Below are 60,948 nucleotides of genomic sequence, written 5' to 3'. Positions count from 1 at the left end.
TTATAAACAAGGATCGTAGGAATAATAAACGTTACAGTGGTGCCTCGCAAGACGAAATTAATTCGTTCCGCGAGTTTTGTCGTCTTGCGGTTTTTTCGTCTTGCGAAGCACAGTGTCGGAAAAGTTTTGGAAAAGCTTCAAAAATCACCAAAGTCTTCAACAACCTCAAAAAAGGCTACCACACCGCGTGCTATGAGTTGCTCCTCGAAGTCAAGTCGCAACTTATTAACGGTTTTAAGAAAAAGGAAACAAACTTGCAAGACGTTTCCGTCTTGCGAAGCAAGCCCATAGCGAAAATCGTCTTGCGAAGCAACTCAAAAAACCAAAAACCCTTTCGTTTTGCGAGTTTTCCGTCGTGCGAGGCATTCGTCTTGCGAGGTACCACTGTATAAATAAATAAAAACCAAGTCTTCTAAAGTCATTTGTACATCGCAAAAAAATAGTATACTAAATTTGCAATAATATCTACAACATCTGATTCATTATTAGTGGTCAGTGTACAAGTCCTTGGTTTAAATAAATCAAGTGGAGTGGATTAAATAAAAACAGCAAGTAGAAACAGGATAGAATTGCTCTGTTTTATTTTAGGTGCTTTTTGTTTCATGGCTCACAACTGCATTGCACCTCTTTGCGTGGAAAGAATGGGGAAACACACAAGTGGCCAGACCCATCCATGTACCGAGACCCACACCTGCACATTTGGGGGTAGAAAGTTGGTTGCAATCCTGTGTTCAGCTTACAGTCAAACTGCAGTGACGGGATAGCACCAAAAGCCAGCTGGAACAACAACAACAATAGCATTTTTTATTTATACCCCCCCCCCCATCTGGCTGGGTTTCCCCAGCCACTCTGGGTGGCTCCCAACAGAATAATAATAATAATAATAATAATAATAATAATAATAATAATATCAAACATTAAAAACTTCCCTAAGCAGGGCTGCCTTCAGATGTCTTCTAAAAATTAGGTAGTTGTTTATTTCCTTGACATCTGGTGGGAGGGCGTTCCACAGGGCAGGTGCCACTACTGAGAAGGCCCTCTGCCTGGTTCCCTGTAACCTCACTTCTTCCAGTGAAGGAACCACCAGAAGGCCCTCAGCACTGGACCTCAGTGTCCAGGCTGAACGATGGGGGTGGAGACGCTCCTTCAGGTATACTGGGCCGAGGCCATTTAGGGCTTTAAAAGTCAGCACCAACACTTTGAACTGTGCTCAGAAATGCACTGGGAGCCACTGTAGGTCTTTCAGGACCGGTGTTATATGGTCCTGGCGGCCACTCCCAGTCACCAGTCTGGCTGCCACATTCTGGATTAGTTGCAGTTTCTGGGTCACCTTCAAAGGTAGCCCCACATAGAGCGCATTGCAGTAGTCCAAGTGAGAGATAACCAGAGCATGCACCACTCTGGCGAGACAGTCTGTGGGCTGGTAGGGTCTCAGCCTGCATACCAGATGGAGCTGGTAGAAAGCTGCCCTGGACACAGAATTGACCTGCGCCTCCATGGACAGCTGTGAGTCCAAAATACTCCCAGGCTACGCATCTGGTCCTTCAGGGGCACAGTTGCCCCATTCAGGACCAGGGAGTCTTCCACACCTGACCACCCCCTGTCCCGCCAAAACAAAGAAGCATGTACTCTTAGTTGGTGAAATGGGTGCTTATACTGCTCTATCCCATGGGCACTACTTTCAAGATGGTTTCATCGTTGGAAGAGCAATGGTGTTCTTAGTTGTTGTTCTCAGACTCTGGAATGAACTCAACAAGGAGACCTATCCATTCCTTGTCAGTTTCTGGAAAAGACCATCTTCATTGTGTGAAAACTTCAAGTGTCTGTTTAGCTGTCCAAATAAGTCAATGTGGGGCAGTCTTGTAGTAAGGTAAAAGCTTACTGGGAAGTGATATATAATGAAATGAAAAGTATGTTTAAAATAACCTTTGTAGAAAAAGAAAACCCAGAAGCTTTCTTTTGGAAATTACAGGGACAGAACTACCTAAACTCTATAGAGCCCCAAAATGGAAAGAAGCAGAAGTCCCAGCAAAGGAAGAATGGATACAAAAACTTACAGAATATCCAGAAATAGTGAAACTTACCGGAAGAATAAGAGATCAAGATAACAATTTTTTTAAAAAAATAAAAGAATGCAAATGGTTTATTGAATATTTACAGGTAAATTAATTATAAACAAATAAGAACACTGGCAGGATTATTGTAATAACCTGCAGTTTTATAAGAGTATATATTTAAAGAAGATGAATAAATGAGCAAATTAAATTAATTTGGACATGTAGAAGATATTAAAAACAAATTTAAGGAATCACAGAAAGTGGGAGAAGGAAATCAAGTTTTGGGTTATCCAAATGATTGTAAAATTAGTGAAATGTTTAAAATTAGTAAAATGTATAAACTTGAAAAGTATAAATCAATAAATGGAATGAATAAATGAATAAATGAATAAATGCATATAAGTCACAGTGGAGCACCCTGCCTGCCATCTTTCATACAGCAGCTGGTGTGAATAATTTGAAATATTAATAATATATATGAAAATCGTGTGTGTGTTTTAGTATAGTTTGTCATATAATCAAAATAGTACCATTTTTTCTTTTACGTTGGTACTGGACTGGTGCTGCTGTTGTTGCTGCCAGAGCTTTTTTTCAGCCGGAACTTGCCGGAACCTCAGGTGGGCGCCATTGCCATTCTGACTGAACAAGAGAAGCATTCATGGTGAGTCCTGGCACCTCTTTTTCTGCAAAAACAGCACTGGTTGTTGTTGTTATATATTTCTTTATACCCTGGATTATTTTTTCCCCTGACAGGGAATCACAGTTGGAAGGTATGTTAGAATTAAGTAAATGCTTATATTCCTAGCCGGTGACTTAAAAAAGAACAGGATGGAGATGATAATTAGTGTGAATGATGGAATGATAGCTCCTCCGAGGAAAACATGCTCTAGAAATGTAATAAATAATAATGTATGAGTTTGAGCCTAATAATAATAATAATAATAAATTTTATTTATACCCCGCCCTCCCCAGCCAAGACCTGGCTCAGGGCGGCTAACACCAATTATAAAAACAATTGATTGAAATACAGCTTTAAAACAGCTGTGATCCAGGGTAAAGTTGGAAACATCCGGAAACTTTGATCTGTTTGCAAGGCATGGTAAAGCGCTTGGAGAGAAAGAGTAGAAATGGGTTTCACCACGTGACTTGAAAACAAATGTTACCACAGAGAAGATGAAGAAAGGCATCGTCTCGACCAACCTGCTACCTCCTTCAAAGTATTCGCCGCTATCAAAGATAAAAGGTGCACACAGGTGTGGAGGATCTCACAGCTACTGGAGGGGCTTTGAAAAAGTACCGAAATGCATATGCTGTTGTGCCAGATGCCAAGGTCGAAAAAAAGCAAACAGGGCAGATTTCTGGCTCGAAATCAGATGCTGGAAGGAAACCGACAGAAGCCTTTGGCCAAAGAAGCTGTGGAAATGCAACATTATATCCATGGTGGGTATTAATACTGCTTTTCCTTTATGGAAAGAGCTTAGACAAAACTAATGCAAGCATGCGGAGTATGGGTTCTGGTGGTGATTATTATTATTATTATTATTACAGTGATACCTCGGGTCACATACGATTCAGGTTACAGATGCTTGAAGTTACAGACTCCACTAACCCAGAAATATTACCTCAGGTTAAGAACTTTGCTTCAGGATGAGAACAGAAATCGTGCAGCGGTGGCGCAGCAGCAGTGGGAGGCCCCATTAGCTAAAGTGGTGCTTCAGGTTAAGAACAGTTTCAGGTTAGGAACAGACCTCCAGAACGAATTAAGTTCTTAACCTGAGGTACCACTGTATTATTAATTGAATTTATATACTACCCTACACCCGAAGGTCACAGAACAAAAAATCAAAATATAAAACTACAATATATACAGTGGAACCTTGGTTCTCGAACGCCTTGGTACTCAAATATTTCGCCTCCCAAATGCTGAAAAAGTAAGTGTTCCAGTTTTTGAATTGTGTTTTTCAGAAGCTGAACATCCGATACGGTTGTTGACTATTGTTTCCAGGGCACCTGCGCCAATTGGAAGCCACGCCTTGGTTTTTGAACGTTTCGGAAGTCAAATGGATTACGTTTGAGAACCAAGGTACCACTGTATGATCAAAATAAAAACAAAAACCCAAGAACACCCCTCCCTCCCAAAAGAACCACATTTTAAAAGGGCATAGGATGTCAGTCAAATCAACCAAAAGTCTGGTTAAAAAGGAACACTGGGGGGGGGGGTCGCATAACTAGTTAGCATGCCAGAGCCTCGTTCGTTATCGGAATTAACCAGACAAGTAGCTCCACCAGCTAAGAACGGCCACCCACAGAATCAAGAAAGCTCTGTCAATCTGTCAATCCTTTCTGTGCCCCGGCTGGGTGAGCTTTCCAGTGTTATTCCAAGAGCAGAGTTAATTTGGCACTACCATCACGCTAAAACTTTATTGGTTAGGAAAAATGGTGAGATTGCAACGCAGTCCTGACAGCTGCATGCATGTGAAATGATTATCGATAGGATCTGGAGGGTGTTAGTACCAGGTGAAATGAAACTCTGTAGTAAATGTCAATAAAACTGCTAGGCACCTTGTTCACTTATCTTGTTGAACTTGCAGGGTATATCAGTGTTATAAAGTTATCACCTATATATACATCAGTTCAGCTATTGCAACTTCCCCCAACTTTATCCTGGGAACTGGTAGCTCAGTGAATGTTCCGGGGCTTCTTTTAAAACTCTAGCTGCTCCCACGAAACAGGTGGGGTGTCTTTGAGGAAAGTGACCCCCTGTTCAGGGGCACATTCAATTACACAGTTAGGGACTTGTTTATTTCAGGTAAACCTGATATACGAAACCCACATCCTTTAAAATATAGCAAGGTGGTGTCTTTGAATTGTGCTTTCTGCCCCCAATGTGTTTTGGAAGCAGAAGGAAATTGTTGACGAAGTAAATGAACTCTGGAGACAAAAGATCGAGAAAAAGAGCTCATCCCAGCAGGAATTTGCTTTACCAACAAGTCAGCCTCATTCAGCGGTTATCTTTGCTAGACCAGGAAAAAAAAACCCTCTTCTGTTCTGTTTTTCTGCTGGAAGCCCAGTGTGCAGCAGCAAACAATCAAATGTGAAACATAACAAGCGTCATCTCAGAGGCATTTTTGTCCGATTTCCAAACCTTTTGCGGGATTGCACAAGCTAAGAATGGAATTAGCAAATCATTGTTTTGGGAATACAAGCTCTTGCATGGATTCCATCCTGCTGCTAAGGCATGCCTGATGCCCACGCCATTTTTCATCCAGCTTTTAAAAGAACAATCCTGAGCTGCAATTTTTCTTGGTTAGAATCAGCAAATGAGTTTCTTTTATTTGGGATGTAGGATTATCTGTCTCCTGGAGCAGACAGTTTTCTTTTCTTTTTTATGAAAAATTTATTGGTTTTTTACCATTTCCTTTTAAATCCATACAAAAAATATAATCAAAGCATAAAGAATTCTCCAAATTCTCAGACTTCCCTCCCTCCCTCCATTGACAGTCCTTTTTCACTGCGTATCATAACGTTCTCTGTTTGTCCATAAAACTCTAATTATCTACATAGTTCATTTCACATTGCAAGTGTTATTGTATTCCTGCCAATGTGTTTATCTGCTTACAGTCTTCTCCCGAGTAAGTTACAAATTTTCTCCATCCTTTTTGAAGATGTCCTCATCCGGGTTCCTGATTTTCCCAGTCAATTTGGCCATCTCAGCATAGTTGATCAATTTTATTGTCCACTCTTCTCTTGTAGGAATCTTGTCTTCCTTCCATCTCTGGCTGCCGTTGTCGTGCACATGAAAAGTCTTTTCTGTTCCCTTGGTATCTCTGCACCTATAAAGGTAAAGGTAAAGGGACCCCTGACCATTAGGTCCAGTCATGGCCGACTTTGGGGTTGCGGTGCTCATCTCGCTTTATTGGCCGAGGGAGTACAGCTTCTGGGACGTGGCCAGCATGACTAAGCCGCTTCTGGCAAACCAGAGCAGCACACCAAAACACTGTTTACCTTCCTGCCGGAGCAGTACCTGTTTATCTACTTGCACTTTTGACGTGCTTTCGAACTGCTAGGTTGGCAGGAGCAGGGACCGAGAAATGGGAGCTCACCCCATCGCGGGGATTCGAAGTGCCGCCCTTCTGATCGGCAAATCCTAGGCTCTGTGGTTTAACCCACAGCACCACCCGCGTCCCTCTCTGCACCTATAATTCCTAATAAAAAGGCTTCTGGTTTTTTAACAAAAGTTATTTTAAACATTTTTTAAAAACTCATTGTAAATCATTTCTCAGTAAGCTTTTTTCCTGAAGCAGGCAGTTCTCAGTGGTCCCGTCACAGGTATAATCATCAGGCCATCTCGGGGCAGGCCCAACCATAAGGCAAGGGGAGATGCTTGCCTCAGGCAGCAGGATCCACGAGCAGCAGATCCCATTGTCAGTCTTTATCTCCCCCTTGTTCCTGATGTACATCTCCACTCACCCTTCCTTCCCTGATAGGGAGGCTCTGGGCAATCTCTTGCTATCCTGCAGGGCAGCACTGCAAGTAAAATCTCTTACACAAACAAGACTACCTCCTCTTTCATGCAATGTGTCGTTTCATGTTTTGCAGGGCCCGTGGACCCATTTGCAAACTGAGATAAGCTGTGGTAGGCACCATGCATGCACCACAACCACACATGCATGCTTATAAACACTTACTTTCTTCCTCTGTTAGCAATAAGGCTTGGGGTGCGTGTGGAAATATTTGCTTCCCTCCAATTTGGGGAAGGGGTTGATTTTCTGGTAAACACGGCTGGGAAGGCAGGAGTTAACTTTCTTTCCCCTGCTGCAGTCTCCAGAATAGGTTAAAAAGAAGAAGAGTAAAGGTAAAGGAATCCTGGAAGGTGAAGTCCAGTCAAAGACAACTATGGGGTTGTGGCGCTCATCTCGCTTTCGGGCCAAGGGAGCCGGCATTTGTCCACAGACAGCTTTCCGGGTCATGTGGCCAGCAGGACTGAACCACTTCAGGCGCAAGGGAACATCGTGATGGAAACCAGAGCCAGTGCCGGATTTACGTATAAGCTGAACAAGCTATAGCTTGGGGCCTCACTCTCTTGGGCCCCCCAAAAAAATTTAAAGGAAAAAAAAACTGGATGCAAATTTCCAAAATATAAGATAAAAAACAAATAAAACCTGCATACAGTTAGAGCTTAATAATTATTTCACTAGTAATATACTTCTTAATTGTATTTCAGTTCAACAATTACTTTGATAAAATACATATTTTGTTATGTGCAAATGGCTTTAGATACCTATTAGGTCCATAAATCACCATATAGCATACAAAAAGGTAAAGGTAAAGGGACCCCTGACCATCAGGTCCAGTCGTGGCCGACTCTGGGGTTGCGGCGCTCATCTCGCTTTATTGGCCGAGGGAGCCGGCGTACAACTTCTGGGTCATGTGGCCAGCATGACTAAGCCGCTTCTGGCGAACCAGAGCAGCACACGGAAATGCCGTTTACCTTCCCGCCGGAGCGGTCCCTATTTATCTACTTGCACTTTGACTTTCTTTCGAACTGCTAGGTGGGCAGGAGCAGGGACCGAGTAATGGGAGCTCACCCCGTCATGGGGATTCAAACCGCCGACCTTCTGATCGGCAACAGTAACAATTTGTTGTTGACAAAGGACAGCTGGACCTATAAAGGGTCTCATTACCTTCAGGAGCTTAGGGCCTCATCAAACCTAAATCCGGCCCTGACCAGAGCACATAGAAAAGCTGTTTACCTTTCCGCTGCTGAGGTACCTATTTATCTACTTGCGCTGGCATGCTTTCGAACTGCCAGGTTGGCAGGAGCTGGGACAGAGCTTGGGAAAGTCTCCTGTTGGAGGCAATAGGTTTTTTATTTTCCAAGTCTCTGAACATTTTGCGAATAGCCGCAACTACGTACTCTGCACCTCACATTAAAGGGGCAGATTATCCCCAAGACAGAGATGGATGCAGTGTATAAATTTAATAAATTTAATAAATCTATCTTCATCATTATCATCCTGGGCAGGAGCAGGTGAATCTAATTTTCAGGATAATTACCTGCTGCTTCCCTTTCTCATCCTTCTGCAGTAACTTCCTCTTCTCCTTTTTTAATATTTAAAAAGCATGTTTGTTGCTGATACAGCTTAAGGTGAACATGAACTTCTCTTTTGTCTGTGAAATGGAAGCTTATTTTGTTTTCCTTCCCTCCATTCTGCTGCTACAGACCCCAAGTGTACTAGCAGAACAATATTTTTCTTAGTATGTCTAGCATTGAATCTGGTGTTTTTATGTGCCCCTCCTACAACAAATACCATGGCAAATACACAGTATCACATCGACCACACGAGTGCACAGGCGATTATACTGATTATTATGTTCCATGTTGTTGTTGTTTAGTTGTTTAGTTGTGTCTGACTCTTCGTGACCCCATGGACCAGAGCACGCCAGGCACTCCTGTCTTCCACTGCCTCCCGCAGTTTGGTCAAACTCATGCTGGTAGCTTCGAGAACACTGTCCAACCATCTCGTCCTCTGTCGTCCCCTTCTCCTTGTGCCCTCCATCTTTCCCAACATCAGGGTCTTTTCCAGGGAGTCTTCTCTTCTCATGAGGTGGCCAAAGTATTGGAGCCTCAGCTTCGTGATCTGTCCTTCCAGTGACCACTCAGGGCTGATTTCCTTAAGAATGGAAAGGTTTGATCTTGTTGCAGTCCACGGGACTCCCAAGAGTCTCCTCCAGCACCATAATTAAAAAGCATCAATTCTTTGGTGATCAGCCTTCTTTATGTTCCATAGGTGTTTACAAATGACCATATATTTTGCTGCTAAAATTATGCAGGTCCCAAAATATTTATCAACGTTAACGGATTTTAGGAAAACAAAGTGCTTTAAAAAGGCTCCCATCATGATGTTGTATGGTGTGTGCACACATCTATTTTGTTGCCTTGCCACCTTTGGTCAAGCAGGTTTTTCAGGTTTTTAAACAATACAGAAACCTGGAAAATCTGTTTACTTGAGGGCAAGTGTGATGAACAAACTGCTTCCATCAAAAAGCCTTGTTTTTAAGGTGATACCAATATTCCACCTGCGGTAATATTACTTTTTCATTTTGTCATGTGGGGTGCCTAAGTACAAATGTATAATAATAATAATAATAGATTATTTATATGCCACCTGCCCGCCTCCTGTCCCCCAAAAACAGTACTTCTGTCTTGTCAGGATTCAACCTCAATCTGTTAGCCGTCATCCATCCTCCAACCGCCTCCAGACACTCACACAGGACCTTCACCGCCTTCACTGGTTCTGATTTAAAAGAGAGGTAGAGCTGGGTATCATCCGCATACTGATGAACACCCAGCCCAAACCTCCTGATGATCTCTCCCAGTGGCTGCATGTAAATGTTGAAAAGCATGGGGGAGAGGACAGAACCCCGAAGCACCCCAGGTTCAGTTCTTTGAAGTGTTTATCTGGATGGGACTTGGTCACATTCCATTCCTTCTGCTGTTTACTGACGAGCGTATGGACTGCAGCCATAAATAACTCACAGAGTACATGTCCAGTCTGTGCCATTAAAATTCCTCTCTGGAGTTCTTCCTTGGCACACAGTTAAAAACAAAATCTTTTCTCAAGTTCGGCTTCTTACCAGATCTATTCGGCAGCTGTTCAATCTTCTTGCTCTGCATTGCTCCATCACACGCCTGGTCCGATCCAAAAATAATTTTAAATAAAATCCATTTAACCTTAGTCAGGTCAGGGGAGGGAATAATAAAGAAGAAGAAGAAGAAGAATAGTTTGGACTTGAAACCCTGCCTTTCATTCCCTTTAAGGCGTCTCAAAGCAGCTAACAATCTCCTTTCCCTTCCTCCCCCACAACAAACACTCTGTGAGGTGAGTGGGGCTGAGAGACTTTAGAGAAGTGTGACTAGCCTAAGGTCACCCAGCAGCTGCATGTGGAGGAGCGGGGAAGCAAACCCGGTTCACCAGATTACGAGTCCACTGCTCTTAACCACTACACCACACTGGCTGTTAAATTCCTTGTTAAATTCCTTGTTGAGCATAAATCAAAAGCTGGACAGCTCAGTATGCAAAGCATGAGAGACTGAATCCCAGGGTTGTGAGTTTGAGCACTACATTGGGTGAAAGATTTCTGCATTGCAAGGGGTTGGACTAGATGCCCCTTGGGTCCCTTCCAGCTCTATGATTCTATTATGTACATCACCTCTACACTTGCATACATTTGCTTGCATAGTTCTTATTCCTCAGACCACAAAGCATTGGTATGTATACTTGGGGGGAGGGTGTTACCTGATCCTATGGCTTGCGGGGGTTGAAGAAATGAATGTCAGCATCAAAGATACCTGAGTTCTGGTGAGTTCTGACTGAAATAAGCCCTGAGTGTAAGCTACTCTGTCCGTTTCAGCCCAATGCCTTACCTGCAAGAGGAGTAAAACACTCAGAGCCTAATTGGCAGTATACAGAATGAACTACACTCCTACCTGGACAGTTATCTTTCCACAAGGGCCGACATTGATGCCAAAATCCAGCATTGCCTGAGCTCTGTGAGTGCAGCCTTCTCCCGATTGAAGTGCAGAGTGTTTGAGGACTGGGACATTCGCAGAGAAACCAAAATGCTTCTTTACAAAGCTATTGTACTACAAACCTTACTATATGCTTGTGAAACATGGACCACTTATAAACACCTTCTCCAACTCCTAGAAAGATTCCATCAACAGTATCTCTGAAAATTTTTACACATCACTTGGAAAGACACTTGGAAAGAATTAATGCCAGTGTACTGAAAGAAGCAAAGATCACCTGTGTCGAAGCAATGATTCTTCAACATCAGCTTCATTGGACTGGTCATGTTGTGTGGATGCCTGATTATCGTCTTCCAAAGTAACTGCTCTATTCCGAACTTAAAAATGGAAAGCGTAATGCTGGTGGTCAACAAAAGAGGTTCAAAGACTCTCTCAAATCAAATCTTTAAAAAATGTAGTATAAACACCAACAATTGGGAAACAGTGGCCTGCGAGTGCTCCAATTGGAGAATAGCCTTTACCAAAGGTGTCATGACCTTTGAAGACACTCAGGACAAAAGGGAGAAACCCGCTAAGCGGAAGGCATGCTTGGCAAATCCACACCATGATCAACTCCTGCCCAGAAATCCATGTCCCCACTGTGGAAGGACATGTGGATCCAGAATTGGCCTCCACAATCACTTATGGACTCACTGATAAGACCGTGTTCATGGTAGACAATCTTACTCGGCTGAAGAAGAAGGCACCTCATAGAGCTCTGCTGTTCCAGCCACAGCTCCTTTCAAGAGCAATGAACTGAATTTTGCTTTGGAAATTTAATTAGCAAATTAAATTAAAATTTAACTTTAAAAACAAAGTAGGAAACAGCATGGAGCTGTCCTCTTTGCTGCTATTTTTTTGAATCAAGCAAGGATTGGAGTATCACCGATGGCTAATTCCAGCTCCCATACCTTGGATTTCTCTACTGATTTTTATGGGCAGCCCAAAGTTGCATCCCAGGGATATTAAAAGAAAAAAAGATTATCAGTGTGACCAGGAAATGACCTATCTAAACAGTGAGTTCTTAGTACCATTTTTATATTTTACTTTATTTATTTATAACATTTGTATACCATTTAAGATAACAAAAATCTCTAAGCACTCTACGTAAGAACAGTGAAAAAACAACGTTCTATCATTTTGCCATAAAAGCTAGATTAAAATTAGATAAAAACGAAACACAACTGTATCATCACAAGTAAAACTGAGCAATGTACAAAGCAAAAAACATGAAGAGTTGGAGTCCAGGAAAGGTAAGCATATACATGATTTAAAGAGGTGTTTGGAGGTTATTTCTCTCTCTGCCTCACAAATCACCTGAGGAATGACATGGCTGCTATCGCCGAAAAGGCCTCCATCCACCTTGTCAGCAAGTGACAATCCTCTGGTTGTGGAAGGACCAACAGGGTATCCTTGGAAGATCTTAAAAATCAGGGTTTTTAAGCAGGGTTCTCCAATCACAATATTTTGGGAAAGCAATGTTGCAGGAACATAATGCCTTGTTCTTAGCTGTCCTCTGCTCCTTGCTAGATCTGCTAGTGGTACTTGCTTGGAAAAAAATGCTGGACATTTACGTCCTTCTCCCTCTGTGCCATTGTTGAACGAGCTTTGCACTTAGCTTATGTGATTTGCAATCGTTGGTGCCAGTTGGGCAGAAATCTGAAGCCCTCCCCCCCCCCATTCATCATAACTCTCTCTCATGTGGTAGGGAACTTCTGACCTGTCTATTTGGCCCACCAGGCCATTTCTCACCCCAATCCATGCTACCTGCCTCAGACCTGATGCCATACCTGATGTCAGGTGTGAGGCAAGTAGAGACTTGGCTGGGTCAAAGTGCTCATTACTGGATTAGCCTAGCTACAACACTCTGAAATGATACAAGTCAGAGGAACTTTACAGTGTATGCCATTTTAATAATGAAACAATTCCTCACAAAACCTTAACTCTGCTTTGGTCCTCTCCCCAATTCAGATTGAAGGGGCCTAGTACAAAAAACCCCAGACCTAGTAATTTGGCAGGGTTTATTCACTCAGGAGTTGCTACTTTCCCTGCAAATTTAATCCAGTATAGCTGAAGGAGCGTCTCCACCCCCATCGTTCTGCCCGGACACTGAGGTCCAGCTCCGAGGGCCTTCTGGCGGTTCCCTCACTGCGAGAAGCCAAGTTATAGGGAACCAGGCAGAGGGCCTTCTCGGTAGTAGCGCCCTCCCTGTGGAACGCCCTCCCACCAGATGTCAAAAAGAAGAACAAATACCAGATTTTTAGAAGACATCTGAAGGCAGCCCTCTTTAGGGAAGCTTTTAATGTTTAACAGACTACTGTATTTTAATGCTTTGTTGGAAGCTGCCCAGAGTGGCTGGGAAAACCCAGCCAGATGGGCGGAGTATAAATAATAAATTCTATTCTATTCTATTCTATTCTATTCTATTCTATTCTATTCTATTCTATTCTATCAAAAGAAAAAATGGCTAGCAACCCCCCCCCCCATTTCCCTATAATCTAAACGGGGAATGACCATAGCTTTATTTTTCTAAATTGGGATTCAATCCAAATCAAGTTGTTTTCTGAAGTAATGGATTGGCGTCTGAACCAAATCTTGAGGTCAGGGCAACCCTCTCATAGCTGCAGTTCAAAACATTGACAGATCAAGTGATTGCTGATTGCTTTGTTTTATGGTTATTCCCACTAATTAGGAACATAATAAGCACTCTGCTAGATCAGATTAAGGCTTCATTTAGTTGGTTTGGGATTCTTCCAGATCTGATGCGTACCTCTAGCTATTGTGTGAAATTGTCACAGATAAAATAACGGTGATTCTTTGTGGAAGCGCCTGGAGTAAAAATGTGATGTCAAAGCCTATTGGCAAAGTCTGTTGCTTTTGTGGATGGGTGACAATTGCTACCCTTCCCCCCCCCCCTTGTGGGTGGACATTTCACTGCACAGCACCCGTTTTCCATCTCTGAAATGGAATCTCTTCTTGTCCTTGGTGGGGGCAAATAGGTGGTTTAGTGTTTGGCCTCAAACCCAACTTCTGCCTTGTCCTCTGTTGCTTGGGAATTTTATTAATCATTTCTGACAAGGCAGATCCCCACTGACAGCCATTCTTTTTGGCCTGAGAGTTGTTTTATGGCGGTGCCCATGACAGTTTCTCAGCCTCTCCACTGTGCCCCATGGGCTATTGTCACTGACCTTTTCTACCTGAGGTAACTTCTATCTATTTTTGAGACCCAAAGCTGAAAAGTGTTGCCGACTGATGGGAGACCTTTCGCAAATTATTTTTCTCCTACACTTTACTGAAGCATGTTCGTACAAAGGCATGGCAGATGGTTTAAACACAAGTCAAGACCACAGAAGGAGATAAAGTAACCGATTCCCCGCCTTGGGCATGTTCAGGGAGGAGCGGATGCATTCATGTGGGTGTAAGAATACCTGGAAAGCGTTGCTCCTGTGGTTCTGCCTTCCTCCTCCTCTGCCATCTCTGCTCTGGCCACTGGAAGCTTTTGCTTTGCACAGCAGGTAAACGTCGCGAGAAAACCCATACGGAAGCGTTTGTTCATGAAGCAGTAGATAATGGGATTCACACAAGCGGAGGTGTAAGAGAGCAAGTGTATGAAGGAGATGGGGGCTCCCGTGAGAAGCAGTTGCGCCGACACCCTGTCGAATGCACGCCAGGTGTTGACGCTGAACACCGGCGTCCAGCAAACGAAAAACAAGATCACTATCACTATCAGCATTCGGATGACCAGCTTCTTGGCCATCAAGTTAGCGGTGGAGCAATTGCTTCGAGGCCGCTCAATTTTGGAGATGCTCCTATTGGATGGAAACTGTTGAAGGGGCATCTTTTTCTTCTTCTTGCTTTTCTGCAGATAGCACCCATCGCTATCTTCAAATTTGCTGCTGGTGCTGGCTTTCCTTTCTGTACGGGAAGAGCAAATGCGACCCCGTTATCAAGAGCACACAACGTGCGAGGGCACAAAACCTGCCGCACGGCTGGCAAAAGATACGCATCAAAATGTGCAAATAAATATCTTTTGAAGGCCAGTGTGTGAGATCAGGTGTGTGTGAGTGTAGGGGGGGATGTTTTTCAACTTCTGAAAGCCAAGGCACACACTTTGGGCCACTGAAATTAGAGGCATGCTTCAGTCTTTGCATCTAGAAAGGGTTCTGTAAGAATGAGAATTACCCACCTTCATATGACAGGCCCCCGCCTTCTGGTGTACTGTTTGAGCCATATCTAGACTGAGGTAATTTCCTCTGTGACTTGATATGGACCAGTGCTATATGGATGGAGCTATATTTATTTATACCACACTTTTTCCCCTGAGAGGGACTCAGGGTGATTCAGAAACAGTGTGGCAGCTGGAATATCTGAGGACGGGGTGTGTGTAGTGCACGGGAACTTAATATACAGGGGGCAACCATTTTGCACACGTCCAATTGACACGTAACCATTGAAAAGTTTGGACTCAGAAGAAGGCAGAATAGAGGATGGAATGGAAGTGGAATAGGGGGCAGAATGATGGCAGGGTGGAACAGGGTGGAACAGGCTTATGCACACTTTGTTGGGGCCAGGAACAGAGCCCCCACATATAATGGTCACCACCTGTATACCTTTTCTCCTTCCTGGTAATTATTACCTATTGATCATATCTTACACAACCTGAAGGAGCACCTCCACCCCCATTGTTCAACCTGGACACTGAGCTCCAGCTCCGAGGGCCTTCTGGCAGTTCCCTCACTGCAAGTAGTGAGGTTACAGGGAACCAGGCACAGGGCCTTCTTGGTAGTGGTTCCCGCCCTATGGAATGCCCTCCCATCAGATGTCAAGGAAATAAACAACTATCTGAATTTTAGAAGACATCTGTCTTCTAAAGTCAACCCCGTATCAGAAAATTTTTAATGTCCAATGTTTTGCAATTTTTAATGTGCTGTAAGCTGTAAGCCGCCCAGAGTGGCGGGGTATAAAATTATTATTATTATTATTATTATTATTATTATTATTATTATTATTATTTAAAGGTAAAGGGACCCCTGACCATTAGGTCCAGTCGTGGCCGACTCTGGGGTTGCGGCGCTCATCTTGCTTTATTGGCTGAGGGAGCCGGCGTACAGCTTCCAGGTCATGTGGCCAGCATGACTAAGTTGCTTCTGGCAAACCAGAGCAGCGCACGGAAACGCCGCTTACCTTCCCGCCGGAGCGGTACCTATTTATCTACTTGCACTTTGACGTGCTTTCGAACTGCTAGGTTGGCAGGAGCAGGGACTGAGCAACGGAAGCTCACCCTGTTGCAGGGATTTGAACCGCTGACCTTCTGATCGGCAAGTCCTAGGCTCTGTGGTTTAACCCACAGCACCACCCGCGTCCCTGCCTCAATAGCTTAATGTTTAATTGGTTAGTTGCTAGGGTAGAAATATTCAAAACCAAATAATCAATCAATCAGTCAGTCAGTCAGTCAGTCAAAGTGAGCTGAAAAGTCTTCAAAGTACATACAATATTGTTACAGGTCACCTCAATCTCTGCCCGAGCGGTGCATGAGTTTCCAGGGGTCTTGTGTTTCCTTCAGAAAATTAAGGCACAATGGAGGCTAATGGTGTCTCCATGAAATATGATTTATTTGCACATATTTACAACCTGAATCTTTCAGTGGAGGGCATGTGTAACACCTCAAGAATGTTTCTTGCCGTTTCTCTTCAGCAAGCTTGGGTCTGGAGCAACAGCTGCCTGGTCTCTGGGTACAGCCTCTTCTCCTTCTCCCCCTAAATCCTTGCCAATCACAACTCCCCTTTCCTGTTAACATTGCCCACTGTAACCCTGGCAACTTCACCCTCTCTGTTCTGCAGAGTCTTCAGTCTTGCCATGGCTCCCATTGTTGGGCTAACGACTGGCCATTTCAAGCCTTTGTCCGCTAATGGCTTCTCCCTAGCAAGCCATGTCAAGCTGGCACAGTTGTTATCCTAAACTCAATCCAGCAATGTTTGGCCCAATTTTAGCCTATAACCTTTATTAATTCTAGCTTTTGCTAATTTCAGGAATTATGGGTGCCCGGACACATATTTATTTTGATCCCAGGGTATTGCCTGGTAGGCTCGTGCTATTTTGGTGCAATTAATGGCATAATAGCAGTTGATCATTCTCTGAAAGTGACTTTTTTTGTACAAAATGTTCTGTTAACAGAGGCCTCCATTTCCATCAGGATTAATTGCATAATAACACCATCTAGCCTCAGAAAAAACACACTCAATGATTATAGTACACTACTAGGCTTATTGACCAGCTGGCACCGTTGGACCCGATGTCAGTGCAATTTTGAGTTACCTAGACACGTGTAGCTTACTAGTAAATATTTCTTTCTCCAAAAGGCCTGTTTTGTAATAGACTACATTAAAAACAAGGCACTTTCCCCTCTGCGCAATCAAAAATCTTTTTTCCAGAGTCTCTGGGATTCTGGTGAGATTAGTTAGTCAGGAGACAATTTCACCTGAAGCTGGAGAGATGTGGTTCTTGTGAAGCTTTGATTTCACAAGTTATCAAATAGCTCTGTACCCCCCAACCAACCCCCCCCCCCGATTTGTGGTTGTAGCCAGGGGGTGCTCTTTCTATTTAATCCTTGCTACTGATAGTTAATGTCTGATTAGAGTGGAACTGAGTCCCAACACGGCACTTTTTATTTTTATTTTTTAGTAGAAGCAGTGGCAAATAATCATTTTAGTTTTCAAAACTGGAAATGTCAATCTCTTGGAGATACACAGATTCAACTGAGTGGTCTCAATCTCTTTGGGTGGGACCAGATGCTATGAACGAACAACAACAACAACAACAACAACAAAATAATAATAATAATAATAATAATAATAATAATAATAATAGTAGTAGTAATAATAGTAATAATAATAAATACAGGTGTCAGTCCTGTATTTCCATGGTTGTAGCAGGGCAGAACCTCAGCTAGTTACCGTATTTTTTGCACCATAACACTCACTTTTTTCCTCCTAAAAAGGAAGGGGAAATGTCTGTGCGTGTTATGGACGGAATGCCTGCGGGTGGCGGGGGGATCTGCTGCAGTCGTGAGCAGAGGATCCATGGTTCCCCTTCCTTCCCTCCTCCGTGGCTCACTTTGAAACAGTAAAGCGGGAGAAGAGCTGCTGAGTGGGGAGGAGAGAGGGACAGAGAGCCTGCTTGCTTTAAAGGAGCAAAGCGGGAGGGGAGGGGAGGGGAGCCGCTTACATGAGTGTAAGCGGCTCCTGTCCGGTTGGCTCCTTTAAAGCAAGCAGGCTCTCTGTCCCTCTCTCCTCCCCACTCAGCTCGCTAAATAGCATTATTAGCAGCATCCTTCTCCACATACCCCACACGTGCTCCTTGTCCCTTGAGTGCTTTTCCTTCCCTTCCCACTTAAAACGTGGTTACAAAGCACGGATCCACATGGATCCTCAGGATTTTTGCACTGGGTCACCCCAAATTCACCATCAGATCACATAGCATGTCCATGGCTACATCTTGCACCAAAAAAAATCACGCACCCACTGTTGCCTGGGGCTGCAGTGGTGCAAAAACGTGGTTACAAAGCATGGATCCACATGGATCCTCAGGATTTTTGCATTGGGCTACTCCAAACTCACTGTCAGATCACATGTCTGTGGCCACAGCATGAACCACAAAAATCATACATCCACTGTTTCATTTAGAATATTTTTTTTCTTGTTTTCCTCCTCTAAAAACTACGTGCGTGTTATGGTCTGGTGCGTGTTATAGAGCGAAAAATACGGTACATATTTTTCCTTATTTTTATTGATTTTTATTGACGGGGGGCAACTGTCCCTCTCTGCCCCCCCAGCTACGCCCGTATGTGTATTTCTCTTATTTATTACATTAACGTGTGGGTGCTATTGATTCTAAAGGTGGGGAAATCAGACAGAATTTCTTAACCCTTCCCCCCCCCGCTTAACCCCCCCCCCCGTATGAGCTCTGCAGATGTTTCTCAGTGACTTCCTGCATTGCCTGAACCAGCTAGAACAAGGCAAACTCGGCCTTCCAGATGTTTTGGGACTACAACTCCCATCACCCCTGACCACTGGTCCTGTTAGCTTGGGATGATGGGAGTTGTAGTCCCAAAACATCTGGAGAGCCTAGTTTGCCTATGCCTGAACTAGAGGGATCCTAAAACTGGAAGGAGCCTTGGCTGAGGGGGAAATACGCTGAAGAGGACAGGAGGGCATGGGAGATTTAGGCACCTCCCCAGAAATAGATCCTTTATTGTAAGTGTCCCCCTGGGTGCATTCTCATTACAGTGGTGCCCCGCAAGACGAATGCCTCGCAAGATGGAAAACTCACTAGACGAAAGAGTTTTCCGTTTTGGAGGTGCTTCGCAAAATGAATTTCCTATGGGCTTGCTTCGCAAGACGACAATGTCTTGCGAGTTCCTGCTGGGTTTTTTTTCCTCCCCCCTTTTTCTAAGCCGCTAAGCCGCATATCAGCTGATCCGATCAGCAGATAAACCGCTAAAAGCCGCTAAAAGCCGCTAAAAGCCGCTAAAAGCCGCTAAAAGTGCTAATCCGCTAATCCTTCAATGGGCTTGCTTTGCAAGACGAAAAAATCGCTAGACGAAGAGAATCACAGAACGGATTCTCTTCGTCTTGCGAGGCACCACTGTATTACTGAAGTAAACTAGGATAACTCTGGTCTCTGTTATTAGGATGTTTTGAAACATAATACCTTACAACAATTACTTATAATTGTTGCCTCTGGTTTTCCAGATGGGAATACTATTTGTGTATGGATTGTAGATTTATTGTAAAGAGGCAGGAGAGTGTTGTTGCCGGGAGATCCCTGCCTGAAGTCTGGAAAGCTGCTGTCAATCAATGTCAACAATATCAGGCTTTCGGAATGCAGAGTTAAACTAAATTATCAAATCATCAATTCTAGCACACAAGGGGAGGGGGCAACAAAATAATATAATTTGGCATCTGAACAATTGGCATTATTAATTGTATTATAATTTGGAATTGTGACAATTGGGTTATTGTAATTGAAAACTAATAAAAATTATTACACAAACAATACTAGGCTAGATGGAGCAATGGGCTAACTTGGTACAAGGCAGTTTTCTATGCAACTTTTTATGGTTAGTTCTATATTGCTTGTCTTGGAATACCGTTGTATCTATTCTTGTTAAAAGTGAATGAAAATACCAGAGGGGAAGGAACGCAATTGCACACATACACAAATACACACATTCACACACACACACACACACACACACGGAATAATTAATGCTTTTTTAAAAATCCTGGCTATGATTCGTAACGCAGAGACATTTGCAAGACTGCTCTGTTGCAGATTTTTTTTTCCAGGAAAAAAAATGTCTGCTCATCACATTTTCACATCTGAGTGAAAGAAGGCGAATGGGACTGGTCATGAAGATTACCTCGTGAATACTTCCTCTGACTGACATCAAATTTGATCCCTTGGTAGAGCTCCAAGGAGATTAAGCCATACGCAATGAGCATTATGATCCCTGGGATAAGGAAAAGGATGAGGAGCTGGAAGATGTACCTGCAGAAACAAGAAGAAAGGCTTAGACCAGCAGAGAAAAAGTTAAAATATTCTTACCATCTTCTTTCTCATCTCTGAAATGGGCTAAAGCTGATTCTGGGTGCACTGCCTCCTCTTGTTTTAAAACCGAGTGTAATTATTATAGCTCACAGTTGAAAAGGATGTAATGTTAGTAGTATGACTTGTCAGAGTTGACAAAAGATATCCCACAGTATTTGTTCTGAAACATGGAAAGGTTTATGGGGGGGGGTTGCACCCCTTTTAGTTGCTCAGCTCACTTTGCAGATCAGTAATTCCTAATAATATTGTTAAGTTGTGGGTGAACATATCAGACAACACAGTGATTCTTCAAACAGCTCTTGTTTATTCACAGGCCAGAACAGAACTGAACTGAAGGGTTCAGCCAGCCTGCTTATATAGAGCTCCAGTACAACGTAACTGTAACAACTTTCTGTAACTATCCAATCACTGAACGTCACTTTCGATCCCTTATTTGCATATGTGGACCTGAACTATCTACAGTATCCCCCTGCTGGCCCAGGGTGAGAACTTCGGTACATAACAAATATAATAATATTTTTTTACTTATACCCCGCCCAACTGGCTGGGTTTCCCCAGCCACTCTGGGTGGCTCCCAACAGAATATTAAAAATACGATAAAACATCAAACATTAAAAACTTCCCCAAACTCAGTGACATGGGAGACAAGTGATAGTTTTGTAAAAAAAAAAAAAAGTAGAATGGTCCTACATTCGCTCCCTCTCCCCCTCAGACAGTTTGCATCTTGGTTGTGGCACTGAAAATGTAACTTGTCAGATGCTCTGAGTACTAATTTGTGTTTGAAAATAGATGTAGGCTAATCGCTGTTCATGCATGGCAATTTGGGTAGAAACGGCTGTGGGGCCTGGCTTCAGACAAGGTGCGACAACATCTCAGGAAGCAAAGCCTACTCAAATGAGTCCTGGATCCCACACCAAGGTTCCATGATCCAAGGAAGTCCAGGTACATAGGGATTGATATATGTAGCCTTCCCTACATGAGACATCGCTGAAACTTTGTGGATGTTTGGGGTAAGGGATAAAGATTGTAGAAGTACAGCCCACAGCCCCTTTCTGCTTATATTCCCCCTTTTAAGTGAGTTGAAAAAATACGTGCTCCACTCCTTGAATGCTCAAGCCACAATGCTATTCCTTGAAGGACCACTACCTGAAAATGATTTACAGATTGTATCTAACTCCAAGTAGACTTACTAAGATATATAATACTGAATCAGATAAGTGTTAGAAGATGCAATGAGACTGAGGGGACGTTCTTTCATATGTGGTGGACCTGTAAAAGGGTATTGGGAAATAATCCATAATGAATTGAAAAAAAATGTTTAAAAGTACTTCTAAACCCAGAGTCCTTTTTGTTGCGGATACTTCAGACGGAAATTCCCAGGTGTCAAAAGAGGTTATTTATGTATGCTCGTCCTCCGGTCCGTGGTTTTTTAGCCCAAAAATGGAAAACGAGCGAGGTCCCAACCAAAGAAGTACAGCAACTCAAGTCGACAGAATATGCACAACTCGCAGACTTAATATATAGAGTAAGAGAACAAGAAGAACATGCGTTTAAAGAAGATTGGAAAATGTTTGTTGAATATCTGGAGGAAAATGGTGTTTATTTGAAAACGTGGGCAGCATGAAGATAAATTCAACAGTGTGAATAAGTTTTGATGGATGTAATGATGGAATACTGAATGGTTTAGTTTATATGTGGGGATTTATGTTTTGCGAAATGAACCATGGACAGAGAAGAAGGGAAGTCATTGATATTTTAAGGTTGTTGAAATTAATGTAAAACAGAAAATCTAATAAAAAATGTAAAACAGATACTATAATCAAAAATTATGAGGTCCGGGGGGAGAGAATGCTCAAGCTGCAATGAATTGGTTTGCCTTTGAGTTGTCACTATTCTCTGTCTTTCCTGAAACAAATGAGCACAGCTGCCTCTGTGGAATTTATTATCACTCTGATTGTCTGAATTCTGAAATTCTCTCCTGGCCTTTGAAACGTGCTCTGAATTTTGCATTGCTCCATGGGAACTTGAGGTGGCACCCCTGTTAATAGGTGCAAAACAACTATGGGCATGAGATCCACACCCCCAATTAACTCCTTTAAGAGGTGATGTGGAAGGGGATCGCCATGCAATTTATCATCTATCTCCATCCTCACCCACAGCCCTTGCACAGTCACTTATCTGCCACAGAAGCCTAGCTGTCAACTTACAGGTTTGAAAATAAGGGACCAGCAGCCTCGAAAATAAGGGATCAGCAGCAAAAATAAGGGATTTTAGTCAACCAGCAGCCAAACGAAGCCTCAAGCGGTGGTTCCCACAGTGCAGCAACCCGGCAAAAGGGATGCAGCAAGGAAAACCACAGTCACCTATCCACTGGGAAGTGCTGAGCAAAGGCAAGTCCCCAGGCAATGCAGCTGATTTGATTGGCACAAGGCATGCAAGCTCCACCCCCCAGTCGTTCTTAGACTCCTTATTGGGTGAGCAACATAGCCAAGCAACACAGTTGGAGCCTCCCTCCTCCCTGGCCGGCAGGGAGGGAGGGAGAGGAGCTGCTTCCTTTGAAACCCGGGAAATTTAAGGGACATCATCAATAAGGGACAGCAGCAGGACACGACACTGGGATAAGGGACTTTCCCGCCAAATAAGGGACGGTTGACAGCCGTGCACAGAAGGTCTGTGCACATCCCCTATACGTACTTCTGGGGGCCTGCTCCTTCACAGAGCTGCACATGGAGGCAACGTGCGGCTAGACCATTAGTCTGCTCACTTGGTCCTGGGGAGGAAAGGATCAATTGGGAGGAATGTAATGGCTGGTGTGTTGCAGTGCATGCGCCAGTCCAGTGGGAAGAGGCAGGGAGGGAGAAGAGCTCAGTTGACCCCTGTATGGATTCTCTCCTACCTGTGCAACTTTTGAGACCTGGGCTAGATGGTGTTTATAGTAAACTGCCTAGAATCCACTGGAGGAAGGTTTGAAAATATTTGAACTAATAAAATGCCCAGGTAGTAGAATTAATTTAACATGGCCAATGGTTGCTGGAAGTTGGTTGCTGGCCTCCATCTGTCTCACAAGACAATGGAGTGTGCCTCTGGGGGGAAGCAAACCACTGGAGCTCATAACTGCTGCCTCCCACGTTGTTTCTGCTGCATTAGCAGCACTGAAGTGACCTCTCCAGTGTGGCGTAGTGGTTAAGAGCGGTGGACTCGTAATCTGGTGAACCAGGTCCGCTTCCCGCTCCTCCACATGCAGCTGCTGGGTGACCTTGGGCCAGTCACACTTCTTTGAAGTCTCTCAGCCCCACTCACCTCACAGAGTGTTTGTTGTGGGGAAGGAAGGGAAAAGGAGATTGCTAGCCGCTTTGAGACTCCTTAGGGTAGCGATCAAGTGGGATATGAAATCCAAACTCTTCTCTCTGGAGAGCGAGCCTGGGCAGTGCATAGGGAGGCCCTGGCTGCCAGATGGCAAGACCCCCCCCCCACTAGGCCTCGCTGATGAAATATAGAAAGCAGTGCAATACATTTGGCACCAGCTTGGCTGTTGGAGTTGCCAGAGGGAGGTGTACAAGATGCTATCTTGGGGACTCCACTCTGGATTTGTGTAGGGTTTAATCCTGAGCCTTTTCTTCTCCTGAAGCAAGGCAGCGGGCAAACTGGATGATGCAGTCACCATGTTTATAATACGATGAAGCAAACCCTTCAACACTGCACTTATTTTACTCCACTGACAGGCTGAAGGACTGGCTGTCCATAATTTGGCATATTAAATTGTACCAACAATAATGCCATCTAATACCATCTCCCAAGAAATGCCATATCTATATCTATCATCTATCTATCTATCTACCATATTTTTCGCTCTATAACACGCACCCGACCATAACACACACGTAGTTTTTAGAGGAGGAAAATCCGTAGGCATGCCACTCATAGGCATTTCCTCCATAACACGCACAGACATTTCCCCTTACTTTCTAAGAGGAAAAAAGTGAGTGTTATGGTGCAAAAAATACTGTATCTATCTATCTATCTATCTATCTATCTATCTATCTATCTATGGATATATATTTAAATCTGTTCTTACCAAGATTGCTCTACTACTGGGCTTGGCCAGCCCAGGCGACACATGTTCGCTGTGCTGTTGTCGATTCTTTCAAACGGATTCAGCTTGCTGTAAATCGGATACGGCGTCATGATGGCAAAGGACAGGCCCCAGGTTGCAGCGATCACCTTCAAAGCGTGAGATTTTGTCTGCCAAACCCGAGACTGCAACGGCTTGCAAATAGCGCCATATCTCTCCAAGGATATTGCAACCAGGCTGAAGGTTGAAACGCTGACTGAGACACCTAAGCGCATGAGGGAAAAGGGGAGGAAAAGGAGAGTAGAGAGAGTAAATGGTTGTCTCTTGTTTCTTTTGGCAAGCGGTGGGAATCAGACCAGTAATAACCAGAAGCATAGCAATAACCTATCTGACAGTAGCCAGCAGAACCATTCAAACTCCAGGCCTCTGTGGCTGGACTCAGCGGTTCCCAAGAGACCTGGCTTCTGTGGATAATGTTCCATTTGGATCAATAAAACCAACCTGCCCTATTATGGGGCATTTCAGATATATGAGGGTTTTTAAAAACAATAAAAAAATATTGATTGATTGATTTGTTATTTGAAATATTGCTACCGTTTGCTACCTGTAATCATTTACAAGTTATACTGAAACAGCGTGTCGGGGCATTTCCCAGTCAATTGAGTTTTCATTTCTTTCTGCAACAGAGTTCTTTTTACAGAAATTTTTCCTGCATCTTTTACTTCCTTACAGCAGCAGCAGCATTCCAGCTATCTCTTAGTGAAATTCCAATTACAGGAATAAAGAGTCTTTATTATTAACAAAACTTTACACCTGGTCATTAATAAAGAAAAACAACAACAAAGAAACATAATCATTTTCTCTTATTAGCCATCCGGCCAGAGACGTAATGTTTACTCATTCACATACTCATTTAGACTGATCCCAACTTAGTTGATCGCATGCCCTGATAAGGACACCTGTTGCTGGGGAAGTTTTCAATTGCCTAGCAACTTGCTCAAGGCCATTTACAAGTTTCTTCTAGAATATTCCAACGTCTTCTATTTACAAAAGAGGTCTAAAACAATTATGTGTGGTGCAGAGAAAATGGAGAGACGCTTTTCACCATCTCTCTTAATACTAGAGGTCACCCAGTGAAATTCAAGCCAGACAAAAGAAATCAGGCAAAAGAAAACATTCTTTCACAAAATGCATCTCTTCTGAACTTTTCAAATAATACCACCTCAGAGGATTAACTGTGACCAACATTACAGAGCACAAAAGCAGATAGATGACTGTTTGCCTTGATTAGAAAACTCCATACGGACCCAATAATTAAATGCGGAACTGAAGGCCACTTCTTTCTATTTAACAACTCGGTTCCAGAATTACAAAACGCTACTTATCTTCCCATATGAGTTTGGCCTTACAAAGCAAATACACCATTTTTTTTTCTGTGCAAAGTAAACACACAATTCTACGCCGACGATACTGTTCTGCTACCCTCTAATAGTTTTCCAACGGCTACAGAGAAGTTATGGGACAGTACTGCAAATCAGAGAACTTCTACAAGTCAACTTTGCTGAAACTAAACTGGGGAACTGCTCCATTTACAATGATAAGTGGCCATTTGATGAGCAGGTTACTGAACAAGTTGTGTGGCAAGCGAATTGTGGTTTCCCCTGCCCCCCTTTCTAGATAGAGGATAAATAACGCTCAAGACCCAGCTGTGGGTGAAAACAGAGAAGTTTTTATTGCCTATATGCTGAAGATCATGGCCACTGGTCCGATCACCTCCTGGCAAATAGAAGGGGAAGAAATGGAGTGAGAGGCAGTGAGAGATTTTACTTTCTTGGGCTCCATGATCACTGCAGATGGTGACAGCAGCCACAAAATTAAAAGACCCCTGCTTCTTGGGAGAAAAGCAATGACAAACCTAGACAGCATCTTAAAAAGCAGAGACATCACCTTGCCAACAAAGGTCCATATAGTTAAAGCTATGGTTTTCCCAGTAGTGATGTATGGAAGTGAGAGCTGGACCATAAAGAAGGCTGATCGCCAAAGACTTGATGCTTTTGAATTGTGGTGCTGGAGGAGACTCTTGAGAGTCCCATGGACTGCAAGAAGATCAAACCTATCCATTCTGAAGGAAATCAGCCCTGAGTGCTCACTGGAAGGACAGATCCGGAAGCTGAGGCTCCAAGACTTTGGCCACCTCATGAGAAGAGAAGACTCCCTGGAAAAGACCCTGATGCTGGGAAAGATGGAGGGCACAAGGAGAAGGGGACGACAGAGGACGAGATGGTTGGACAGTGTTCTCGAAGCTACCAGCATGAATTTGAATAAACTGTGGGAGGCAGTGGAAGACAGGAGTGCCTGGCGTGCTCTGGTCCATGGGGTCACGAAGAGTCGGACACGAATAAACGACTAAGCAACAACAACAAATGCTGAAGTAAGCAGGGTTGGCATGGTATTGGGTCAGGAGCCATAAACGCATAAGACTTCTGATCTGAAGCCTGGTACAGCAACCTGGCATGCCTGTCGCAGAATCCCAGTGTATAAAAACTCCGTGTGGTGAACACTGAGATTGGCATCCTTCCAGTAACCTGAGGTGAGAGGTGTCCATCTCAGCACATCCTGAGCTGGCGTGCCTCCTCAGCACCCCTTAGGAGGGTCCCCCTTATTTTTATTTTTTTCAAAAAAAATTAATTATTTTATAACACAAATAAAAAACACAGAAAAGACAAACAATACGAGCAAATTCTTGTCATATCCTTCTTTTTCTAAACATTGTTAAGTGGGCTTCCCCAAGTCCCGCCTATCTGATTTTTATTTTACTTCATGTTTAGCAGTTTACATATATCATAATTTCTAACCATCTTTTTTAAAAAATCATACTAAAATAACTGCACATTTTATCACTTACAAATAATACTACTTTAAAATACCCTATCTTCTAACCCTACAGTCTATATCTACTTCCAAAGCTATTCTAAGGTTTAAATATTAACATATTTTTTCAAATAGTCCTTAAACTTCTTCCTGTCTTCTTCCACCGTCTCTTCTCTCTGGTCTCGGAGTCTCTCGGTCAGTTTGGCAAGTTCCATATAGCCCATCATCTTCATCTGCCATTCTTCGATAGTTGGTAAATCTTGTTTCTTCCAATTCTTTGCTAACAATGTTCTCGCAGCTGTTGTGGCATACAGGAAAAAAGTAACATCCTTTTTGGGGATTTCACCCCTCACTATACCAAGTAAAAAGGCTTCTGTTTTTTTAGTAGGTCCCCCTTATTTTTAAATCCTACGGGTTTCAGCGAAGAGTCCTTCCCAGTCTTACCTGAATATGGCAGGTACTGTTTGCCTCGGACCCTTTACATGCAGTGCTCGGGATGTGGGTGGCCCTGTGGTCTAAACCACTGAGCCTCTTGGGCTTGCCGATCAGAAGGTCAGCAGTTTGAATCCCCTCGACGGAGTGAGCTCCCGTCGCTCTGTCCCAGCTTCTGCCAATTTGAAAGCACACCAGTGCAAATAGATAAATAGGTACCACTGTGGCGGGAAGGTAAACAGCGTTTCCATGTGCTCTGGTTTCCGTCATGGTGTCCTGTTGCACCAGAAGCAGTTTAGTCATGCTGACCACATGACCCAGAAAACTGTCTGTGGACAAACGCCGGCTCCCTCAGCCTGAAAATGAGATGAGTGCCGCAACCCCATAGTCGCCTTTGACTGGACATCACTGCCCAGGCATCCTTTACCTTTTTACAATTGCAGTGCTCTACCACTGAGCTATGCCCCTTCCCGAACAATATAATATTCATTTTATCAAGGCCACCAATGCAGGATTGGGGAACCAGATCAAGAAAGAGAAGCAGATCCAGAAGTAGCCAACCCTTCATGGGCCATCTTGACTCATGGATGCTTAGACCAGATTCAGTTCTATTTACCTGAAAAGCTATAGGATGGTTATAGATCTGCCTCAAAAGGAGGAGGGCAGAACCCTACTGCATCCATGACCCCCTTCAAGTACTGTGTGACACGACGTACTTCAATGTATAATATAAGCTGAATTAAAGAAATAAACATATAGAGAAACTGTGGGTCTAGCCAATGCAGACAGCTGGACCGTTATTTATCTGCAGCCCAATTGGGAGAAATATATTATGGGCAGACTGGCAAAATTTGCGGTGGCTGCTCAGAAACCGAGAACCAATGTTTGTTGAAACCAATGTAGCAAATAGCAAAGATGCCCATCTGTATAGCATTTGCCATTTAGACCTTTTTAATATTACATTTGGAACTAGTAACTCGTTCCTGTAGTTTTATGAGTATCTAATTAATTAAGGAAGGATAATTTCTTGTTCCTGATTCTCGGAACGGATAACCCTTTGACACTCTGCACATTAACACTCAGGAAATGGCCTTCAACATGAAACAAACTTTTCCATTTCATTTATAGGAAAGGAGTCAATATAGTTCTGACAGCTGGCCTGATTTAAAACCGTAACTCTTGACGCGTGGCTGTATAATTCAGCTACAATCTGTATCTAACAGGGCAGAAAATTAGATTATCGGTCAAAGATGCAACCTTGCACTCTTCCCTGTTGCTCCAGGTCTGCAGTGAGGAAGGTCACTTATGCTGAACTCAGGGCATTTCTTCAGAAGGCCCAGTGGTTTGCAAAATAGTGTCAGGGGAAACACTGCCAGGGAGCATCTATGGGCCCTCTTCTTGCATTACTCCTGCGAAACAGGTCCATGCATTGCATAGGCACCTCCCTTCTTCTTCTTCTTCTTCTTCTTCTTCTTCTTCTTCTTCTTCTGTGATCCCTCATAGCCGAGTAAGATTGTCTTCCATGACACGGTCTTAACAGTGAGTCCGTAAGTGACTGTGGAGGCCAATTCTGGATCCAAACCTCCTTCCACAGTGGGGACATAGGTTTCCAGGTGGGAGTTGATCATGGTGAGGGTTTGCCAAGCGTGCCTTCCTCTTAGCACATTTCTCCCTTTCATCCTGAGTTTGAGCGTCTTCAAAGTCCATGGTGCCTTTGGTAAAGGCTGTTCTCCACTTGGAGCACTAACAGGCCAGTGTTTCCTAGTTGTTGGTGTTTACACTACATTTTTTAAAGATTTGCCTTGGGAGAGTCTTTAAACCTCTTCTGTTGACCACCAGCATTGCACTTTCCATTTTTAAGTTCGGAGTAGAGTAGTTGCTTTGGAAAGCGATCATCAGGCATCTGCACCACGTGACCAGTCCAACAATGTTGATGTTGAAGAATCACTGCTTTGACACTGGTGATCTTTGCTTCTTCCAGTACACTGGCATTAGTTTGCCTGTCTTCCCAAGTGATGTGTCAAATTTATTGGAGACACTGTTGATGGAATCTTTCGAGGCGTTGGAGATGGCGTTTATAAGTGGTCCATGTTTCACAAGCATATAGTAAGGTTGGTAGTACAATAGCTTTGTAAACATGCATTTTGGTTTCCCTGTGAATGTCCCGGTCATCAAATGCTCTGCATTTCAATTGGGAGAAAGCTGCACTTGCAGAGCTCAGGCGATGCTGGATTTTTACCTGCATAGGCACCACCAGGAAAGTGATGTGATGTTGCGGACAGAGCCAGCGGTGCAATCCTGCTGCCTTTTCAACGCATGCCCTCACCCTGTTCACACAAAGGGGGCTAGGGTTAGCCATAGAATCGCTGCATAGAATAATATAATGGTAGAAATGGAAAGGATCCCAGTGATCACCTAGTCCAGGCATGGCCAAACTCGGTGGTCCAGCTGTTTTGGGACTACAATTCCCATCATCCCTGACCACTGGTCCTGTTAGCTAGGGATGATGGGAGTTGTAGTCCCAAAACAGCTGGACCGCCGAGTTTGGCCATGCCTGATCTAGTCCAAGGCCCTGCAATGCTCAATGGAAAATAAGTCCGCTCACCTTTTATCTGGTGGGTGGAATTGCGGCCAGTCAGCTAAGCCTCAACAGCTTTCCAGCGTGGGGGTGGAGGTACGCTACCTCCTCCCCACACATCACGACCGGCCGTTCATCTGTGCTGGGGGCAATCCCAGCCAATCTGGGGGGGGGGGCGTTGCCAGGAGAGAGCTGGCCAGGTAAGGGGAGAGATCAACCAGCCCACACAACAGTGGGCGGAAGTTACCTGGGAGTTCCAGTCAGCTCCAGAGCTTCTCCCACCCTGCCCTCTCTCAGTTAAGCCTTCTTTTGCAGGTTAACCTCTTCTCCATAGGTACGCGGGCGCTGCTACGTTATGGTCGCTGTTGAAGGGCCGGAAAGGAATTTCCCTGCATTGGCAGGGTTTACCTTCCCCGTAGCAAAACGTCACAACTTTTGTGGTTTCAGGCCTTGGGCGGAATCCTTTAGTCTATCTTCCCTAAATTGGGAGGAGGGATGAAGCAGTGACCCACCCATCCCCGTGGCGGCGACCCCAGGGTTCCCCGTTAAAGGGGTTGTTTTGAGGGAAGGCATTGGCCATACGCCAATTGCTCTCCCCTGTGACGGTGGCGAAATAGGGGGCAGGCTCTCTGCTTGAACAGACGTTCTCCAGAGCCAGCCCAATCCCCACATAGTCTGGATAACCCTGATGTTCCCCAGATCCCTGGCCGGGGTCTGGGAGGGATAAACGCCCAATGCCTAAGCCAAGGTCTCCCTACATCTGAAGTAATAATAATAATAATAATAATAATAATAATTTATACCCCGCCTATCTGGCTGGGCTTCCCCAGCCACTCTGGGCGGCTTCCAAAAAAATATTAAAATACTGTAATACATCAAACATTAAAAGCTTCCCTAAACAGGGCTGCCTTCAGATGTCTGGTAGTTGTTGTTCTCTTTGACATCTGGTGGGAGGGCTTTCCACAGGGAGGGCGCCACTACCGAGAAGGCCCTCTGCCTGGTTCCCTGTAACTTGGCTTCTCGCAGTGAGGGAACTGCCAGAAGTCCCTCGGCGCTGGACCTCAGTGTCCGGGTAGAACGATGGGGGTGGAGACGCTCCTTCAGGTATACTGGACCGAGGCCTTTTAGGGCTTTAAAGGTTAGCACCAACACTTTGAATTGTGCCCAGAAACGTACTGGGAGCCAATGCAGATCTCTCAGAACCGGTGTTATGTGGTCCTGGCGGCCGCTCCCAGTCCCCAGTCTAGCTGCCGCGTTCTGGATTAGTTGTAGTTTCCGGGTCACCTTCAAAGGTAGCTCCAGGTAGAGCTCATTGCAGTAGTCCAAGCGGGAGATAACCAGAGCATTCACCACTCTGGAGAGACAGTCTGTGGGCAGGTAGCGTCTCAGCCTGCGTATCAGATGGAGCTGGTAAACAGCTGCCCTGGACACAGAATTGACCTGTGCCTCCATGGACAGCTGTGAGTCCAAAATGACTCCCAGGCTGCGCACCTGGTCCTTCAGGGGCACAGTTACCCCATTCAGGACCAGGGACTCCTCCACACCTGTGGCCAAATTTTAATCCCATAACACATTGTCTTGAGCCATTATTCCACGCAGTTGTTGCCCAGGGTTGGGGGGTCTCCGCTTGTCAGCGCAAAAACATCTCCCACTTATTCCACAACACTGATAAACGAGCAAAAGCATGGCTCTTGATTTTAACGTTGCAATACCTGTGATTTTTAAAAAAATCGCAATTTCACTAATGTAAAGGTTTGGGTGCCGAATGTAAAGCTTATCTGAGAAAAGGCATCCTATATCTTAAGACATAAAATGTATCTATAATAAGCGAAGTGTTGAAGTCAAAAATATACTGTGTGTGACTATAGCTTTTAGCAAGTGTAAGGTATCTCTTACATAATAAATCCCCAGAGGGCTATATATTGATACTATTGTAAATGTCGTGGTGATGTATTCCCCTGAAATGTCTTTATGGCGGTAATTACCAAGAAAAAGGGCAAGCTTCCATGCCTCAGATTTTATATCGGCAATTAACTCTAACTTGTTGACTGCCATTTTTTTTATGTTTCACTGTTTTATTGATCGTCTAATCAAAAGTGTTTCCCAGTTTCTTAAAAATGAACTTTGTCTCTTATTTTTATTATAGGTTTTTATTTTGTGGGGTTTTTTTGCAGAGGTTTTTTGGACGTAGGCTGCCCAAGACAACAGATTCTCTTATCTGAGGAACAATTTGTTTTGACTTCACAATCCTTCACCTTCTTACTCAGAAATAAATCCAGCTGAGTTCATCAGGCTTTCTCGCAGGTAAATATATATAATATTGCAGCTTGAGACAATTTTCTTTCCTATGCTAACAACTGAAAACCAAAACAATTAGCAATTCTACTAGAGAAAGACACCCATGTCCTGTTTCTCATTACATACTTGTGCTTATGAATAATAGTAAAAATTGAGTTAATCCTTTTTGACACTCCTAGAAATGCCATCATCAAGCTTTGTGATCTTTACAAAATACACAGTTTTGTGTCAAATCCGTATCCTGATCAGAAACACATTAATTAGAAATAGAAAGTCCTACTGATTTCAGAGTCACTTCCATTTCAAAGTTCAACTAGCCTATTCTTTCCTTAAAAACACATACGTATACACGGTAACTATTTGAGCATAGATGGGGAAGTTTTTAATGTTTGATGTTTTATTACGCTTCTGTATATGCTGAAAGCTGCCCAGAGTGGCTGGGGTATAAAAAGTAAAATTATTATTATTATTATTATTATTACTACTACGACGACGACAACAACAACAACAACAACATGATAAAGCTGGCATTTACAAGAAAGAAAGGGGTCAGCTATATCATATGAAAACAAGTATCTAAAACCTAGATAATAGGCTACAATAATATTTTCCTGCCTTTTCTCTAGGGAAAAATGACAGAAAATTGAACATTTATTTTACGATGTCCCCACTCAACTCTGACCCCTGAGAGTGTTCAGCTGCCTCCCTCAGGCCAGGTTCTCATTGAAGTTTCAGTAATTCTGGTCTCAACTTTGTACTGTCTAACATGATGAAATGCTTTATTTCTTTAGGAAAAGAAAAACAGTGGGCAGCATTCAACTAACTTTTACTTAGAGTAGACCTATTGAAATGAATAGACATGGCCATTCATTTTGATGGGTCTACTCTTGAGTAGACGTTAGTTGAATTACATCCATTATTCCTACACACATAGGATATAGTTCTCTACCAAGGAAGAGGGATGACAGCACAATCCTAACCCTGTCTACTCAGAAGTAAATCCTGTTGAATTCAATGGGGCTTACTTCCGAGTAAGTGGGGTTAGGTTTATAGCCCTACTTATTCAGCTGTAATCCTTAGCATATTTAGTTAGAACTTACGTAGCAATATAAAAGTCGATGAAAATTATATTTTGTTAATTTAAGGCAAAACCGGAGGAGACACTAAAATGAACCACTTGTTAGGTTTGCTTGAGACTTAAGTCTGGAATAACAGAATCATAGAATTGCAGAGTTGGAATGCACCCCAAGGGCATCTAGTCTAACCCCCTGCAAAGCAGTCTGTTGACTTTGGTTAGTAATTGAGAAAATTGCAGAATCCGTTCTACCTGGGCTGAACACAGCTTGTTGCTACTATTTCTAACTAAGCAATTTCCCAAATCTGCAAGGCTTTTCAGTCAGCCTTGATTGTTGGCAGGCAGGTATCAAAGCAAATTATATCCCTTAAGGCTCATTTGTCTCTCAAGCACCTAACGGCATGCCCACGCAGTGTTTATTTGTTACATTTGTATTGTGCCTTTCCTCTGAGTTCTGAATACCATCCCAGCCTTGGCACAACTCTGAGAGTTGGGCTAGAGTGTGAGAGAGAATACGTGACTTGCTTTCACCCCTTCCCCTCCAGCCACTGCACCAAACTGCCTCTGCTCTAGACATTTGTGCCTGTTGTACCACAAACCAGGCACAGGGCCTTCTTGGTAGTGGCACCCGCCCTCCCATCAGATGTCAAGGAAAAAGACAACTATCTGACTTTTAGAAGGCATCTGAAAGCAGCCCTGTTTAGGGAAGTTTCTAATGTTTGATGTTTTATTGTGTTTTTAATATTCTGTTGGGACCTGCCCAGAGTGGCTGGGGTAAGGTAAAGGGACCCCTGACCATTAGGTCCAGTCGTGGCCGGCTCTGGGGTTGCGGCGCTCATCTCGCTTTATTGACCGAGGAAGCCGGCGTACAGCTTCTGGGTCATGTGGCCAGCATGACTAAGCTGCTTCTGGCGAACCAGAGCAGCACACAGAAACGCCATTTACCTTCCCGCCTGAGTGGTACCTATTTATCTACTTGCACTTGGACGTGCTTTCGAACTGCTAGGTGGGCAGGAGCTGGGACCGAGCAACGGGAGCTCACCCGTCGCAGGGATTCGAACCGCCGACCTTCTGATCGGCAAGTCCTAGGCTCTGTGGTTTAACCCACAGCGCCAACCACATCCCTGGGGTATAAATAAATAAATATTATTATTATTATTCTCATTTCACTGCTGTGCTATGTATCCCAAGAGTGTAACAACGCCCTTCCAGCACCGCAGCCCAGGAGCCCAAAGCGAGACTGGTACCCGCACCCCCACCCCCCAACTGTCCAGAGGATGCATGAGTCAAAAACTTGGAATTGTGTCTTGGTGGGTAAGGCTAAAAACTTCTCTAGTCCAATATTCTGTCACTGTTGTGGCTTTTCACCGACATTTTGGGTACTTAATAATTCCAGCTCTTAAAAACAAACACACAAAGTACCATTGGACCAATGATGCCATGGCCATTCTTGAACCTCTCGCTCAAAGTAGAACTGATGGGTCACAAAAGAGAAGATTTTAATTAGAACCTTTGCTGAAGAAGCAGAGGTAAATAAAAATATGGTTTTATACGATAGGCGGAGACGGGGGTCTCGTCTCCTGGGCAGCCCAGGACCTCCACGCAGAGGTTACTTTGGTGTTGCTAACACAGCAAAAACAACACAGGAGGCAGCAGTTATGAGTTAGCGGTCTCTGCAGCCACAGCAGGCGCTGTGATTCCCCAGCAGTTTGGCTTCACCCACAGAGACTCACTCCATTGTGTCTCGGGACAGGCAGATGGCAACAATAACAGTGGCCTCTGGGGAGCATGAAGGCAATGCCCCTCCCCACAACCTAATCTCTCATATGTAACAAAAAAGGTAAAGGTAAAGGACCCCTGGATGGTGAAGTTGCGGCGCTCATCTCGCTTTCAGGCCAAGGGAGCTGACGTTTGTCCACAGACAGCTTTCCAGGTCATGTGGCCAGTGTGATTAAACCACTTCTGGTACAACAGAACACTGTGACGGAAACCAGAGTGCACAGAAACGCCGTTTACCTTCCCGCTGCAGTGGTACCTATTTATCTACTTGCACTGGTGTGCTTTCGAACTGCTAGGTTGGCAGGAGCTGGGACAGAGCGACAGGAGCTCACTCCATTGCGAGGATTCGAACCGCCGACCTTCTGATCGGCAAGCCAAAGAGGCTCCATGGTTTAGACCACAGTGGCAGTTGCACACACTGGGCGTAGTCAGGATTTTTGTTAGGGGGGCAGACCTTTTGTTGGGGGGAGAAAACCTCAGTTTTCTATGTATTTTTTAATTGATTTTCATTGATTTGGGGGGGCAGCTGCCTTTGCTACATCCATGCATCAGTGGTCAAAGTGTGAAACTTTATTGAGAATAAATAGGTGGGTGAGGAGTAGTGAGCAGGCAACAGGTCTGAAATGAACCAGAAATCCATGGCTCTAAAACTGGACTGATCCCAGCCTATGCAGCAACAATTCTAAGTGTTGGTGCTGACCTTTAAAGCCCTAAACGGCCTCGGTCCAGTATACCTGAAGGAGCGTCTCCACCCCCATCGTTCCGCCCGGACACTGAGGTCCAGCACTGAGGGCCTACTGGTGGTTCCCTCACTGCAAGAAGCCAAGTTACAGGGAACCAGGCAGGGGGCCTTCTCGGTGGTGGCACCTTCCCTGTGGAACGCCCTCCCACCAGATGTCAAAGAGAACAACAACTACCAGACTTTTAGAAGACATCTGAAGGCAGCCCTGTTTAGGGAAGCTTTTAATGTTTGATGTATCACAGTATTTTTATATTTTTTTGGAAGCCACCCAGAGTGGCTGGGGAAGCCCAGCCAGATGGGTGGGGTATAAATAAATTATTATTATTATTATTATTATTATTATTATTATATAACAATATAGTATTTCTAGTCTGTTGAATAGCTGTGAAGGTGGTCAACCTCCCAATGGTATGGAAGATGTGGTCTCTGAAAGCGGAGAGTTTGAAAACGGCTTGGCATATGTAGTCAAAATGTGGATGTTCATCGACTCACCCATGAAGTAGCTGGTCAGCTTGCAGAAAGCAATGCCGAAAATGAAATCTTCCAGGAGGTTGGGAATGAGCGTGAAGGGCATGCAGAAGAAGCACAGCATGAGATCGCTGATGGCCAACGACAGCAGGAATATGTTGGTCACCGTTCTCATCCTCTTGTTCCGGATCAGCACGACGATCACCAGCGTGTTGCCCAAGACACTGAGCAGAAATATCAGAGAATAGAGAAGAATCCGAACTGCTTGGTCTAAAGCAAAAAGCAAAAAACAGACTGTCGTCAAAATTGGAGGAGGCTGCGCAGCCACACTAAGTTGTACAGAATTTATTTTTTGTCTGCATTATACAGATAGTCACTCAACTGACAGATTTGCCTATCCCTCCATTGAGCTTGGAAATTAAGGCCCCTTTGTTGTTCTTCTTGTTGTTATCTGCCCTAAACATTTAAAGCAGTCTTTTAAAAAAACTTATTTATTTGGTTTTTCAACTTAAAATTTTACAATCACATATCCAATGTACAACATAAAAACAAGATTCCATGGAATCTCCTGGATTTCCATCCTCCCCTTTGTGGGTCCTGTTATTAATCAATTCCTCCCGCATCTTTTATGATAATCCAAACTCTTTACCTCTTCCATTCTGTCCAGAATTCAACCTTAAACTGCAAGTGATATTCCAATCCCACTAACGATTTTAACTGTTTGCAATGGTCTTTAAGATAAGTTTCAAATTTCCCCCATTCCTTATTAAAATTTCTGACTCTTCCGGTCATTTTAGCCAAGTTAACGGACTATGCAGAAATGGCTAAAATGACATTTAAAGCAGTCTTGTGCCACTTTGAACAGTCCTGGCTTCCCCCAAAGAACCCTGGGAAATGTAGTTTGCTAAGGATGCTGAGAGTTGTTAGGAGACCGCAGTTCCCCTCCCAGAGCTACTATTTCCAGAGTTCCCTGGGAAGAGGGATTGACTGTTGAACCCGCCTGGGAAATGTAGTTCTGTGAGGGGAGCAGGGGGGGGGGGTCTCCTAACTACCCTCAGCACTCTTAAGAGACTACAGTTCCCACAATTCTTTAGGGGAAGCCCTGGAATTATGTTGCTTTCAATGCACAGTGCAGATGGGGCCATAAGATGGACTGGGATTCTGTACCCTTCCTAGTTGCAGGAAAGAGGTTATTTCAGCAGGCAACAGCTCTCTCATTCTTGTCACACGAAGCCTGCCAGACCCCTAGGGGTGACTTGGAGGGCTGGCATTTTTCAGACCTTGCTCTTTCTTTCTGCTGCCATCTCAGCACACTTCACAAATGCCTTCTTCTTAACAACGGTTGCAGGCCCAAAAGCCCTGTCCTTCTTTGCAGCTGTTCACCCAGATATGCAGAGGTGTGTGTGTGTGTGTAGTAGGCGTTTGCAAGGGACAAGTGTCAGGCAGGAGGGAGGATAAGGTGCAAGGGGTCTATGCCTCCCTTGTTGTTGTTGTTTAGTCGTTTAGTCGTGTCCAACTCTTCGTGACTCCATGGACCAGAGCACACCAGGCACTCCTGTCTTCCACTGCCTCCCGCAGCTTGGTCAAACTCATGTTGTTAGCTTCGAGAACACTGTCCAACCATCTCGTCCTCTGTCGTCCCCTTCTCCTTGTGCCCTCCATCTTTCCCAGCATCAGGGTCTTTTCCAGGGAGTCTTCTCTTCTCATGATGTGGCCCAAGTATTGGAGCCTCAGCTTCAGGATCTGTCCTTCCAGTGAGCACTCAGGGCTGATTTCCTTAAGAATGGAGAGGTTTGATCTTCTTGCAGTCCATGGGACTCTCAAGGGTCTCCTACAGCACCATAATTCAAAAGCATCCATTCTTCGGCGATCAGCCTTCTTTATGGTCCAGCTCTCACTTCCATACATCACTACTGGGAAAACCGTGGCTTTTACTATACGGACTTGCCTCCCTAGCAAGCCCTAATCTCTGGTTGTTCTCCTCCCAGCTGGAGTCCTGAGACCGTGTTTGCCTGTCAACGCAGCGAGAGCAGGGCAGGTACATATAGGAAAGTTACAGGGTGAAAGCAACTGTGTGGAGACAGTTGCTGCCTGTTGCTTCTCCCCTGCAAATACCTCCCCTGCCGCCAATTTGCATGTCAGAGACGGAGATGGGGCTGTATCAGCTGCCGAAGGACATGTAGTTCTGCCCTAAAATGTGAAGGAAGCTATAAATAAAAATGTGAGGCATATGTGCTATATTGACTGCTGTGAAAAGGGTGGCAACCAGCCCTTCTAGATAGGCTGGTGTAAACCAGAGATCTGCTTGTGTTTGGTCTCATTCCTTCTGCTGCGCTCTCAAGCTTAGCTCTAAGCAGCTCAGTTCTGGTCTATCCAGAACACATCTCATGCCTTTTCTCAAAGGCGTAGCACATTCAGCATCTGGTACTTCTTACAATATAACCCTTCTAAATTATGCAGCTTGCAAATCCCTATTTCTATCCATTTAGGAATATATCAGACAACAGGTAGTGTAATATATGACTCTGTGTTTTGACACCTTTGGTATAAAACACACACACACACACACACTAAGTCCTTCTATATGTAGTTCATAATAACTGCAGTGGTGTGTGTGTGTTTTATTAAAAAAAACTTTTAAAATTGCACCAGTGTTTCAGCTTACTCTTTGCATTATTTTCTGCCCTGTGTTGCAATTGTTCAATTTTCCAGCAAACATATATGTTGCTTTGTAGGCGGAGTTACCAAGTAAAACCATTTATTTTGACTTTCCACTCTCATTAAAAAAAAAAAAATCCCTGGCCATTATTAGCAGCTTTTAGAGGTTCTGGGCGATGTATTTGATACTGACGCTTTATTCTCATTTCGTGGACATGGTTTTAATTGTTGTATTTTGCTGTTGTCTTGCTGCCTAGTGAGCCACCTTGGTATTCATTTGGAAGAGAAATGTGGTATATAAATGACTAATTATTATCAGCAAATGTTTTCACAGAGCTTTGCTTTAAAACCCTTTATCAACTGCTTACCCTAAACTAGTTGCAGGTGAAGCTGACGGTGTTAAAAATGCATATGTATTGCTACAGATATATAAATAAACTGTACCCTACCTTTAGGCTGAGAGTGTTTCGGGCAGAAAATGGTGTAATTTTCCAAGCCAAGCTCGCACAGGAAAGCAGGAATATTGCTGTCAAGTAGGCTGTCATTACTTAGATCCATCCTTCACTCTTCAGAGTTTAGTTTCTAAGGCAGCAAGCATAGTTTGGGGACTATCAGTCCATTATTTCAGGCCTAAAAAAAAACCCTGCAGCGGTGGGCTTTGACAAGAGTCGCTGTCCAGAGTTATTCTTCTTCAGCCACTCATCGGGAGTGCTTAGTCCGTGCAATTCAAAGAAGATTGGGGACGCTTGCTTCGAGGACGGCGTGAGGCAGCTTAAATGCCGCAGAGAGAAATGCAGGCATGCACACAAACACTCTCGATTCCTCTCTTCTGAACCCACCCCTTTCTTTTACGGACGGAGGTGGCTTTGGGATATAACCATGCCGTGGAATGATTGCAAAATTAACCCCTTGCCCAACTGCTCTCAGCCAGCAGATGCTCAAGACTTCTCCGGTCACAGTTATTTATAAACTTGAGTCAATACATGAGATTTGCGCAGCCTTATCTTACGCACCTTTGCTCAGGCATAGATCCACTCAGTTCAACGGGACCTGCTCCAAACTGTGCTCGGGAAGGCAGTCTAAGGCCACAGGTAGTTAAAAAAAGTACAGTCCCAAGTGTTGGAAATGTAAAGAGAAAGGAGATTCTTTGTGTGGATGCCTGATTATCATCTTCCAAAGCAACTGCTCTATTCCGAACTTAAAAATGGAAAGCATAATGCTGGTGGTCAACAAAGGAGGTTTAAAGACTGCCTCAAGGCAAATCTAAAAAAATGTAGTATAAAGGTAAAGGGACCCCTGACCATTAGGTCCAGCCGTATCCGACTCTGGGGTTGCGGCACTCATCTCACTTTACTGGCCGAGGGAGCCGGCGTACAGCTTCCGGGTCATGTGGCCAGCATGACTAAGCCGCTTCTGGCAAACCAGAGCAGCGCACGGAAACGCCGTTTACCTTCCTGCCGGAGCGGTACCTATTTATCTACTTGCACTTGGACATGCTTTCGAACTGCTAGGTTGGCAGGAGCAGGGACCGAGCAATGGGAGCTCACCCCGTCGCGGGGATTCAAACCGCCAACCTTCTGATTGGCAAGTCTTAGGCTCTGTGGTTTAACCCGCAGCGCCACCCACGTAGTATAAACACTAACATGTAGTATAATGTTAAAATGTAGTATAAACACTAACAATTGGGAAACACTGGCCTGCGAGCTCTCCAACTGGAGAACAGCCTTTACCAAAGGTGTCATGGGCTTTGAAGACACTTGAACTCAGGACGCAAGGGAGAAACGTGCTAGGAGGAAGGCATGCTTGGTGAATCCACACCGTGATTAAATCCCACCAATGTCCCCACTGTGGAGGGATGTGTGGATCCAGAATTGACCCCACAGTCACTTACGGACTCACGGTTAAAACCGTGTTTATGGAAGACAATCTTACTTGGCTACAAGTGATCACCGAAGAAGAAGAATAAGGAGGAGGAGGAGGAGGAGGTCTTGTAGTAAGGTTAAAGCTTACTGGGAAACGATATATACTGAAATGAAAAGGATATTTAAAACATCCTTTGTAAAAAAAAAACAACAACCCCAAACCCCCAGAATCTTTTCTTTTGGGAATTATAGGGATAGAACTACCTAAACTATATAGAAACTTATTTATGTATGCGACTACAGTGGCAAGAATGTTACTCGCCCCAAAATGGAAAGAAGCAGAAGTCCCAGCCAAGGAAGAATGGATAACAAAAAATAGAGAATATGCAGAAATGGCAAAACTTACTGCAAGAATAAGAAATCAAGATAACAAACTTTTTATAAAAGAATGGAAATGGTTTATTGAATATTTACAGATAAACTGTAAACAGATAAAAACATTGGCAGGATTATTGTAATACCCTGCAGTTTCATAAAAGTATATATTTAAAGAAGATGAATAAATGAGCAAATTAAGTTAATTTGGATATGCAGAAGATATTAAAGATAAATTTAAGGAACAGCAGAAAGAGGGGGAGGGAAGTCAAGTTTTGAAATATCAAAATGAATGTAAAATAAGTGAAATGCATAATAGTGAAACGTGTAAATTTGAAAAGTATAATTTTTAAAAAATATAGTCCCTTATTAAATCACATATAACTTCTGTATTTCTCTTAGATAGGAGGTTAGGAAAAGGGCTACGGTTTAAATCCAGAATTTTAAAACACAGAGCCTAGGAACACCTAATACTCTGTTGGAATCTGGCTGAGAGTGCTAGGTACATTAAGTCTAGCATTTTTCATCCTCAGGATTCGCTCTGATCCCATGGAGACATAGCACCAAAGTAACTGTTATGGATCATACGCATTAACAAGCACCCGTCATATTTTTTTCCTTTTAAACAAAAGCAAATGGGTGAAGCTTCAGTTGGAGGTAAAAGGACACGGGTGCAGGGAGAGTTGTGTGATTCTCTCCTTTCCTGTCGTTTTCGGCTCAAAATCACCACCCAGAAGCCACTTCCTCACCTGTAAGGGGAAATATATCATTTGTCTAGGGACACGGGTGGCACTGTGGGTTAAACCACAGAGCCTAGGGCTTGCCGATCAGAAGGTCAGCGGTTCGAATCCCCACGATGGGGTGAGCTCCCGTTGCTCATTCCCTGCTCCTGCCAACCTAGCAGTTCGAAAGCACACCAGTGCAAGTAGATAAATAGGTACCACTCTGGCAGGAAGGTAAACGGCGTTTCTGTGCGCTGCTCTTTTTCGCCAGAAGCGGCTTAGTCATGCTGGCCACATGACCCGGAAGTTGTACGCCGGCTCCCTCGGCCAATAAAGCGAGATGAGCGCCGCAACCCCAGAGTCAGTCACTACTGGACCTAATGGTCAGGGGTCCCTTTACCTTTATCATTTGTCTGCTGCAGAAAGCAAATGAACATTTGAATTTGGTGAAATAGGATGAAGTGGTCCCTCCTCACCTGCTTAAGTTATCTCACCTTTTTACCTGCTTTTCAGGGGGGGGGAGAGGGAGACTGTTGCTGCATTACATCCAAGTTGACCCTTATAACCGCTCTTCACAATAAACACAGAACTAAGGTGATAAACTGGTGTACAGAATTGGACTACATCACTTCAGATTACTGGTGGGGGTTGATCATATGCAGTGCTTTGAAGGCTGATGGCCGAAGAATTGATGCTTTTGAATTATGGTGCTGGAGGAGACTCTTGAGAGCCCCATGAACTGCAAGAAGATCAAACCTCTCCATTCTGAAGGAAATCAGCCCTGAGTGCTCACTGGAAGGACAGATCCTGAAGCTGAGACTCCAATATTTTGGCCACCTCATGAGAAGAGAAGACTCCCTGGAAAAGACCCTGATGTTGGGAAAGATGGAGGGCACAAGGAGAAGGGGACAACAGAAGACGAGATGGTTGGAAGTGTTCTCAAAGCTACCAGTATGAGTTTGACCAAGCTGTGGGAGGCAGCAGAAGACAGGAGTGCCTGGCATGCTCTGGTCCATGGGGTCACGAAGAGTCAGACATGACTAAATGACTAAACAACAACAAACTCTCATTTTGACTCAAGACAATCACCATTTTATAGTTCAAATCGGGGGAAATAAATACAGTAAATAGACAAAAGTACAAAGATTCACAAAATATTTAGGGGTATGCGTACCTCGCCTAGCCCCAGAAAGAAAGCACCGATCATATGTCTGTATGTTGTCACATGTTGATTATATGTTTGTATGTTGTCACATGTAGAATGTTACCTTTATGAGATACTGAACTGCACTGTATCACATACAGTCTTTCTGCTGGGTGTATTAATTTACCACATACGGTACATTGTCAGTCCCACTATCCTAACACTTTTGGCATACGAAATATTCACTTATCCAAACATGAGGAATTATTATCCAAACATTGTTATACCCACAACCAATTCAGATATCCAGACTGCAAGACCTGTGTGTAGTACTGAGAGAGACTGGATAAATAAGAGTCGTTTTCCTTTCCTCGTTTGCCTTTTGTAAGGTTTTAGTAGGTCTTCTTGCTTCTTCCTTTTGTATGTGTGTGTGTGTGTGTGTGTGCGCGCGCGCGTCATTTTGGGGTCAAAATTTCATGATCAGGAATGCATTAGAACAGGGGTCAGCAAACTTTTTCAGCAGGGGGACGGTCCACTGTCCCTCAGACCTTGTGGCGGGCCAAACTATATTTTGAGAAAAATATATGAACGAATTCCTATGCCCCACAAATAACCCAGAGATGCATTTTAAATAAAAGCACACATTCTACTCATGTGAAAACACTGATTCCTGGACCATCCGCGGGCCGAATATAGAAGGCGATTGGGCCGGATCCGGCCCCTGGGCCTTAGTTTGCCTATCCATGCATTAGAATCTCACTATAGGAATCTATGAAATTCGTCAAACTCATTATGCCAGTGTTTTTCAACCACTGTTCCACGGCACACTAGTGTGCCGCGAGATGTTGCCTGGTGTGCCGTGGGAAAAATTGAAAAATTCGAAAGATTAAAAAAAAAAGTCAAATTTTCGCCCACTAGGCGGGCGCCGGACTGTGTCCACCCTATTTTCCATCCGTCCTGGGTGGGGATCAGAGCGGATGGGATCGGATGAGAGCGGACAGGCGGTCCACTCTCATCCGATTCCCCATAGAGAGCAGCGGGGCTCTGACATCTCCCTCTCCGCACACAGTGGTGGTGTGCCTCGTGATTTTTTTCATGAAACAAGTGTGCCTTTGCCCAAAAAAGGTTGAAAAACACTGCATTATGCAACGGGCTCCCCTAACGAATGATTCCCTGAGAACGCATTGTATTCAGATAGTGGGAGCTATGTGTATAAGGATTATTATTCTTTTGTAATAATAACCCAAAAACTATTAATCTAAAATCACCTGATTGTAAGGCAAGTCAGTGAGTGGCTTCTCCATCTCCATCTGAGCAGAAAACTGTAAAGTCTGTACTGGATCAAAGCTGCAGATGCTTTAATCAATTTAATTGGTGGATTAAGCTTGTAAAACTTTCGTGGAGGCAAATTGCAATTAGGGTGGCTGAGACTGGAGGAAAAACCTAGATGGTTCATTTTGCTCTAAATGAAAATGCTAGACAGTGTTTGTGTCTGACAAGGAGATACAGATCTTTGTTTGTCATGTCAAATGTTAATTTTGCTTTAACAGAAAATACCAGACAGTGTTTGCTTCTAACAAGGAGATACAGGTCTTTGTTCGTGATGCAAAATGTTATCACCCATATTCTTCAGTGTCCATAAAAAGCGCTTGTATCAAAGATTTGGCAACATACAAGGACATTTGAATTTAATTCATTCAGATGACTAATCAACTAAAAGACTTTGGGACAGCCTTAGAAACGTATTAACTGGCGCTTAGGGTGGTCACTTATGCATTGTCAAGAAAGAGGAAACATGCCTGCCAGAAAACAGGACAAATGAGGACACAAATTTACATGACAATAGCAATGTATAGATAGTTTCAAGACCCCTTCTTGTCTGTTTTGTGGTTTCATCCAGAATTCTATTAAAGGTAAAGGTAAAGGTACCCCTGCCCGAACGGGCCAGTCTTGACAGACTCTGGGGTTTGTGCGCCCATCTCACATCTATTGGCCGGGGGCCAGCGCTGTCCGCAGACACTTCCGGGTCACGTGGCCAGCGTGACAACGCTGCTCTGGCGAGCCAGAGCCGCACACGGAACGCCGTTTACCTTCCCGCTGGTAAGCGGTACCTATTTATCTACTTGCCCCCGGAGGTGCTTTCGAACTGCTAGGTGGGCAGGCGCTGGGACCGAGCAGCGGGAGCGCACCCCGCCGCGGGGATTCGAACCGCCGACCTTTCGATCGGCAAGCCCTAGGCGCTGAGGCTTTAGCCCACAGCGCCACCCGCGACCTAGAATTCTATTAAATGCCTCCAAATACAAGACTCAGCCTTTCAAAACACAGTTCTGTCTTCTGTAATAGATGTCACCAAGAAGTTCTTTTTTATAGTTTTTATATTTTTTTCTGATTTACATTTCAAGATATTCATTTAGACAACCTTAAATCAGTGACTTCCCTTCTTCTCTTTCTGTGGTTCATTTTGCATACCGTACATCCCTGCATATTTTACATGAACTAAACCATTCAGCATTCCATTATTACATCCATCAAAACTTATTTACACTCTTGAATTTATCTTCATGCTACCAGCATTTTAAAATCTACACAATTTTCACCCCAATAATCTGTAAACATTTTCCGGTCTTCTTTAAATATATATTCTTCCCGTTCTCTTATTCTATATGTTAAATCTGCAAGCTGCGTGTATTCCATCAGTTTAAGTTGCCATTCTTCTTTGGTTGGGACCTCGCTCGTTTTCCATCGTTGGGCTAACAAAATACGAGCCACAGTAGTAGCATACGTAAATAATCTTTTCTGACACCAGGGAATTTCCCTCTGAATTATCCCCAACAAAAAGGACTCGGGGGGGGGGTTGGAAACATTTTTTTCAGTTCATTATATATCATTTCCCTATACTCTTTTACCCTTTTACCACATATGATAAAACATTAAACCACAGAGCCTAGGACTTGCCGATCAGAAGGTCAGCGCTTCGAATCCCCACGACAGGGTGAGCTCCCGTTGCTCGGTCCCTGCTCCTGCCCACCTAGCAGTTCGAAAGCACATCAAAGTGCAAGTAGATAAATAGGTACTGCTCCGGCGGGAAGGTAAACGGCGTTTCCGTGCACTGCTCTGGTTTGCCAGAAGTGGCTTAGTCATGCTGGCCACATGATCCAGAACCTGTATGCCGGCTCCCTCGGCCAATAAAGCGAGATGAGCGCCACAACCCCAGAGTTGGACACGACTGGACCTAACAGTCAGGGGTCTCTTTATTTAATAATGATAATTTTATTATTTATACCTTTATCTGATTGGGTTGCCCCAGTCACTCTGGGCAGTTTCCAACATTCATAAAAACAGAGTTAAAAATTTAAAAATGTCTGTTGACTATTTACAGATAAATTGTAGGCAGATAAAAACGTTGGAAGGATTATTGTAACAACCTGCAGTTTTATAAGAGTATATATTTAAAGAAGATGGAGAAATGAGTAAATTAAGTTAATTAGGATATGCAGAAGATATTTTTTAAAAAATTAAGGAGCCACAGAAAGAGGGGGAAGTCAAGTTTTGAAATATCAAAATGATTGTAAAATCAGTGAAATGTATAAATCTGAAAAGTATAAATAAAAATGTAAAATTAAAATTAAAAACTTCCCTATCAAGGGCTGCCTTCAGATGTCTTCTGAAGGTTGTATAGTTACTTATCTCCTTGGCCCGTGGGTCACATAACTCCATATTTTCCAACATTTCTCTGATGAAAATACGGACATCCTAAGGAAAAGTGGGACATTCCAGGATCAAATCAGACACCAGGACAGCTTCTGTAAATCTGGGACTGTCCCTGGGAAATAGGGACACTTGGAGGGTCTGTATCTCCACATTATTCTGGATAGATCATATAGGCCATTTAGTGGCCCTGCAAGTTCCCAGGCGCCATTGTGTGGGACACCTGGTTTCATGAACTGCCTCATTCTCTCTCTCTCTCTCTCTCTCTCTCTCTCTCTCTGTCTCTCTCTGAAATAATTTTTATTTAATTTTACAAGTATAGAGTTACGATACAAAATACATATCCATATTTGGAGATTTCTCCGAATCTCTAGACTTCCCACCTTCCCCTCCTTGGGTCCTATTATAAACCTTTTCAACTGCATATTATTATTTCGTCATCCAAATTTTATGTCTCTCCATTTTGTCCATGATATCTTCTCCATTACAACTGTTATTGCAATCCTGCTAATGTTTTCATCTGCTCACAGTGGTCTCTCAAGTAAATTATAACTTTTCCCCATTCTTTATTGAAGCTTTGGTACTCTTGGTTCCTGAGCTTTTTGGACAGTTTTGCCATTTTGGCAGAACTGTCTCATTCTCTTCTCCTGCTCTGTTATCTCCTCTCTCTCCCTAAGTCATGGGTTGCTCACTTGCCATTTGACCTTCTCCTTGACCTCTAGATAGACCTTGTTACCAGGCTGCTTTGCTGCCAACATCCCTGGAAGGTCTCTACCATGGCTAGCTTTCCAAACAAAGACCGAGATACTTCTGGCAAGTCAATAAAGAGTCAGATCTTGCAAGACTAATTAATGGAAGATCCGTTTATAACAATCCTTTGGGTCGTCCCCTGCAGAATGTCTGCTTTGTTCTTAAGCCCTGCTTTTCTCTTGTCACTGGCCGATGTCCATCTCACTTTGGCTGCTATTTTAAAAATGCCGAAACGTAAATGAAGACTTGCTAATGGGAACAAATATAACATTTACATCCTCCCGGTCCTACTTATTGCCTGCACAATATAATACTGTATAAACACAGAACACAGTCCAGATTACCTAGGGCTGCATTTTCTTAAGAATAATATAGACAAAAGCATTACTGTGGAGGCCGATAGTGTAATCTACAAAATTAATCCATAGCGAGACTCTGGAAACTTTTGTTCTTGACAGCTGGTGGATCAAATTCTATTATGATGTTACGTGGAAATAATCTAGCCTGATTTATTTTATTTCTCTCCCCCCCCCCACAATCCATGGGAACATGCACTGAGGTGGCCTGGAAATAGTGAAAAATTCCATCCTGAATATCTAGCCGTGAAGGTAAGACTGAAGCTGAGGGGGTAGGTAAACATTTGCCCCAACCTCAACTATCTTTATCACACATCCCTCCCCCCATAGCCCCTATTACCTCCCATTTTCTTCTCACTCTTTCCTTCCACTGCCCCATCGCCATGGCGGGTTCATTAAGAACTCGGTAATGATGTAATGAGGTAGAGGGTAAAAGGTAAAGGTAACCCCTGACCATTAGGTCCAGTTGTGACCGACTCTGGGGTTGCGGCGCTCATCTCGTTTTATTGGCCGAGGGAGCCGGCGTACAGCTTCCGGGTCATGTGGTCAGCATGGCCACAGCGCCACCCACGTTCCATTATTAAATAGGATGTCCCTATTTTCATCAGAGAAATGTTGGATGGTATGGAGGTATTTAGCACACTGGTGCCTCCAGGTAGAGTGACATGCCGCTGCTGCATTTTGTAGACTCATGCTAGTTTAAAAAACCGTTGCTCATACACTGAAGATGACACTGATGATGATGATGACTGTTTGATGTCGACATGCAGAGGGTTAGGAGGCCAGCTGGCAAGCCCCAGCTGTGCCGTCTCCATCCATCGGCCCGTGCTCCGACGTAAATCAGTGACCTGGACTTCAAAAGCCAGGGCACACTATTAGCAGAGTGTACTGTGCACACAAAATAGGCATGAGGCTTGTGAAGTCATGCTACAGCTACAGATTTATTAAACATAAATCAGAACAAAGAAACATGTCGTATCTCAGAGAGAACAGCAAAAGCAAAAGCTATACACAATGGAAGTTCCCAGCAAGCTGTGCTGGAATGTAAACAGACATGTGACACGCAACAATTCCACACGTCTGCTCCTTAAGGTGGACTGGAAATGTCAACACTCTTATTTGTCCTTTCCAGCTAAGTCAGGTGAAGCAGAAGAAGTGTGGAAATGGTCCTGGAGAGTCCTAATGGACTTGAGCAATCAGCTTCAGAAATCACTGCACTTCCCTAAAGGACCGGGTGTGCATTCTGAGACTGCATTTCAGTTAATCACTATGAATTAAAACTCAAGTAGTCTTGGTGGCACAAAGGACCTTCAGTCTGTCAAGACTTACATGCTGACTTACATGCTGACTGCAAGCCTGACCTGGGCAGAGCTAGTCTGGCCACAGTTATCTATGCCCTGGTGTTGAATTATGGTGCTGGAGGAGACTCTTGAGAGTCCCATGGACTGCAAGAAGATCAAACCTATCCATTCTGAAGGAAATCAGCCCTGAGTTCTCACTGGAAGGACAGATCCTGAAGCTGAGGCTCCAAGACTTTGGCCGCCTCATGAGAAGAGAAGACTCCCTGGAAAAGACCCTGATGTTGGGAAAGAGGGAGGGCACAAGGAGAAGGGGACGACAGAGGACGAGATGGTTGGACAGTGTTCTCGAAGCTACAAACATGAGTCTGACCAAACTGGGGGAGGCAGTGGAAGACAGGAGTGCCTGGCGTGCTCTGGTCCATGGGGTCACGAAGAGTCGGACACGACTAAACGACTAAACAACAACAAGTCTTGTGGCACAAAGGACCTTCAGTCTGTCAACACTTACATGCTGACTGCATCCCTGACCTGGGCAGAGCTAGTCTGGCCACAGTTATCTATGCCCTGGTGTTTCTAAGTTGCAGATCTGCAAAGAGGTTGATGTGGATCTCCCATTGAAGGCAATCCAGAAATGGCAGCTCGTCCCAGAGCACTGCAGCTAAAGGCTGGTTATTCATTTATGTTGGGATTCAAGCCATTATCAGGAGAAACTGGCCATTCTCCAGGCACCCGGCTTGATCTCCGGTTGACCTCCCTGTCTGCATTTCCCGGCAGGATACAGGCTAGGTCGCGATCGGCGATCCTCCTCAGTGTGAGAAGAACACACCACTCTTTCCTGCCCCCCCCCCCGCGGGCAGGGGAAAGAGATAGACAGAAACGTATTTACATGCCTTTATTTCTGTCTTTGCAGCGTTACAGAAAAACACGTCTGCTCTCCTCAAACTCCAGCAGCCGAGAGACAAACTCCTCCTGTACTTCCTGTACAGCTCATATTACACTCTGAGCTAATTCCGGTGCTTCGCACTGTGAATAGACTGTCCCTCTGTTTCCCACGGAACAGTTCCAACATTCCCATTTATGTTTTGCTTTCAAGCTAGCAGCTCGCTGCCGCGTTGCTTCTATATCGTAACAATTTATTCACTTATTCCATTTATCTTCCAAGGATCTCAAGGAGATGTACTTGGTTCTCTTCCTCCCCATTGATATTGATCCAGAGCAGATTCCAATGTATAGTTAGCATAGTAAAAACTAAAACACGTTGCAGGATTCCCCCAAAAATAGACCAGAGGCAATTGCATTTCATCCAGCAGAACTTTACTGCTACTGAAGGCAAATGAGCATCATGGTCACAAATCCAATACAATCAGGATTGACACTGTCCAGTGATTATTTTTTTCCTTAAAAAATGTTTAGGAGTACAGTGGTACCTCGGGTTAAGTACTTAATTCGTTCCGGAGGTCCATACTTAACCTGAAACTGTTCTTAACCTAAAGCACGTGCCGCCGGAGCACAATTTCTGTTCTCATCCTGAAGCAAAGTTCTTCTGGGTTAGCGCCATCAGCAATGGCGGAGTTCCTCTGACCGAGAGGAACCCGCTCCGCGAAAATCGGGTCTTGCCGCCGCGGCGAAGGCGGAGACCCTTCAAAAATCCCAGGCGGAGGAAGCCTGGGAATGTGGGATTTAGCTGACACCAAGAGCGCCTCCCCTACTCGTGGGGAAACCCTTTTTAGGGGTCCCAAAGCGAAGTGGGGTGAGTGGCACAGTGTTTTGAATCAACCGCTACTTCCGTAGGAGTGAAGCCGCACAGCCGTTGCTGGAGAGCGCTGACTTTTTCCTGTGGACAATTGGATTCTAAACAATTACCCATGAGTAGAACGGAAAATTGGATTACGAAATATTTTAATTTGGTACCGAAGCGGGAAGGTTCTAAACAGGAAGTCCGCCTTCCACTTTAGTAAATAGATTGAAGCAAAATTTTGCAAGCTAAAGTCTGGAAAGTTGTATACAAAGGACTAAATTTCCTTCAGTTAAAACTACCAAAACCCCTCTTGGAAGCAGGAGAAGAGGAGGGGGAATTTTAGATTGTTTAAGCCTGCAGGAGAGAGAGCAAAGAAAGATAAATTTCCACCGTCTCAAACCTGGGAACGGGGTGTCAGAGACAGACGTTTTGGGGAAGTTCATTAACTGTGAATGAAACGTCTTTTGACAGATAGTTAAAAAAGAGAAACATATTGATTCCAATGTTGCCTTTTGCATTTAAAAGAAACAAAATATTTGAAAAACGAAAGTAACTTTCTTTTGTTGGACCTGCTTTTAAAAGATGGCTACAAATAGAAATTGTCTCCTCTAGAGGGAGCTTGTTAAACTGTTGCTGGAGTCGATCTGGGGAATTCCACAGCTGTGGAGATTAAGGAGACCAGACTTTGACCTTGGACAAGAATGTGCCTAGAAGAAGTTTTGGCGCTTGCTTTTTGCAAGACAAGCGCTTTGTTGGAGCAGCTGCATGAGAAGATGGATTTGATGACTGTTGCAGTCAGTAATTTTGGACAAACAGTGAATACGCATATAGAAACCATTCAGGAACCAACCCAGGAATCTGCTTTGACAGGGCAAATGCAGAAGCTAATGGAGGAGGCTGTTGTTCAACTAACCTCAACTAACACAAATGGAGAGACCTGAGGCCCTGCAGGAGCATAAGCTGCAGTCTTTGAAGATTGAACCTGGAGAAGGTCAGATTTGGAGAGATGGAGTACTGTTTGGTTTGGAGATGGGAAGTTGGATGGATCCCCCTATGCAGGGCCGTTTCGGCTCTTGGGATTTGGCTTTGGGCCAGGGGGGGTCTGGAGTTGTGGGGGCTCTTAACTTTGGAGGGACTTTGAAACATGCCTTCAAATACTTTTTGGATTACAGTGCTGACTGTGGAGAGTGGGCTGACCTGTCGAGGGGGGATGGAGATATTGTTGGGCTGGAGTCTCCCCGAGACCTACTCAATGAGAAAGGAAAGAAATTAAGAAAAAGATCAACAAAAGGGCCGTGAGGGCCAACCAAAGTTGTTGCCCTTTTTTTAGGATTGAAATTGTTGAGCTTTTTTTTTTTAGGGTTGAAGTTGTTGAGGGGTTTTGTGAGGATTTTACCCCATAAACTGCCGAAGGGGCCGGATTAGACCCCCGAAATGGACTTTGGACATGTCTGTGGTAGAGCCTTTAGCCAACAAGGTGTGCTAAAGGTGGGAAAGGAGATTGCAGAGGAGCTGAACGGATTATTTGCATCTGTCTTCAGAGCAGAAGACTTGCGAGTAACATAAAAGTAATAAGGTGAAACAGGAGAGATGCGAGCCGGGAAGGGCGACAGAAGGGCCCGGCCGGGCGGCGACTCACCTCGCAGGCGGTGCGCCATCCCTTTGGCCCAGGCGAGGCGGCGGCGGCTGCTCAGCAACCTCCTTGCCCGTCTCCTCGTGAGGGAAACGCGGCGTCAGCGTCGGGGCGCCTCCGGCGGAGCAAGGCTGCTGGCCTGCCTTCCCCTCCGCCTTCCTCCTTTTCGCCGCGCCGCCTGCACCTCCGCTGCCTCCTGCTCTCGGCGGGCCCTCCCGGGCGTCGGGCTCCGAGGGCGAAGGCACTCCTCCTCGGCCCCACTCCACCATGCCCATCTGCAGCACGGCCCCCGCCGCCACGCTCCCGCCAGCCGCCCTGGCCGCTTCGCCCGCCTCCTCCTCGGAGGAGAAGGAGAAGAAGTGACGGCAACGACTCCGCCGCCCCAGCTCCAGATGCTCCAGGCCACCGGGAGGGCAAAGTCCCGCTATGGCCCCCCGACCCTGGACGAAGGCCGCCGCCTCAGAAATTTTCTCTCAGGCCGGCCGTGTTTTTAAATTGTGTTCACTGTTTTTAAATTGTGCTCCTATTTTTCTTAATACAGTGGTACCTCTGAATGCGAACGGGATCCGTTCCAGAGCCCCGTTCGCATCCTGAAGTGAACGTAAGATGCGACTGCGCGTGTGCGGGTCGCGTTTCGCCGCTTCCGTGAATGTGCATGACATCATTTCGAACGTCTGCGCATGCGCGAGCGGCAAAACCCAGAAGTAACGCGCTCCGTTACTTCTGGGTTGCCACGGAACGCAACCCTAAACATCTAAGCTGAAGCGTATTCATCCTGAGGTACTTAGCAGTGCTGGAAACTTTTTTTAAAAAAAAAAATAATTATTGATTTTCTTCCCTCATAACAAATATCCAATATCATCACTTAGCATTCATTTTCCAGTTTCCCCCCTCCCTGTTGAATTCCCCCAACTTCCATTTCTGGTTTGTTACACCAAATGTTACATTCTGCTGTTTATACATAATGTTCTGTTATCACCTGTTATATTTCTTGTTCTCTGTAAATAAAGTTGTAAATGTTTATTTAAATCCTGCCAATGAGTCCAAGGTGGTTTTTTTTTTGTTTGTTTCTGCAAAGCAGTGCTGGAAACCTAAATTGATGTCAAAGGTGTGGGAAATAAATTATGTCACTAAATAAAGAAGAGTCGCCACAAAACTATAAATCACGCCAACTGCATGCCTGTTATTATTCCTTGGAGGGCACCGGTTCATATAGTTGGTGCCTCTGCATGATTCTGGCTGTATCTGGGTGCTCCCAGAAGATTACTTCATGGTGCCGCCAGCCGCAATTCTTCCTTTTCTTTTCCTCTATTGAACAGCTAAACACAATAAAACAAAACAACCGTGAGTGTTTGAAAATGAAGACAGGCTGAGAAGAGAACATCCTTTTTAGTTTGAGAGTTTATCACCTGATAATCACCTGATAACAAATGTTGGAAATGTAAAGAAATTGAAGGTACGTTCTTTCACCTTTGGTGGACGTGCCCAAAGATTAAGGTCTTCTGGGAAATGATATATAATGAAATGAAAAAGGTACTTAAATGTACTTTCCCTAAGAAACCAGAAGCCTTTCTCTTGGCCATTGTCGGCCAATTGGTGTCAAAGAAAGATGCTACAACAGCAGCAAGAATACTCATCGCAAAGTATTGGAAGATGAAAGAGCTACCCACCTTGGAAGAATGGCAGATGAAGGTGATAGACTATATGGGACTGGCAGAAATGACCGGCAGAATCCGAGACCAGGGAAAAGAGGCGGTGGAAGAGGATTGGAGAAAATTTAAGAATTATCTTAAGAAATACTGTAAAATTAATGAGTGCTAGAATGGCGCTGGTTTTATAAATTAAGGGGTTTACAGCTGTAAAGATTAAGATTAAAAAGAAGAAAGGAGGTTATAAATCTGAGAAGATTGAGAGTAAGAATTTGTTGGAAAAAAGTTTGAAATTAGAATGCAGTAAGGGGAGGTATGGGGGAGTCTGGGAAATAAGTTATATGAAAATAAGGATTTGAAATTATACATGTTTTTGTTCTGTTTTGTGTTGGTTTGTGTTGTTTTGTCTGTAAAAAATTTTGTGAAATCTGAATAAAATTTTTTTATAAAAAAAGAGAGTTAATCACCTGAAAGTTATCAGTCTGGCAGGCCAAATGCTACACAGAATCATAGAATTGTAGAGTCAAAAACAGCCATCAGGGTCATCAGTCTGACCCTCTGCGATTCAGGAATCTTTTTGCCCAATGTGGGGCTCAAACTCATGATGCTGAGATTAAGAGCTTCATGCTCTATTGACTGAGCTACCTTGCTGGAATAAAGGTATTGCAGCGTTGAGCCTCCCTTTTCGCTGCGTGCATCGGATCACCCGCCCACCCTCCCTAATCTAGGGCTTGTGCGTTTGACCTTGCTATGCCTGTCATGGGGTCGTCTGCTTTTGGGGCAGGGGCCTGGTAGGAATCTTCCCCACTTGACTGATTGGCTTGCCATTTGGTTTTTGCCTACTGCGTAGCAAATCGTCACAACTTGTAAGGTTGCGGTTAGGCATTGGTTAAAAATTGGTTGGTGGAGGGGTATGGATTTGGCTGTGCCTGCCCCTCCAATGCTGCTGCTGCAAGGGTATTTTGTTAAAGGAATCCAGGGGCTCGCCATGCTTTTGTCTGAACCCCTGGCATGGGGCTAGGGCTGTGCAAGTGCCCCTGGGAGCATTCGGGGAGAGGTGAGGGTCTGGTGCCCAGCTCCATTCTCTTCCAGAAATGTTTTCCCTTACTGACTTCCGTAGGTGTGCGGATGTCAGTTCTGTCCCTGGGCGGGGACAGAACCAATGCCTAAGCATCCACTCACATTACCGGTATATATTTTAATAAAGTTGTGGCCAAAATTATGCCAAAAACCTTAAACAAAAATCTTGGTGTGAATTGTGATTTATTTAGGGGGGTGGCTTGGAGACCTCAACACGTAAGCGCCACTGCTGGCGCAGCGCGTCTTTGGTAAATGAGCGCACAAAGTCAAAACTCCTTTAGTGAAACAGTAGATATACATTTCGGTAATACCTAAGTGTTAAGTTGTGGGTGAACATATCAGACGACACAGCGATTCTTCAGACAGCTCTTGTTTATTCACAGGCCAGAACAGAACTGGGCTGAAGGGTTCAGCCAACCTGCTTATATAGAGCTCAACTACAAAGCAACAGTAACAACTTTCTGTAACTATCCAATCACTGAACGTCACTTTCAATTCCTTATTTGCATATGCGGACCTGAGTGAAAACTATCTACAGTATCCCCCTGCTGGCCCCGGGTGAGAACTTCAGTACATAACACTAGGTATATATTTATTTTGTTTTTCTAGTTTGATCAAAATTATTTATTATTTCATGACAGGTAGATAGTTAAGAGCTTAGGCGGCTTCAGCAGCGGGCGCCCCCCAGAATTCGGCGCCCGGGTGCCCCACATCCCTTGCACTCCTGGGTAAAGACGGCCCTGGGAGGTAGAGCCCATGATAGGCAGCACCAACTAATTCTACTTTTGTTCTCATTTGTGCAGGAGGCAAGCTACAGCAGCCTCCAAAACAAGCCGAACAGCTCACTGGCTTCCCTCAATGATGAGTTACTGCATTTGTTGCCCAGCACTGAAGCATTTTCCCCAATAAGGGAAGGAGAGTGCCTTCATGGAGGACTACTCTATTTAGTTATATTTCTGTTATTAAGTTTTACCTTCAAAGTAATCCTAGTTCCCCTTTAAAAGATCGAGTGTAGCCCTAGATTTACAGCAGAGAATGTCTGGGAAATCTTGATTGCAGGAACAATTATTTTTGTTTTTGTCAGTATTATATGACCTTTCAGACGTTTATGGAAGTTGGTCATTCTCCAAACTGCAGTGTGGAAATTGGAACTACCTAGAGAATCAATCAAGGTTCCTTTCTCGTCCACCAAAGGAGCATTAGAAGTCCAGTACTTGGCAAATATTTTGGTAGATTTTTTGAAATATACTCGGAGTCCTGTCGTGATTTCGTACTCTTTATTGCAGCTTGTAAAACAGTGATTGAATTGCCCCCCTCCCAAACCTCAGGCTTTTATATACATTATTTACACAATGTGAAATATACTCAGAGTCGAGTGTGGATTTCATGCTCTTTATTCAGCTCATAGTAGTGAGGAATGAAAGCTCCCTCAAAATATCTGCTTTATATACATTATTTACACAATGGGCCGCACGTGATTGGCTAATTCCGGGATTCTCCCGTGGGTCAATCAGGTTGCGGATTCACTTCCACCTGGAGCTGGATTGGGTGGCTCCTGCGGACCAATCCTACTGCTACATTGTTCTAGGACCAATCAGACTGCTGCATTTTGGATCCTATTGTTCTAGGACCAATCAGACTGCTGCATTTTGGATCCTGTTCAACTCAGTACATAACACCATGAGTCCCGTCTGATTGGCTGATTCTGCTTCCCTCCTGGAGCCTGATTGGTCTTTTCCTGCAGGCCAATCAGTTGTTGCATTCTACAATCCTACCAGCCTGATAGGCTGATTAACTTCCTCCTGGAGTCTTTTCCTGCAAGCCAATCGGTTGTTGCATTCTAGGATGCTACTTGCCTATTGTTCTAGGATCCAAGTTTAGTACGTAACATTTTTATTCAGTATGGTGTGACATTCACAGGGCCAAGCTAGACACAACAGTAAATGCGTCTTTGTAATTAATGTTACATTAATGTATGTATGTACATTAGTGTATGTTTGTACAGCTGTGTTGTTACAAAAAAATGCAAATAGCTTCAGCTGCAGGAGAGGCAAAGGGATAATTTAACTCTTTCCTCCCCTGCTATTATTGATGCGGTTGTAAACAAAAATTGCCCTTTCCCCTTATGGGGTATCCAAGAGCCCATATAGAGTCCTTACATAGGTTCCCTATTGGCAGGAGAAAATAACAGAGGCCAACCAGAGAATATGGAGAAGCAAAGCAGCTAATAAGCTTGATCTTTATTGATCTGTTGCAACAGGGTGCTCCCCTTACCCGCAGGAGAGAGGAGGAACCCTGAAAAATGGCGTGCAAGGCCTTATAAAGACCTTTGAAATTTCCACCCTGTAGATCAAGACCACCCCCAGAAACATCATACATACATCACAGAAGAGGTGTAACCTAAGACCACCCCTCAGATACATCACACCTACATCACAGAAAAGGCGGTCTAAACAGAAGTTTGAATGTTGTTTTTCTCCTGTCGTTGTTTGTCTCCTGTCTGGCAGGTTACGTATTTGATTGGATTGCCTGGGTAGCCTGGCCAGTCTTTTGTAATGATAAATACTTATTTCCTGGGCCATGTCACAGACTCACACCCTATTCATATCTTAAATGTGTCCTTAAGACAGGATTTGTGAGGAAAGAGACAATGGGGAGGTTTCCCACTTTGACCTTGCAGAGAAAACATTTGCTCAGTTTAGGAATCAAAATGGTTCCAGGTTGGTCTTCCTATGCTGATTTATGTATGTGCTTGGTTGGTACATTTATGAACATTTCCATATATCTAAGACCTCAAAATTCCTATCACATTGTCGATGGGGAATTTCTCCCCAAAACAAACAGCCGTTTCAGAGAAGGGATGTTCCTCACAACTGCAGCCAGGAAGGAAAAGATCACCTTTCCCCCTCTATTCTGATATTAATTTATTAATTAATTATTTAATTTATTAATTACTTATTACCCTGCCTGTGATCGGTTGGGTTGCAAAATGGTAAGATGCATAAAAAAATGGGAATTAAAATGGGGGGGGGGGGAGGATCCAATAAAAGCAGCCAGTTCAGTCATTCAACATTAGTCCGTCTCCGACCAAAACTGCAGCCAGGGTATACAGCTGGTAACAAATCAATCTGCACAAAAAGCCTGGGGGAATAATAGTGTTTTTAATTGGCATTGAAAGATGGCCAGCTATGGGGGCAACTGGGTCTCAGGAGGGAGAAAGCTCCATAGCCAAAGTGCAGTATACCAAAAGCCTATGAGCTGATGCTATTTGGAAATTTCAAAACCTGACAGTTTTTCGCTCTCTGATTCTGTTCTTGTGACAGCACATTTATTTTTGTGCAAAAGATTCTGCTAATCGTCTTAAAAGAAGACCCAACACTTATTCCACTACAGTTTCTACGATATTTTGAAAGCCCTGTTTGGTCAGAGAAGATTTTGGAACTAAAAATCAGTGTTTGTGTGTGATAAACTTGGGGAGCAGGGAGCAGGGTTATTCCTCTTAATTAATGGTTTTCTGAGCTGTCATAGAACCTGCAAATGAAATTCAATTAACTGCCATCACCGCAGGATTTAAACAGGTAGCTGGAATTCACCTTATTAAAACCTTGATTAATTTTTATATGTTTTGGAAACAACAATGGTGCTGATTGCGAGGTAACAAGATCGGCTGGCTATGAAAATTGATTAAAATTAGTAGAAGGTTGAGAAGGTGATTAAAGAAGAAGAATGAAGCTGTAACATCAGGGATGTAATGGACATATGCTTGTAACTGGAGTGGGAAACCTATTTTTTTAAACAAATGTATTCAAATTAAATAATTTGAGTGGATTTGTTAAAATTTGGAAAACTAACACACACACACACCCCTTGATTCTTTGTCAAACATTCTAGTGACATGTTTACAAAAATGGACTTGGGCTTGGGTGGACTTAGTATGAGACGACCAAAGCTACTGAATTATAATAAAAAGGTCAATTTGAATTCATGTAGGTAAATCCAATTTATAGGGTGTTAAAAGGACAGAAAAACATTTTTACAAGATATAAATAAGCTGCTTATTGGCCTGTGATGCTCTATGGCCAGCTCCTCAGCTTTTTGTTGTTGTTTAGTCATTTAGTCGTGTCCGACCCTTCGTCACCCCATGGACCAGAGCACGCCAGGCACTTCTGTCTTCCACGGCCTCCTGCAGTTTGGTCAAACTCATGCTGGTAGCTTCGAGAACACTGTCCAACCATCTCGTCCTCTGTCGTCCCCTTCTCCTTGTGCCCTCCATCTTTCCCAACATCAGGGCCTTTTCCAGGGAGTCTTCTCTTCTCATGAGGTGGCCAAAGTCTTGGAGCCTCAGCTTCAGGATCTGTCCTCCCAGTGAGCACTAAGGGCTGATTTCCTTCAGAATGGATAGCTTTGATCTTCTTGCAGTCCATGGGACTCACAAGAGTCTCCTCCAGCACCATAATTCAAAAGCATCAATTCTTCGGTGATCAGCCTTCTTTATGGTCCAGCTCTCACTTCCATACATCACTACTGGGAAAACCATAGCTTTACCTATATGGACCTTTGTTGGCATTCCTCAGCTTACTTTGTTGCCAAAAAATAAAAATAGTGCTTCCTTCTCACCTGCTTAGCCAACTTTCTTCCAGCCAGAAGGGCTTAAATGTTCCTGCTAGGCTGAAGCACGCACTGTCTTCTTAATGAAATTTTTATTTTGTAATGCCTCTAACCTGCTTGAACATGCAAGCCTTCTACCTGGCACCTGGAGTAGGGCAGGCAAACATGGGGTCAGAATGGAGGCCTGGCAGCCCAGTCGCAACAGAAGTCAGGGCCTTTTTGCTTGGGGCACCATAACTGAGGAGCACCCTCTCTCTGCCCCATTCATTCAGCACTTCCTTCATAGTCTTTCTGCAACAGTTAAATCCATAGTTTATTTAAGCTTTTAAGGAACCCGAAGTTTTTTAGGCATTCACTTTAGAGGATTTGATGCATCTTAAGGTTTTGAAGTATGCAGCTTCTGGTTTTGTTCTGTTATTATTTAGGGTAAATGTTAAGTCGTGGGCGAACATACCAGATGACACAGTGATTCTTCCAAAGCAGCTCTTTATTTGTAAGCTGGAACAGAACTAACTGAGGAGCTCAGTCAGCCTGCTTATATAGAGCTCCAGAACAATCGTAACTGTTGCAACTTTCTAAAACTATCCAATCACAGAACGTCACTTTTCGATCCTTCATTTGCAAACAAACTATCCAATCACTGAACGTTACTTTCGATCCTTCATTTGCATAACTATCTACAGTATCCCCCTGCTGGCCCAGGGTGAGAACATCAGTACATAATAGTAAAGGTAAAGGACCCCTGACCATTAGGTCCAGTTGTGGCCGACTCTGGGGTTGCGGCGCTCATCTCACTTTATTGGCCGAGGGA

At 44.1% G+C, this 60,948-nt stretch overlaps 1 protein-coding gene across 1 annotated transcript; it reads right to left on the bottom strand.

Annotated features, from left to right (window-relative positions):
* Nucleotides 1-13,900: 13,900 nt before the first annotated feature.
* On the bottom strand, nt 13,901-40,014 carry CCKAR (cholecystokinin A receptor). Its single transcript, XM_082238256.1, has 5 exons — nt 39,661-40,014; nt 36,578-36,823; nt 24,314-24,575; nt 20,051-20,178; nt 13,901-14,544 (listed from the first exon to the last, which is right to left on the bottom strand). The coding sequence occupies exons 1-5, from the start codon at nt 39,767-39,769 to the stop codon at nt 14,018-14,020; spliced, it is 1,272 nt and encodes a 423-aa protein (XP_082094382.1). The 5' UTR covers nt 39,770-40,014; the 3' UTR covers nt 13,901-14,017.
* Between the last annotated feature and the right edge of the window lie 20,934 nt (nt 40,015-60,948).

Source organism: Podarcis vaucheri (assembly GCF_965113315.1).
Source record: "Podarcis vaucheri genome assembly, chromosome: 9".
Taxonomy (NCBI): Eukaryota; Metazoa; Chordata; class Lepidosauria; order Squamata; family Lacertidae; genus Podarcis; species Podarcis vaucheri.
Note: the sequence above shows the minus strand (reverse complement) of the source record. Positions and strands in the feature narration are given on the sequence as shown.

Bases quoted from the DNA above. Each gene is read 5' to 3' on its own strand.
- CCKAR (XM_082238256.1), bottom strand. From the start codon at position 39,769: ATGGATCTAAGTAATGACAGCCTACTTGACAGCAATATTCCTGCTTTC. The intron at 20,179-24,313 runs GTAAGAACAGAT...TTGTTTCTGCAG, and splicing joins CCAGTAGTAGAGCAATCTTG to GTACATCTTCCAGCTCCTCA. The intron at 14,545-20,050 runs GTAATCTTCATG...CTTCCCGTACAG, and splicing joins TCAGAGGAAGTATTCACGAG to AAAGGAAAGCCAGCACCAGC.